The sequence below is a fragment of the Oncorhynchus masou genome, chromosome 8, assembly GCF_036934945.1.
Source record: "Oncorhynchus masou masou isolate Uvic2021 chromosome 8, UVic_Omas_1.1, whole genome shotgun sequence".
Classification (NCBI taxonomy): domain Eukaryota; kingdom Metazoa; phylum Chordata; class Actinopteri; order Salmoniformes; family Salmonidae; genus Oncorhynchus; species Oncorhynchus masou.
The window spans coordinates 21,217,176-21,289,264 of NC_088219.1; the positions used below are offsets into that span (position 1 = coordinate 21,217,176).

Below are 72,089 nucleotides of genomic sequence, written 5' to 3' on the forward strand. Positions count from 1 at the left end.
GGGGCTGAGAGGATACTTTTAAACATGAGTTATTGTTCCCTATTTTTTTTTCAAACTCCCTTCCTCAGAAAATGTACCTCCCTTCTCCCTCTGCCCTTTAACCTCTCCCAACCCCCATCTACCGTCTCTCTTCAGATTCCCTCTCATCAGGAGAAAGGCAAACAACTGTGATGGATAGTCATTGATAATTTCCCACCAAAAAAGGTTAATGGATTCATGTGTGTGGGGGTGGGGTGTTTCCCATCTTTTCTCACACAGAGCGTAGACCCCACCTCTAGTACTTCGAGTAGACATTCCAGCTGTGTGGGTGGCACTGCCTTTTACAGCATCTCCAACCACCATATGGAGAGGTTCTGAAGCTCAGCAACACAGAAAACACCTACCTCTGTTTCACCAGGAGCTTGGGAGTGTTGATTTGTAACGTAGTTATGGTTGAACAGTGAAGTTGGGCGGGAAGCGTTTGGGCAGTGTTAATGTTCAAAAGTTCATAAAACTGACTAATTGACCAAAGGATACTAGATCATTTGTCAACAGGAGTAACGAGCACTGCGAGTGATTACTTATTGTTTAGTCAAACCCATTGCAATTGTATCAAAGCAGAAGATGGACATTATACAAGTAATTTTAATCAATAGATTTTTAATTTATTTTACTGTAATGTCTGAACAATAAAGAAATGTTTTTTAACATACACCAGATAGGTGCAGTGAAATGTGTTTTACAGGGTCAGCCATAGTAGTACGGCACGCCTTGCTCAACTGCACATAATTTTGCTCGGGTATGCAAACCAGAGACCTTTCGGTTACTGGCTCAACACTAACCGCTAGGCTACCTGCCACCCCAAATAGAACAGCTCCAAGTTTAAAATCCCTCTACCCTGTTGCCAAAAAAAAAAAAAAAATCACCAATGGATTGTTGAAGTCTTGTAAGAAGGGTATTTTACAAATAAGTAAAAAACAGCCAACACACCCTATAGCTCTTTGGTGTACACCAAGACTGCTCCAAACGGTTACCCAGTGGAAGGAAAACAGAGTCCAAAGGATGAAAACTCAACCCCATTAACTGAACTTCAGAGGAATTCTTCACTTTAGATGGGGAATGCACTTAGGGTCAGAGGGCAAAGGGCCAGAAGGGAATCCACCCACGCCCAGGCAGGCTAACCTGATTTAAACAAGCCTGGAATGCCAGGCGTGGAGGGGACGTGAAGAAACCTCTGCCATTTGCATGGGTCACGACCAGCACATGCATGCAAACTTTTATAGTAGGCTATTCCAGAGTTGCGTACTAAAAACCATTGTTGTAGGTTTACTCTTGTACCGGAGTTTGCAAAAGTTATGGTAAAGGCAGACAAGACTAAAATGTTATTACTGAACAATAAACATGCTGCCATTGAGTATAATGTTCATCATTCTGTTTTTGACCATAAGTTAACATGAGTGATGTCATTGTCAAAACGTGTCTTCTTGGTAGATTGAAAATAAGGATTTGGCTGAGAACCTTACTCAAGAGTAAATCAGTTCTCAATCTACTCAGTGGTTGGCTTGTTCTTGGCCTGCACTTGTACCGGTCTTATGTGAAAGGGACCTCTTCACACAGAACCCTGCATTCCAATGGTGGGTTGACTTCTTATTTTAGGACACCCAGCTTGGCGAACTGTGTTCCAGATGCCCTGCTACAATCCCCATGGCCCCGGTGGAATCCTGCCACCTCAGGGCCCTGTAACTGGGGAGAAACCATTGGATGCTCTGGCCAATACGTGATGAGGGGCGGACCCTGAAAATTCAACAGCCCGTCTGTCTCTCTTTCTGCCTTGACCTCACTGACCCTTCCCCACCCCCAATGTCCTGGAAGCCCTCTCCCTCCCTGCCCCCTACCACCACATCTCACTCTTTCAGTATGGTCTCTCTCCCACCAGTAGCCTACTCCCTCTACCTCTGTCAAATGGTACAGAACTCTTCACCAAATTCACTAGGTGTGATAGCCTTTGTAGTAACTCTGTCAGAAGTGGGCAGATTGGCTGTGGTTTCAGTAACACATATTTAGCTTTACATTTCAGCCAGGGGACTGTAATGATAGACGTGTCTTCGGTTAATTCAACCTCAATGTGCACACTGCCAACCACCATGATATTCAGATCTTGGCCAAATTCATTTACAAACAGATTTTCTATAGACAAATTGCAACTTTCCCATTTAGGATGACAAGTGCAACCGGAACAGTGGTGACTCAGCGGTTTTGCCACCCATCGCAACTCTGGTCCAGTGGCCTTTCACACTGTGCTCTATAAATCCCTTACTCAGCATCTTTGGTGCGACTAGGCAGCCATTTTCCCACAGAAGCTTAAGGCTCCTCCATGCTATAGCTTCCATCAATCCTTTGACATGCAACGGATTGTCTGGTGGACCTGGACTAGAGAATGAAAGAGCAGAAAAGCATCTTTAGAAAATAGAATGATTACTCACCAATTCTGTCAGATGATCCACAGGGGTAAAAAAAAATTAAAAATACTGTACCTTACAGCTTCTTAAAAGGGAAAGCCTTTCAGATCATGGGACACATACAAACCACCTGGTACAACCCAGAACACCCATTTCACCATACAGTGCTTTAAAACCAACACATAGCAGACAAGTTCTGCAGTGTTCAAAGTGAAAATGAAAGGGCCACTGCATCTCAAACTAATGCGCTTGTGGGAGCCCAAGCAAATTCTTTGTGAAGCATATACATAATTTGTTGCAATTCACATGCTGTGTGTATGAGGGAGCTATTCATATCGGGCATGCGCATGTCTAGATTTTCATTTTTCACTATGCCACAGGTATCTGACTTGGACTGTGTCGCTATCCAGTGGTACATCTTGGAATTACAGCATATCTTTAACATAAGGGCATTTGCTCATATTTTCTCATGAGAACACATTTCAACATCTATTCCTCATACAAAAACATATTATTAATATAAACCACCAGTAACATCACAGCGTATGACTGAATAATCAAACATGATCCCCTTTGCCCAATACCGGAGCTAGTGTGGAAGAAAGTAATCTATCAAAAGGTCTCCAACTTTCTCCCCCTAAGTTAACAGATAAATAAAATAAGAGATGGACACAGGAGCCGTATAGTTAGAATTATGTTTTATTTACAGCAGAATCCTGACTGAATGGAGGGAAAGGGAGGAGAGGAACAGGGAGCAGAGAGGGGGTTAAAGGAGACAAAATGTTTTAGATTCAGCTCATTAGGATTCATGTTTCACTAAACAGCTCTTAAATTTATTCAACTTAAAAAAAAAAATGATAGAATCCATTTCAGCTATAAAGCCCTCTGCTGCAAGGGAGGAAAGAAAAGTATAAGATGGAAAACATAACGCTACAGCACTAAGAAAACAAACTCAAACAAGGGGATAAATAGAAAGCCATCTTTCATAAAAAATGAAAACATCTGTATTTTTTTTCTTCTTCAATTATTTATCACTATGATCATCATCAGTTTTCTTTGCCAAGTCCATAAAGAGGCAGAGGGGACAGGAATGGGGTTGTGGTTACATGTCCATTTATGTTCAGGCTGTCCGACAGTGGTCTGTCCCATAGCCAGACAATGTCCAGGTAATGATCAGCTAGAGTGAAACCGGGGCTAAACGAGTGTAACAAATAAAAATAAAAAGAATTAAAAAAAATGTTTATCAGCCAGGTGGCCTGTTTAGTCAGAACTGTTCAGTCAGAACTGTTCAGTCCTCCCGACTCCCTGGCCTTTGTCCATGTAACTTTCCTCTCTGCAGCCTTGCTGGCAAAGCTTAGTGCATTGGTTGGGGCCAGCAGTCTGTTGTTGCAGTCTGAGGAATGACACACACTGTACACTTGACATGCAAGGCCAGAGAACAAACATAAAAAACAGGTAAAAAAGAAAACTCAAGACAGGAAGCCAGTAAACTGCATTTTCCATTCAAGTCTCTCTCTTCGTCCGACTGTCTCGCTTTCACAAACACTTTCACACACACACTTTAATTCCAGTATTGTTTAAGCTATGATCTAACTCAGGGTTTCCCAAAGTTCGTCCTGGGGCCCCTCTGGGTGCACATTTTGGTTTTTGCCCTAGCACTACAGAGCTGATTCTAATAACCAGCTCATCATCAAGCTTTGATTATTTAAAATCAGCTGTGTCGTGATAGGGGAAAAAATCAAAACATGCCCCTGTGGGGTTTGGGGGTTTGGGGGGGGGGCTGGTCTAACTGACAAACACCACAAAACTGTGAGAGGAATGACAATCCAAAAACTGTTGGGATACCCAACCTTTGACAGTAAAAACCTAGCTATTGGTTAGTTTTAACCTCAGGGTCCATTGATTACAGTCCTTTATTAAGATAAATCCCTCAGAAGGGCATAGAGATTTCCTCCCTCAAGGTCCATTACAGACTTTATTCTAAACGACCAGGCACACGCACGCACACGCACACACACACACCTCCAGGTACAGCCAACGGCAAGTGGAGGGTTAACTTGGTTTTTCCCAATGTCCATTCTGTCACTTGTTGGAGGAAATTTGTTCACAAGTAAACCACTCCTAGCCTTACAGAACCGAGCTGTGGTCCAACTCAGACCTGCCCAAAAAAACCTGCCCATGTCCCATCAACCCCCAAATATCACTCCACAAGTTCTCATTGTCAAGGTCTTTTATACCTGTCCTGGATCCAAAACATAATTAAATTGTTCATAATAATGAAATAACAGTCTCACATACTATGCGCTCTCGCTCACACACACAGTCACACAACATGATACCCAAATACTTGTGTACACATATATATACAAAGAGAGATGCTTCCCCCCGCAATAGTAGGGACACATTCACAATTTATAATGCATAATTTCTGTATATGCCAAGAATAAAATCTTTTCTAAATAAAATACCTGTATCTGTGATGGGGCAGCGAATGACAGAAGGTGGGAGTTTGTTAGAGAGGGGGAGGATGTTGAGGATAAAGAGGAGAGGTGTTCAGGGGACAGACGGGGTAGATGGGGGCCAGAGAAACAGATGGAGGGAGCGACTGATGAACCGTTGCTGTTCCTTCTCTCTCTCCGATAGGCTGCTGGTCCTGTGCACGGATGTCATTTTCCTGCCTAGTGGCAGCAGCAGTTCTGCCTACTCTCCTATCCTCCTCCGCAGTTCATTCCAGAATAATAACAATAATTGTAATGAAGATGCTAAAAAAAGCCTCAGTCATATCCCACACCCAGTAGTCCATATAGGGGGACGCCTGGCCTTGGAGTCCAGCAGAGTCGGGGAGATACACAGATGAGAGGGGCGGTAGTAAAACAGAAAGACCAAGAGCAAAAGGAGAGAGGGAGAGGCCTGACAAAATGAAATGAGCCATGGCAAGGGAGATGGGTGAGGGAAGGAAAAGTAGGAAAGAGAGGAAAACAGGAAGCAATGAGGAGTTGTGTCTGGTAATGAGGTCCACACACTGGTGTCCATATGTGCGGTCTGCTGCTCAGAGGATGGGTGGAAAGAATGAACTAGTGATGAGGACGAGGCCTCTCTTCAGTGTGCGCTCTCCCTCTCACTCCCTTTCTCTCAGGGCAGGGGGTAGGTGTCCCTGGTCCTGCCCACGCTGGCTGTGTGTTCCCAGGGTGCATCATACCTCCAGGAAGCGGGAGCTGCTGGCCTTCGTGTGGAAAGGCTCTGACCACATACGCCGCAGGTCTCCCTGTAGGACACACCACAGGGTTAGCTTCCCTGTTAGTACTGGTCTCTCATTTAGTATCACACCACTCCTATCCTCACCCACATATATTACCTAGAGGCCCACTAACAGTGGTGCGACAAACGTGTTAGACCCACTGGCATGGAGGATTCCTTACCACATCTTATTAGGCAGGGCAAACCAATTTTAGTGATTTCTAGTGTAACATTTTTGGACTCATTAAGCAGTTTTTACCTGATTAAGTACAATATCATTAGAAATGAATGTTGAAAGTTGAATTCATATTCCTTATACTTAAGTGGAAAATTATGCTGTCGCTGTTTCCTGTTGAGAAGACATTTTGATAAATAGCCCAATGTCAAAACAAAGTTTCAAAGTGTCCAAATCGATAACCAATATGCAGAAACAGTCCGGAATATATTGAAAATATAAAATGTATTATGTACACAATACTATCAATGTGCAATAATAGTTGTTATATTACTTTTCTTTTTTTAACAAGCACCTTGTAAACGGCAGACGCACCAAAATCCCTGTCATGGTAATAAAATCACTGATAACGATTAGGGGGGACCAAAGGAAATAAAGTTATATATGGTTAGTGAGCAACCTATAGAAGACAGCCAGCTACATTTGGAGTGATGCATTTTGATTTGGGGGTCGCCAAAGCGGAAAGAGAAATGCAACACTTATTTGCTGATCCCTCATATTGACATCACATAGAAATCAATTGTGAGAGAGGGGGAGATGAGGTTGCACGTCCTGTTCAAACTAAGGAAAACAAAGTTGTGATCAGAGATCGGGAGGGGGGGTTGCAGGAAGATTAGTAGGCGAACAGCCTCTAGTAAAGAGAGGTCAAGTGGATTGCCTGCCTTGTGAGTGGGGACTGGGAAAGGGTGAGGTCAAAAGAGGCACGTGGAAAGAAAGAGTTGGAAAAATTAGTTGAATGTCGATTTCGGGAGGTTGAAGTCACCCAGTACGAAGAGCAATGAGCCATCGTCAGGAAATGAGCTTATCAAGTTATCAAGCTCATTGAGGAACTCGACACGGGCACCTGGTTGGCGATAGATGTCAATGTTAAGCTTAAGTGGACAAGTGACAGTGATGGCATATAATTCAAATGAGGAGCTACAGGTGACCGAGGGTGAAAAGAGAATCTCCACTTGAGTAGCCCTGTGCCACCACCGTGAAGACCAGATGCTCTCCGACTATGATAGAAAACGTTGTCAGATCAAGAGAGCAGCAGTTCTCAGGGGTGATCCATGGGACTAGGGACTGAAGGGCAGCAAAGGCTGAGATGAACTCAACGTTATTGACCGCCGATTGGCAGTTCCAAACTCTGCCAGAGACCAGGAATTCCACATGGGTTGTGTGCGCAGGGTACACTAAATTACAAGGGTTGCAGCCAAGGGTGGAAGCCTTAGAGTGAACAGGAAAATAAAAGTTGCCAAAGCTACAAAAAAGCTAAATGAGATCTGAAAATAACTAGGTAAGATACCCAACAGAGAAAGTGGTGTGGAACCTTCCTCTGTTTTCTTTCCTCAAATAACTCGGCAGAACCGTCTTTGTTTCGGAGAAGTTCTTAGTTTTGACGATGAGATCGCAGCAGACACTGATTACCAAAACCACAAGTGATGCATTTTGATTGAAGAGGAATGCCAACCCGCTAACTGTAACAACACTTTTCTTGTTAATGACTTGCATGGATATCAGGGTGAAATCAATAGAACCGGGTGCAAACGTTTGGGGTGTCGCTCGGTTTAAAATAACACTATTCAAAGGCCACATGGAAACTTGGAATAACCTATACATGGTTGGTTAGATGAGAACTTGTAGAAGGCTCATTTCCATATATTGGAATGGTGGATTGTTTTGATTTTGGTAGGCTGCCATCCCGAAAAAGGGAGCGGAACACTTTTTCTGTTAGTTAACTTAAACGAACCACGACACAGCATAAGATATCAACAGTCACAATTGCATTAACTCCGTTTCAGCACAAGCCCAGCACGTGTGAATAAAATCAATGGTTCAAAACCAAATCTGTTTTAAGCAATCAATCTTGTCATTGTGATGACTATAAACTTTTAAACTAACATCACCAATCTGAGGTAAAAAGGATGTGAAATTCCACTATATTCTACGGGGTGAAAATGCAAGCTTGGGTAAGGTAGTAACAAATTGTCCACATTAGGGAAACTTGCGCAATATAAAATACGGCAAAATAATTCTAGATGTCAATTTACGATGATAGTAGATGTTGCCCACTCACAAAATACTGCAACAATGACATCACTCATTTAACCATTTAGATTCAAAAAATGCTCTGTCCGCATAACCGGGCGCTCTGTGGCATCCCTAATAATACCCTCTACATCCACTTATGTCCTCATCCATTACCTCTGGGTCCCTGGCCTGGTATCCCATCTGCCTAGATCCTGGATTACTCCTCTCGGCCTCCTCTACCACTTAACACTGCTTCTATCGGTTCATCTCAGTCCCGTCTCCCTCCCTCTGGGTCAGCATTCAGTCAAAACACATTTACACAAAACACTTGAGTCATTTAAATGATTCCCCAGCAGTCCTGCCATTTTGACTGATCTCTTAACCTACTTATGACTCCATATCTCCCAGCCCATCACACCCCTCTCCCCCTTATCAAGCCTCCCAATATGTACCTTCAGGTAGGCCATGGTGAGTAGAGGCAGCAGGGTGAAGGGCACCAGATAGAGCAGGGCAGGCTGAGCCGCACGGTGGATCCTGGAGGCCACAGTGGCAGTCAGCAGGCCTGGAGGGAACAAAGACAGGTCAGAAACACTTCAGTCAAACTTCCAGGAGTTAAAGTGCAAAAAAAAAGAACAAGAATTAACCTCCCCCCTAATGTAAGAAAGTCATGACCATTACACTTTTAGGGAAAGAGGATCATTTGAACATGTATTAAACTGCGAGTTTGGCCAATTCCAGTCACCTTGCTTAGTTTTTTTAATTAAAAAAAAACATATATTTATATTGAAGGACTGAGAAGCTCAGTCCTGGTGACTGGTGATCTCTTAAAAGCCCCAAAACGTATTGGGGAAAAAAAATGTACCTAAAAATGATTTGAACAGGGGCGCTGGTGAGCAGCAACATGTGAAGACGTGTTTTCTCAATGCTCCGATCCAGGGCGAACAATTTACTTTTCATACTTGACCAACACCTCCCCCATGTTTATTTTGTAACATTTAATTTGGAATGAATTAATTTGGAACCCGTTTAATTTGGAATTAATTAATTTCGAATCGTAAAATGTTGAGACAACAAAGGCAACAGGCCACAAAGGAGCAGGCCTCTGCTCAAGCCTTAGGCTCACCCGACACAGACTTTGATCCCCCTGACCAAGCCATAGTAATGGCAGCTATCATTAAATCTGACTGTGCTGGCTAAGGTGGAGTCATTATCCACTGACCTATCCGCACAAATAGCTATTCTCGCCACAAGGTCAACATAAAGATCGACTCCGTTAACGAAGACCTGGTGAGACATGACACCCGTCTGAATAGCCTGGAAGATGGCGCAAATACTTACTCCAACATAGTGGTGACACTGGAAGAGCAAGGCACCCGACTATCATCAGATGTCATCTAACTCACTTCCAAGATTGAGGACCCGGAGAACAGAGCGCCAGGGGAACGGTCACATTTTCGGCTGGGAGAGGGACTCGAGACCGTAGGCGGAATGCAGCATACCCTGTCCATAGCTAAACTGCTACAGGAAATTCTAGGCCTCGATTATGCCCCCACCCTTGACCGTGCACACAGAAGCATACAGTCCGTACCGAAGAATGGGGAACCGCCCAGACCCATAGTAGTTAAATTCCACTACCTTCAGGAGACGTTTTCTGTAAGGCAGCGCGAGCGGCTCTCATCACACACTTCAGACAGAATGGTGGCATTTACCCGGCGGCAGTGACAAAGAAGAGGTCAGCCTTCAACGAGGTGAGGGGGCTCCTACACCTCTGTCTGGACACCAAGTTCGCCATTCTTTACCAGCTGTCCTGAAGATCACTACTCCCTCGGCAAGCAGAAGACATTCTTAGACCCAACCAAGGCCAAAGAATACATTGTTACACACCAACACCAACACCAACAGGAGGACAGGCAACATAATACTAACTAGCCATTGTGGGCTCATACTGTGACCCTGCACTAGCCGTGCTAACACAACCACGGACCAACTAGTGAATTTATATCTTGATTGAAACGTGCCTCCACCCTGCTGCCAAAAATGACAATTATTAATCCAGTAACATAACATTATAAACAATGATGGTATGTATATGGTGACATGTTCTCACAAGGACAATATAGTTTGAATACTATTTTATTTACATGACATGGCACAATTAGCTTTCATCAACTAGTTGCGGCTGTACAGCGACGGTGCTAGGTGGAGCGGTAATAATTAGCCTAGTCGCTACCTAAGGCTAGCCACTGAGCTCTCTTTCCATGCCTTAATAGGGTACCCTACTAACATACTGTGAGTGTGTTTAATACATATACCTACAACTCCCTTTTTTATATATTGTTTTACTTTCCTTCAAATATGAATATTGCATAAGATACCTCGGATGGCTGAGGTGGTTGCCTCCAGAATCCCCTTTCCTAGGCGTAAACTTATGTTTGCCCTGGATTGAGCTCTACTGAGGTTCAGTTTAACATGGTAGCATTTTGCTCTAGTCTAGGAGAGGTAGATACAGCCTTCCAAAAGGAGGAGGACCAGCATAGGGGTCCAAGGTTTTCTGGGTATTTTGTTGTTTTAAGCCGTTTTTTATTTTCTTAATATTTTCTTACTCTGACCTTTCAGCACATTGGTCATGTGATCGTACTAACATTAATTTCTGATTACTATGGCTATGCCTAATTCACATACTCTAGGCTCCACATGCTTTATCAGCTGGGACGTGAAAGGAATTAACCATGTGGTCAAGTGTAGTCCGAGTGTATGCTCATCTTAAGTCCTTAAATCCGGACATAGTTTATCATGGTCGCTGGACCGGAGATAAACTAAGGTGGATGGGTAGACCAAATATTTCACTCCAACTTTGGTGCTCAGGCCACAGGGGAAGCCATCCTTATCGGGAAAGGCAACCAGTTTGTCTCCTCCAAAGTAATTTCAGATACTAATGGCAGATATATTATAGTGATGGGGAAATTGTTTAGCACATGTTATCCTGGCTAACCTCTATGGTCCTAATTGGGATGCTCAATTTCTCTGACCTCAACGCAACTTTTCCCGACCTTAACTCTCATCATTTGAAATTGGGCGGAGACTTCCAATTGTGTATTGCATCCAAGTCGAGCCAGATCCAGACCGAAGCCCAACAATGTCATTTCAAAATCAGGTACAGTAATCAACTCATTTCTAGAATCCTATAATTTGTCTGATCCATGGAGGAGGAGCAATCACACTGCTAAAACAGTCCTCCTTTTTCCTCTCCAGTCCACCCCTCATACTCTAGGATTGACTTTTCCTGCTAGACAACAGAATTCTTCCTTTTGTAACTAATAGTCAATATCACAGCATTGTCATCTCAGACCATAGCCCTGTTCAGCTAGATATCCGCTTTCCAGACAGTACTGTGTTACAATGCACATGGGGACTTGACCCACTACTACTATCCTGTAGTGCATTTAAAAAAATACATATCAACTCACATTGAAGTCTTTTTACAGATCAACTGCACCCCTGACGTGTCTCACTCTACTGTGTGGGAGTCGTTAAAAGCCTATCTAAGGGGCCAAATTATTTCATACAAAGCGTATGGCACCAAACGCTTATCGGAGCTATCTCAATTCATTCTAGATATGGACAACAGATATGCCTCTTCTCTGACTCCTGAACTCTACAAAGAGAGACTGCTACATCAATCGGAATTTGACCATCTTTCCACCAAACAAACAGAGCAGCTTCTGTAAGTCGAGACAAATTTGATGAACACGGAGAGAAAGCTGGCAAGTTGTTCTCACCAGCTTCGACAATCCGCTGCTAGCAGCACCATAACTGAAATCTGTATTGCAACAGATTTAACTTCTACCAATCCCAAAGAAATAAACAATCAATTGAAGCAATTCTATTCTACCCTTTACTCGTCAGAGGCTCTTCATGACATCTCGTACGCATGCATTTCTAGAAAATCAGGACATCCCTGTCGCAATTCAGATGAACAAACCAACATGGATGCCTCAATAAGTGAAGTTACTATGGCAATCCAGTCCATTCAGAGCAGTAAAACCCCTGGGCTTGATGGCTTCCATATTGCATTTTATAAAACATTCTCCTCTAAATTATCCCGTCCTCAGCTCAATGTACAATGAAATCCTTTCTATTCAGAAACTGCCACAGACACTTACCCAGGTGACTATTTCAGTTTTGCTTATTAAAAAAAGACAAGAATCCCCTAGACTATGGCTCATACCGCCCTATAAGCCTTTTGTGCTGCGATTATAAATTCTCACTAAAGGTCCTCTCGCGCCGTTTAGAGACTAATGCCTAATATAATTAACTCTGACCAAACCGGATTTATCTCAGGTAAGCAATCTTTCTATAATATGAGCCGGCTATTTAAATGTTCTTTATTCTGCCCACTCAACACTACAGCCAGAGTTATCATCTCTCTTGATGCTGAAAAGGCTTTCGAACGGGTTGAGTGGGAATATCTATTTACAGTACTAGAAAGATTTGGGTTTGGCCCATCATTCCTTTCCTGGATTAAGATATTGTACTCATCCCCAGTGGCTTCTGTCCGCACCAACAATGTTACCTCCAGCTACTTCCCTCTCCACAGGAGGACCACGCAGGGTTGCTGTTTATCCCCTTTCCTATTTGATATGGCTATTGGCCTCTTGCTATTGCCCTGTGGGCGGAGCAGAGGATTAAGGGAATATTAAGGGGCAACAACTCACAAGGAGTCCTTATATGCAGACGACGTTCTTTAATACATCTCTAAAATGGTGGAGTCTATACCCTCGCTCTTGGACATGTTACAAGGTTTTGGGACATTCTCTGGTTATAAGTTAAACCTAACAAAAAGCGTGATCCTTCCCATTAATCAGTTAGCAGAAGAATTGGGTATGCCAATTTCCCATTTCAGGTAAAGGTCTTTACTTATTGGGGGATAAAGGTCACACGCTCATTTAACCTCTGCGCACCGAACCCGTTAGCGGGATGAAATTCGACAACATACGGTGATCTCTACATAAATAGTCATATTAAACATTCATGAAAATACAAGCGTCTCACATGTTTCGAAAGCCTAGAATCTTGCTAATCCAACTGTGTTGTCAGATTTAAAAAGGATTTACAGCGAAAGAACACTATGCAATTATCTGAGGTTAGAGCCCCATAAAAAAACAACTATTTCAACCAGCACAGGCGTAACAAAATCAAACTGCAATAAAATAAAGTTAACCTTTGATGATCTTCCTCTGTTTGCAATCCCAATGCTCATTGTTACACAATGAATGGTCTTTTGTTTGATAAAATCCATTTTTATAGCCTAACACGAAACATTTTGTGAACCGCTTGTGTCGTGAATTCTGTCTCATTCCATTTTCGACGACACATTCGATGTAAATACACACACTAAACGTGACTTTTCCAGTCATGTTTGGTTTCATTGTAATCAACTGGTTTGTTTGTAACACAACCAAACCTGATGGGTCATTTCGTGGGACGTATTGACTGAAAGAAACCGATTTGAAGATGACAAGTAATGACATCGTTGTGCACCAATGATATGACGGCTGTTTCCTTGATTGACTGTATTTTAACCCAATGACCACTGATCGTCTTGAAATCTAGCTGGGTAGATAGCCAATGAGCTGAGGTAAACGGCAATATGTAATGTTTATGTGTTGGAAGACCAACCCATGTAGTAAACTCCGGCGTAAAGAGGGTCATTCGCCATTGAAGATTCATACCGGAAGGAGCCACGCATGTTACGCACAGCATTGTTTTGGTAAAGCGCATCTTCAGCTGTTTATATATCAAATCAGTATGGCGACTAAGTCAGGGAAAGCTAAATCTAAGTCTAGATATACAGATGTACACACAATTTTAGAAGAAATTGATCCGGAAAGTGAGACAGAGATTGTTGGAGGACGATTAATTTAGCGATTCCCAAATGGAGGAATATTTTTTGAACGGAGAGGACATCATTTTGGACTGGTAAGTTATTCTCATGCTAATGCCGTTGTTTGAAATTAATAGTAAAAATATTATTTGTGATTTATTTTTAGTAGCAATATATAAAAATGTAATGTAATGAAATGTGAGATGCGTGTCTGCCGCCCCACCCCCACATGAAATAGCTTATTTGAGGCTGTTGAGGGGAGGGCAGGCCCACAACAATGGCCAAAGTGAAATGGAGACAGTAGATACAGCTGGTCTGTTGTAACATAAAGACAGTAGATCTAGCTGAAATATCATAATATAAAATAGACAGTAGTTCTAGCTGGTCTGTCACAAATAATATATTCAACCTTATGTTCCCTGTACTCTATATCTGTTTATTATACCTGTTGATAGAGGGCTCATATGTGAAACTATTCTAACTGAACATTTTCTTTCACAGTGACACTGACTCCGAATGGGAGCCCCCAGTGCCAAGGTGTCCATCCCCCACTGAAGCTGGTTCATCCAGCTCCTGCCACAAGTGGTGTTCATCTGCCCAAATGTATTTCTGCAGGCATGGATGTGCCTCAGGGCCAAAAGGGCACAGCATGGAGGTGTCGCTGTGTTCTTTGCAAAATGAAGTCCCCCATCACCTGCACCACATGCTTGGTGACCCTCTGCTTTACAGCAGAAAGATACTGCTATGGCACCTGGCATCAGCAGCACAATATTGTGTAGAGGACCGAGGGCCTTCCAAATATTGAAAGTGTTATTTTGTAAATGTATATATACTTTTTCTCCATGTTTTTTTTTTTTTTGGGGGGGGGGGGGGTGTTAGAATACCATTTTGGTATGTTGTATATAGTTATTCCATTCAAAATGTATAACTTCACCAATTTGGCCACTTGGGTACATTTGGGCTACTTGTGTGGGACACCTGGGTGACTTCATGATTAATGTCATGTAGCACACTCATTTTGGAAGTGATCATTCTGAAACATTGCACAAGTACCGTTGCCCTCATGTTTTTCACTGAAATTGTCCCCATCATCCTCTGAATGTATAGATGTTAGATTTGGGTGTCTTCAGGCGGAAATTGAAAAAAGTAGGGGGGATAGCTGTAAGAGGTTAAACAAGCGTGCGGCTTCTCCCCATTAACATCTAAACCCAGCGTCACGGAATTACAGTTTTGGCATAGGAACGGTGTGGTGTTTTTGTGTGACCTATTTGTTGATAACACATTAATCTCATTCCATACTCTAAGGGTTGACCATAATATTCCAAGTACACACTTTTTTATATACCTGCAAACTCACAGCTTTGCCCAAAAACATTTCCCTTCATTTCCACTCGAGCCTACTAAGTGTCCAGTCGAGAGGTGCTTAACCTTTATCTGATGGGCACAATCTCCAGATTATACGACATAATATAGAACATTAATCTGCCTTCCTTTGCAAATACAACATCTGCATGGGAGCAAGACATAGGTGACGAGCTCCCGATGATATGGCAACAGAGTATTAGGCGTATCCACACATCATTTTGGATAAGGTATGGGCTTATTCAGTAAGGTTTTGCACAGTCTCCATTAGTCAAATGACAGATTGGCAAAAATATACTCAAATGTTGACCAAGTGCTTGAGATGCCGCCTGAGTCCAGCAACTGTGGGACATGTTTTGGTCATGCCAAAACATCTAATCTTTGAGTGGCATCTGGTACCCCATTTGAGGCACTCTCACATGTGTAATACAACTGTTAACCCCAACCTGGTCACTGCCATTTTTGGGGTACTTCCCCCAGACCAGAGTGCTACCATGCATCAGACATATGCGACAGAATTTTCCTCGCTGCGAGCTCGCCGCCTTGTCCTCTTTCACTGGAAGTCTGCAAAGCCGCCCTCCTTTAAGCAGTGGGTTAAGGAGGTGATGTGATCTCTGCCCCTGGAGAAGGTTAGGTACATTGTGCTTGGGTCCCGCCAAAGTTAGACTTAACCTGGGTTCCCATTAATACAATACGATGAAAGCCTGTCTTTTACTTAGTGTAACTTGCATAGTTTGGTAAGCAGTCATGTCTGTTCTACTGGCCATTTGTGCTCCTAATAATTTATTTTGGTTTGTCAATCCTGAAAGTTATTATTTTTAATAATTATTATTCTATCATAGATATACATAATTACTCATCATTATGTTTATTACAAAGCATGACATTGCCCTTTTAAGACTCCATTGTCCCCTTTAAGCAGTGTTACGTAGCGATGGGCATTCCGAGTCTTTTCTGTGAGACGGACCATTTGGCTCCATACATCTAAAAAAAGAGCCGTACAACTTGGCTCCCAAACAGCTCTTTATTCAGTAATGCTTAGAAAATGGACCTAAAACCATTAAGAAAAAATGTAAAGCCTTGAATATTGCCTAACACATGTCAGATTATGAAATGTGAGTTCAAATGCATTATTACCTGACCAGATTAGATGGCTTGCAAAAAACCCACAAAAATAATGTATGGACTGAAGAAAAGTGCGTGGACTAGAATGAGGCGCTCTCCTCACTATATCGCTCCTGCACTGAGGAATGACCATCTTCAGAGAACACTTTTATAATTATTATGCATATAAATCAACGTCTGGAGCCCAAAAAGCAATAGAAATAGCATGCAAATCAAGGAGCCAAATGAACGGCTCTTTCACATATGCGATTCGGTTCCCAGTCGTGGCCAAAAGTTGAGAATGACACAAATATTAATTTCCACAAAGTTTGCTGCTTCAGTGTCTTTAGATACTTTTGTCAGATGTTACTATGCAATACTGAAGTATAATTACAAGCATTTAAGTGTCAAAGGCTTTTATTGACAATTACATGAAGTTGATGCAGAGTGTCAATATTTGCAGTGTTGACCCTTCTTTTTCAAGACCTCTGCAATCTGCCCTGGCATGCTGTCAATTAACTTCTGGGCCACATCCTGACTGATGGCAGCCCATTATTGCATAATCAATACATGTAGTTTGTCAGAATTTGTGGGTTTTTGTTTGTCCACACGCCTCGAGGATTGACCACAAGTTCACAAATGGGATTAAGGTCTTGGGAGTATCCTGGCCATGGACCCAAAATATTTATGTTTTGTTCCGAGTCACTTAGTTATCACTTTTGCCTTATGGCAAGGTGCTCCATCATGCTGGAAAAGGCATTGTTCGTCACCAAACTGTTCCTGGATGTGTTGGTACCATTCTTTATTCATGACTGTATTCCTAGGCAAAATTGTGAGTGAGCCCACTCCCTTGGCTGAGAAGCAACCCCACACATGAATGGTCTCAGGATGCTTCACTGTTGGCATGAAACAGGACTGATGGTTGCGCTCACCTTGTCTTCTCCGGACAAGTTTTTTCCCAGATGCCCCAAACAATCGGAAAGGTGATTCAGAGAAAATTACTTTACCCCAGTCCTCAGCAGCCCAATCCCTGTACCTTTTGCAGAATATCAGTCTGTCCCTGATGTTTTTCCTGGAGAGAAGTGGCTTCTTTGCTGCCTTTGACACCAAGCCATCCTCCAAAAGTCTTCGCATAACTTTGCGTGCAGATGCATTCACACCTGCCTGCTGCCATTCCTGAACAAGCACCGTACAGGTGGTGCCCCGATCCCGCAGCTGAATCAACGTTAGGAGAAGGTCCTGGCACTTGCTGGACTTTCTTGGGCGCCCTGAAGCCTTCTTCACAACAATTGAACTGCTCTCCTTGAAGTTCTTGATGATCTGATAAATGGTTGATTTAGGTGCAATCTCACTGGCAGCAATATCCTTGCCTGTGAAGCCATTTTTGTGCAAAGCAATAATAAACGGCACGTGTTTCCTTGCAGGTAACCATGGTTGACAGAGGAAAACAATGATTCCACCCTCCTTTCGAAGCTTCCAGTCTGTTATTCAAACTCAATCAGCATGACAGAGTGATCGCCAGCCTTACCTCGTCAACACTCAAACCTGTGTTAACGAGGGAATCAATGACATGTCATCTGGTCCTTTTGTGGCAGTGCTGAAATGCAGTGGAAATGTTTTTGGGGGATTCAGGTCATTTGCATGGCAAAGAGGGACTTTGCAACTAATTGCAATTCATCTGATCACTCTTAACATTCTGGAGTATATGCAAATTGCCATCATACACACTAAGGCAGCAGACTGAAAATTAATATTTGTCATTCTCAAAACTTTTGGCCACGACTGTACTGTTGTGCAGCTGCACCTAAATCATGCTTGAAACACCGGTTGTAACTGAATTGATAAAATGATGCCACTCGTGCAATTGAAGGACTAATTAAGAAAGTGGTAGCAATGGAAAACTGTCCCCCCCATTTTTATTTTACTAAAAGCCAAAACTGCGTTCCAAAGTATTTTTGCATTAAAAATTGATGTGCATTGACTGCTTGTAAGAAAACATGTTACCCTCCCTATGACTCTTGCAACTTGAATGCACCTCAAAAGGAATATTTATCTGGCAAGGAACACACAAGGCAACTAGGTAAATAGTTAAACTATTCTATGGGGTTCCCTGATTTTGTTCTAATAACATTTCATGGCAAAAATATGAGCACTGGAAAGTTGCATCCATACCGGAATGTTAAAGTATAGGCTTTGAATGACTGACAGCAGCTACAACAGGCTACACACCACTGTTTGAGTTGAGCTCTGCGATTGTGCGCATGATAAGACTTTTTAATTCTCTTCATCTGAACATCGGCGTGTCAGCAACAATCATGCATGTCAATTCAGTGCACACAGCTTAACAGAGAAAATACTATTTGAGAATACATTTAATTGCCATTATAAAGTGGGTGGTTTAAGCCCTGAATGCTGATTGGCTGAAAACGTTTATTTTTACTGCTCTAATTATGTGGGTAGCCACATAAGGCACATCAGGTGTTTGTGGTATATTTCTAAGGCCTGTATCCTTAGCCGTGGTATATTGGCCATATATCACAACCCCTTGGGCCTAATTGCTTAAATATACACTGCAAGTACAAAACATTAGGAACACTTTCCTAATATTGAGATGCACTACTTTTGCCTTCGGAACAGCCTCAAAATCGTCAGGGTATGGACTCTACAAGTGTCGAAGGCGTTCCACAGGGATGCTGAGCCATGTTGACTCCAATGCTTCCCACAGTTGTGTCAAATTGGCTGGTAGAGTATCTCTACGCTGAATAGTTTATTCTCTCTCATCCCACAGATGCTCAATTGGATTAAGATCTGGTGACTGGGCAGGCCACTGCAGTAAAACTGAATTCACTGTCATGTTTGTGGAACCATTCCTGGACAATCCTAGACTTGTCAGAGCGTTATCCTCCTGAAAAAAATATATTTGCAGATGGATACACTGCTGCCATAAAATGCACCTGATTCACAATGAGGTTCCGATATCCTGTGTCATTCAAACATTTCTCCACTTTTAACAAGGGGCCCAATGTGTGCCATGAAAACACACCATGACGGATACATGTGGTTCTTTATACCATACAAACTATCACGGATCACAAAGGGAATACCAGCCGCGAGCTGCCCAGTGATGGGAGCCTACCAGACAAGCTCAATGCATTATGCTTGCATCAAGGCAAGCAACACTGAACTATGCATGAGAGCACCATCTGTTTCAGGCGACTGAGTGACCACGCTCTCCATAGCCAATGAGAGTAAGCCATTTAAACAGGTTAACATTCACAAGGCTGCAGGGCCAGATGGACTACTAGGACTCAGATCATTCGCTGACCAGCTGGTAAGTGTCTTCACTGACATTGTCAAGCTCTTCCTGACCCAGTCTGTAATAACTACATGTTTCAAAGAGTCCACCATAGTCCCTGGCCCAAGAATGCCAAGGAAACACACTACCGCCCCATAGTAAATTACTACCGCCCCATAGCACTCACATCTGTACCCATGAATGCTTTGAAAGGCTGGTCACTCCACAATGCACTTTCCCACCTGGACAAAAGGAACACCTACGTTAGAATGGTGCCAGGACAACATCAACCTCTTCGTCAATGTGAGCAAGACAAAGGAGCTGATAATGGACTACAGGAAAGGGCGACTACGCCCCCATACACATAGTCAGGGCTGTAGAGAGCGGGTCGAGAGAGTAAACTTCCTTGATGTCCACATCACTAAGGAACTATCATGGTCCAAACACACCAACACAGTTAGGAGAGCACAACAACGCCTATTCCTCCTAAGGAGGCTGAAAAGATTTGGCATGGGAACTCAAAAAGTTATACATCTGTACCATCGAGAGCATCCTGACCTGTTGCATCACCACTTGGTATAGGAACTGCAGCTAGGCGCTACAGAGGGTAGTGTACGACCCAGTACATCACTGGGGCTGAGCTTCCTGCCATTCGGGACCTCTATACCAGGCAGTGTCAGAGGAAGGCCCTAAAAATTGTCAAAGACGCCAGCCACCCAAGTCATATACTGGTGTCCCTGCTACTGCAAGGCAAGCGGTACCAGAGAGCCAAGTCTGGGACCAAAAGACTCCTTAACAGCTTCTACCCCCAAGCCATAAGACTGCTGAACAGTTAATCAAATGGCAACAGACTATTTTCATTGACCCCGTTATTTTAGCACAGGCTTTGATTTACACTCATTGGACTCTAACCACACACACACACACACACACACACACACACACACACTAACACGCATGCATATTGACCACAAACATGCTGCTGCTACTCTTATCTATGCATCGTCCCTTTACGTTGACTTGTTACCAGTACCTCAAATATAGCCTTGTTACTTTACTGTGGTAAACCAGTTGTTAGTTTATTAAGCAAATTAGTAATTTATGTTTTTGGTTGGTTAAGGGCTTGTAAGTAAGCATTTCACGGTAAGGTACACCTGTTGTATATGGCACGTGACTAATTTAACTTGATACCTCCAACATGAAACAGCAGGAACCTGGATTCATCAGACCAGTTAAATGTTTTTCCATTGGGTGGTGGACCATTCTTGATACACACGAGACAGTTGAGCGTGAAAAACCCAGCAGCGTTGCAGTTCTTGACACACTGAAACCAGTGCGCCTGGCACCTACCACCATACCCCATTCAAAGGCACTTAATTATTTTGTCTTGCCCATTCAACCACTGAATGTCACACACAATCCATATCTCAAGGCTTAAAAATCCTTCTTTAGCCAGTCTCCTTCCTTTAATCGACACTGATTGAAGTTGACCTGAATAAGTGATCATGGATTCACCTGGTTGGTCTATGTCATGGAAAGAGCATGTGTTCCTAGTGTTTTGTACACTCAGTATATTTCATAGAACAGACATGCTTCGAGTAGTAGTATTAAGCTGAAATCTCTAAACCAGTGGTTGTGTTACATCAGGGCAGCCCAAACATGTGGCTGGAGAGCTACTGTCCTGTAGGTTCTAGCACACCCGATTCTAATAATTAACTGGTTGATGAGCTGAATCAGGTTAGTTACAACTAGGGCTGGGGGATATTGCCTAAATCTCATAATATTTTTCACATTTCACTGTATGACGTTATTTGACGTTTTGAATAATAAAAAGTTCTAAATACGCTTAAGTTCTAAATATAAGTAATCCAGGACCCTAGGGTGGCAACTAAACTGACAAGTCATTTCAATGGGGCTCTCTCTATTCTGATTTAACGGTATAACACAATCTAACAGATATATTGGCATGACAGCCATATTGCAGCTCCATCCCAAAGCCCTTGCTTGGAAGTATACTTCACCAGATCGCTAAGAACCTTGCCCTCAGCTAGGCCAAGGTGGTGAAACATGGCAGTGATGACACCATAGGCCTTGTGGATCTCTGCACCAGACAGGATGCTTTTGCCAGCATACTTGGGGTCCAACATGTACGCTACAGAGTGTATGGGCTTCAGGCAGAAGTCTTCACACTTTTTGATGCATTTCAGATCTGCAGTTTCCTCTGCTTAGAGCAACAGTGAAGTGGGCAGGGCAATACGGATTTCTTCTCTTACATCTGCAAGCAGAGTCTGAACATCAGTCAGGATGGCATTGTCTCCCTCAATCCGTGCAATGGCTACTGCTATTTTTCAGGAGTTCCAGGCTGCTTTACCTCTCTCTCCCAAAATACATAATCCAGGAGGATCCTCTTGATGGGGCTGTCCATATCAGCACTGATTTGCCATTTCTTGGAGAGACTTCTTCGCCTTCAGGAGACTTAAATATGATGACAACACCACCCCTATGGGTGTTGCTGGGCAGCTTCAATGTGGTGCTCTTATTCTTCTCACTTTGCTTGGTGAGGTAGATTGCTACTACAACTGGATGACCCTTCACATACCTAACCATTTCCTTGGCTCTCTTGTAGAGTGTATCCATTGTTTTCAGTGTCATGTCGTCATTGAGGATGTGAGGATGTGATGTGAGAATAGGACTGCACTTTAGACCAAGCAGCCTTCATGTTCGCAGCATTGTCTGTCACCAGTGCAAATACTTTGTGGTCCAAGGTCATTGATGACTGCCTTCAGCTCATCTGCAATGTAAAGACTGGTGTGTCTGTGGTCCCTGGTGTCTGTACTCTTGTAGAATACTGGTTGAGGGGTGGAGATGTAGTTAATTATTCCTTGCCCACTAACATTTGACCACCCATCAGAGTGGGTGGTTGCAATAGTCTGATTTCTCTATTATTTGCTTCACCTTCATTTGAACTCTGCATCCAGCAAATTAGTAGATAAAGCATGTCTGGTTGGAGGAGTGTATGCTGGGCGATGAACATTCAGAAATCTCTTCCAATACACATTGCCTGGGAGCATCAGAGGTGAACCAGTTGTATACACAGCTCGAGCAAGACATTCATTAGCACTTCTCTGATTACGTTCCTCCATTGAGTAAAAAAAAAAAAAACTGATTCAGGAGGACCATGAGCTGTTGCTATCGATAAGGTGTCCGATCCATCATTTTCACCTCAAATAGAGGTAGAGGGCCTTTTGTCAGTTGCTGCTTGTTGTGAGCACTGAGGGAACTTTATGCACTTGGCCAGATAATTCTGCATCTTAGTTGCATTCTACACATATGATTTGGCACTGTATTTGCAAATGTACACAGCTTTTCCTTTTACATTAGCTGCAGTGAAATGTCTCCACACATCTGATAGTGCCCATGGCATTTTCTTGTAAAGTTTAGGGGAAAATGAGTTTTAAAAAAAACAAACAAATACAATTCCATGTACAGATAAATAATTACGCAGTTAGATTAAACAACTCCTTTGTAAGATAAATGTTTTAAAATTAAACATGTATGGAAAAGTGAATTAACACTCAGTTAGCAGGCTCAAGCAAGCTAAAACCCACATGGTCGCAGAAACTAACTAGCAGAAATTGTTAACAAGTTAGAAATTATTTAAAGCACACTTTGCTGTAAGCTGCTATTTACTAGGTAAAATATATATTCATATATTCACCCCACCCAGTATTGTAATCAATACTTACCAGAAAGTACAGTGGGGCAAAAAAGTATTTAGTCAGCCACCAATTGTGCAAGTTCTCCCACTTAAAAAGATGAGGCCTGTAATTTATCATCATAGGTACACAGACAAAATGAGAAAAATTCTCCAGAAAATCACATTGTAGGATTTTTCATGCATTTATTTGCAAATTACGGTGGAAAATAAGTATTTGGTCACCTACAAACAAGCAAGATTTCTGGCTCTCACAGACCTGTAACTTCTTCTTTAAGAGTCTCCTCTGCCCTCCACTCGTTACCTATATTAATGGCACCTGTTCGAACTTGTTATCAGTATAAAAGACACCTGTCCACAACCTCCAACAGTCACACTCCAAACTCCACTATGGCCAAGACCAAAGAGCTGTCAAAGGACACCAGAAACAAAATTGTAGACCTGCACCAGGCTGAGAAGACTGCATCTGCAATAGGTAAGCAGCTTGGTTTGAAGAAATCAACTGTGGGAGCAATTACTAGGAAATGGAAGACATACAAAACCACTGATAATCTCCCTCTATCTGGGGCTCCACGCAAGATCTCACCTGTGGGGTCAAAATGATCACAAGAACGGTGAGCAAAAATCCCAGAACCACACGGAGGGGACCTAGTGAATGACCTGCAGAGAGCTGGGACCAAAGTAACAAAGCCTACCATCAGTAACACACTACGTCGCCAGGGACTCAAATCCTGCAGTGCCAGACGTGTCCCCCTGCTTAAGCCAGTACATGTCCAGGCCCGTCAGAAGTTTGCTAGAGAGCATTTGGATGATCCAGAAGAAGATTGGGAGAATGTCATATGGTCAGATGAAACCAAAATATAACTTTTTGGTAATAACTCAACTCGTCGTGTTTGGAGGACAAAGAATGCTGAGTTGCATCCAATGGAAGAGCGCACTGTGCATGCAAAGGGTTGCAATTCCATTGAATTGGGAATAGTTTAACCAAAATATGCCACAAGACCTAGAATTGCCTTATGTGTAGTATCCCCCCCAAAATGTTCACTATTAAATTCATCAAAAAAGTTAGCTTATAAGCAAAATTCCCAGGCTTTAACTTCACATGGAAAAAGTCCAGAAAAATTCTGGAAATTTACCAGAAGTTTTCTGACACTTTGCCAAGCCCTAGTTACTACTCGAGGGTCGCTCTGACAGAAGGGTAGCTCTGACAGGAACAGGATTGGGCAGCCCTGTGTTACATGATGGTCCATCCCACCACTCTCGCTTCTCCACTCTGTTCTTACCCACAAAGTATCCGATGAGAGTGCAGTGGAAGTAGGAGACGCGCCCCATGCGCCCGGGTGTGCCTGGCCCCCCCACCTCCCCGTTGGCCTGCTTCTTGTAGTTGTCGTAGCGCAGCACAAAGCACAGCAGTAGCCCCGGCATCACTATGTCCCCGATCCCCAGCATGGAGAAGTGACTGCCTGTGGAACTGGAGGGAGAGAGGGTTGAGATATAGGGGGAAAAAGGGGGAGGGATGGATGAAATATAGGGAGAAAATAAGAGGGGGAGGGAAACAAGACACGATGAAGGGCAGGATGCAAAGAGGAGGAGCGAGAATAATAAGATGATGACAGTTGTGGGTTGCATCATAGCAGGAAGGTAAAAGCAAGAGTGAGAGAGGGTGGGAAAAGGCAAGAGAAGAGAAATACAAGCATGAGTTTCAGCGCTCATAACACCACCAGAGGTTAATCAATACAGCTCTAGTGAATGGAGCTGGAGGTTCACACACAAGTCCAGCGACCCCACCCCCCACGGTCAGGCTATGGTACCTGGGGAAAACCAGCTTGCCAGGCAGGGACAAGCGTGGGACGTCACGGCCCATCCCAGGGCCCAGGTGGAGCTTCCTGGAGAGCACGTCTAAGGGGTTGTCAGCCGGTTGGGTGGCCACCTTCACCATCACGTTGCTGTTGAAGATGTAGGCCGAGAAGAACACCTGGGGGACAGACACAAATGGAAAAGTAATCTACTGGGGCTCAAGCAATCCTAAGAAATTGCCACTGTTTGTAGTTCTGTCTTACACATGTTGACTAACCACGACAAATGTGATTGAAGAACAGAGTTGGCCTTTAAGGCTCTACCATGGTGCATAGCGGGAATAACCATTAACGTAAACTGTCCTGTTAGCATGGAAATGTCAGTCTATACCATTCTGCTCTATTCCCTCTATTCCCTGCAACTTTGTCATAGTCTACAGCGACGAGGTCAGGGCCCTTGGAGTGGGGTGTCAGGAAAATAACCTCTCACTCAACCTAAACAAAACAAAGGAGATGATCATGGACTTCAGGAAACAGCAGAAGGAGCACCCCCCTATCCACATCGACGGGACAGTAGTGGAGAAGGTGGAAAGTTTTAAGTTCCTCGGCGTACACATCACAGACAAACTGAAATGGTCCATCTGCACAGACAGCGTGGTAAGGCAGAAAGGCTGAAGAAATTTGCCTTGTCACCAAAAACAAACATTTACAGATGCACAATTGAGAGCATCCTGTCGGGCTGTATCACCGCCTGGTACGGCAACTGCTCTACTCACAACCGTAAGGCTCTCCAGAGGGTCGTGAGGTCTGCACAACGCATCACCGGGGGCAAACTACCTGCCCTCCAAGACACCTACACCATCTGACATTATAGGAAGGCCAAAAAGATCAAGGACAACAACCACGCGAGCCACTGCCTGTTCACCCTGCTATCATCCAAAAGGCGAGGTCAGTACAGGTGCATGAAAGCTGGGACCGAGAGACTGAAAAACAGCTTCTATCTCAAGGTCATCAGACTGTTAAACAGCCATCACTAACATGGAGTAGCTTCTGCCAACATACAGACTTACAGTGCCTTGCAAAAGTATTTGGCCCCCTTGAACTTTGCGACCTTTTGCCACATTTCAGGCTTCAAACAAAGATATAAAACTGTATTTTTTTTGTGAAGAATCAACAAGTGGGACACAATCATGAAGTGGAATGACATTTATTGGATATTTCAAACTTTAACAAATCAAAAACTGAATAATTGGGCGTGCAAAATTATTCAGCCCCCTTAAGTTAATACTTTGTAGCGCCACCTTTTGCTGCGATTACAGCTGTAAGTCGCTTGGGGTATGTCTATCAGTTTTGCACATCAAGAGACTGACATTTTTTCCCATTCCTCCTTGCAAAACAGCTCGAGCTCAGTGAGGTTGGATGGAGAGCATTTGTGAACAGCAGTTTTTAGTTCTTTCCACAGATTCTCGATTGGATTCAGGTCTGGACTTTGACATTCTAACACCTGGATATGTTTATTTTTTAACCATTCCATTGTAGATTTTGCTTTATGTTTTGTATCATTGTCTTGTTGGAAGAGAAATCTCAGTCTCAGGTCTTTTGCAGACTCCATCAGGTTTTCTTCCAGAATGGTCCTGTATTTGGCTCCATCCATCTTCCCATCAATTTTAACCATCGTCCCTGTCCCTGCTGAAGAAAAGCAGGCCCAAACCATCTGACCAGAGCACCTTCTTCCACATGTTTGGTGTGTCTCCCAGGTGGCTTGTGGCAAACTTTAAACGACACTTTTTATGGATATCTTTAAGAAATGGCTTTCTTGCCACTCTTCCATAAAGGCCAGATTTGTGCAATATACGACTGATTGTTGTCCTATGGACAGAGTCTCCCACCTCAGCTGTAGATCTCTGCAGTTCATCCAGAGTGATCATGGGCCTCTTGGCTGCATCTCTGATCAGTCTTCTCCTTGTATGAGCTGAAAGTTTAGAGGGACGGCCAGGTCTTGGTAGATTTGCAGTGGTCTGATACTCCTTCCATTTCAAAATTATCGCATGCACCTTGGGATGTTTAAAGCTTGGGAAATCTTTTTGTATCCAAATCCGGCTTTAAACTTCTTCACAACAGTATCTCGGACCTGCCTGGTGTGTTCCTTGTTCTTCATGATGCTCTCTGCGCTTTTAACGGACCTCTGAGACTATCACAGTGCAGGTGCATTTATACGGAGACTTGTTTACACCCAGGTGAATTGTATTTATCATCATTAGTCATTTAGGTCAACATTGGATCATTCAGAGATCCTCACTGAACTTCTGGAGAGAGTTTGCTGCACTGAAAGTAAAGGGGCTGAATAATTTTGCACGCCCAATTTTTCAGTTTTTGATGTTAAAAAAGTTTGAAATATCCAATAAATGTCGTTCCACTTCATGATTGTGTCCCACTTGTTGATTCTTCACAAAAAAAATTAGTTTTATATCTTTATGTTTGAAGCCTGAAATGTGGCAAAAGGTCGCAAAGTTCAAGGGGGCCCGAATACTTTCGCAAGGCACTGTATAATTAACATTTGGATGTCATAAATATATCACAAGTCACTTAAACAATGCCACTTTATATATTGTTTACATACCCTATAGCATCTACTGCATCTTGCCTTTGCTGTTCAGCCATCGCTCATGCATATACTTATATGTACATATTCTTAATCATTCCTTTACATTTGTGTGTATACGGAAGTTGTGAAATTTTTAGATTACTTGTTAGATATTACTGTACGGTCAGAACAAGAAGCACAAGCATTTCGCTACACTTGCATTAACATCTGCTAACCATGTATATGTGACCAATAAATTGTGATTTGATTTGATTTGACAGCCGGGGTGACAATCTAATTTTGCCCAGGGGCCACTTTTGGGGTTCACACTAGAGGTCGACCGATTATGATTTCAGGGCCGATACCAATTAATTAACCGATTTTTAAAATGTATTTGTAATAATGACAATTACAACAATACTGAATGAACACTTATTTTAACTTAATATAATACATCAATAAATTCAATTTAGCCTCAAATAAATAATGAAACATGTTCAATTTCGTTTAAATAATGCAAAAACAAAAGTTTTGGAGAAGTAAGTAAAAGTGCAATATGTGCTGACAAGGTAAAAAAAAATCCGTCGTTCTGCCTCTGAACAAGGCAGTTAACCCACTGTTTCTAGGCCGTCATTGAAAATAAGAATGTGTTCTTAACTGACTTGCCTAGTTAAATACAGGTGTAAAAAAAACAAAAAAAACAAAACGGCAAAATCGGGGTCCAAATATACCGATTGTTATGAAAACTTGAAATCGGCCCTAATTAAATCGGCCGTTCCGATTAATCGGTCGACCTCTAGTTCACACACCCCTTAATTTTTTAATGCATTTTCTCACCATCAAAATGTGCTAAAAATAGTCCTCTATCCATAGTTTTACTTGAATTATATATTACCAGGTTAGTCTCATTGAAATTAACCACCTCTTTTACAAGAGGCCAAAATAGCACAAAGTTGCAGAAACATATAAACAAACACAAAGCACCACAGTTTAAAAAATATAAATGTACACATTGAACACCAAGATGGCTTGGGAACGTGTGGTGCAACTAGGGATCAAAATATTGACAGCCCCCGACTTAATTTTTCATCATAGTGTTTTGGAATTTTCCATGTTCCCCAACTGTCTAGCTTACATTTTGGTGATTATTAGCGCGCTGGACACATTCAAGATATTTGTAACTTTTTAAAAACTCAATCCACCCGTGGGCCAAATTGTACCCCCTTTGCAAGCCGGATTGGACCCCCTCGCGGGCCGGATGACTCATGGCCCTGCCTGTGTTTTAGCAGTCGTATTTGGGTCAACTGGGTGGCGGTGGATTGAAGGGAGGAGAGGGGCTCTCTTACCCAGAACACGTCATAGATGAGCAGCCCTGACAGCAGCAGGCAAGACACCTTCAGACTGGGCAGCCGCACAAACGCTATCATGGCCACACACAACCCCATGGCTAGAGCTGAGGAGAGAGAGAGGAATAGCACACATGGAGGGAGGGGGAGAGAAGGAAAGAAATGCACACACAGATCTGAGATAGACAGAGGAATCAAACCTTTATGAACACACACATGAAGCTCAGAGAGCACGAGAGAGAGAGGAATCAGACATCAACTAGAGGTCTTCACATATCCAAAAACCACCCAACCAAATATGCAGTAATTACATTTTAAAAACAGACTGTTCCCAATGGACCCGAGGACATTCCGAAAAGGGCCGTGGTAAAGAGATCCGTGCTGGTTCGGCTCAGAGAGACCTGTTCAGATCCGAAAGCAGAACGAACGAAAACTCCCAACTGGGCACTGCTAGCGCCATCAATAAACAAACGATATTGGCCAAATGATCCACAGTTACGTGCCCTTAACAACTGCCTATAACAAATTACAAAAACTACCATTGGTTGTGTAGAGTATTCATATATAAAGGGAGACCAGACAGAGAGAATGAGAGAAAGAGAGCGATATGCCGGCACCATGGATTTCTTTAGATATGTCAGATATCTGTATAGGCCTCTACTGCTATACGTGTACAGGAGGCTACTATGTAAATTTTCTATCAGAATATTTTTTAGAAAGATAAGCATGATAATTGTTAGCCTAAAGGAGCAACTCTGCAAAGCCTAAAACAGTCCCCTCACCCGAAGTTCAACTGTCAAGAGTCAGTTTGAGTGCCTGTGTGCACTGCCTAAGTCTAATAATAACCATACCTACACAAAAGTTGCTTAACTTTATTAGGGTAGTAACAAAAGTCAGTCAAGTCTTTTATAATAAAAATACAGAACTGGACTATAGAAGCTTTTACCAACAAAAGAGATTGCCTACAGTAGTCCTTCCCAACAAATGACAGCAATAGATTAATGCTATTTATTTTACAACAGGCCTACTTTTAACATAGATTTTTTTTGTCATTTAGCCTTAAACTAAATACGAAGCACAAAGTTAGCCAACAAAAAGTAAAACATACCAATTTTTTCACAAGTTATTTAAAGAACTGGTTTAGATTATTAATAGGTCTATAATAATGGATTTACAATAATACAAATAATAATAACACAATTGATTGAATATGAAAATAAATCAATGAAAGGTAGAAAATTGCATCAAACCGAAATGGCACAGTCCATTAGGCCACACCAACGTGCTTCTCATCTTTGTCCACTAGAATATTAAAACTTGTCCGAGGACATTCCCCTTGTCAGCTTCTTTTCACTATACTTCTCATCCCCTAACTTTTGTTTTACTCCATCTTCGCAATAACAGTAGCCTAGGCTACTGAGATGTGCAGCCGGAACCAGTTTCAGCTGGACATAAGCTATACGATTTATTGAGTTGCAATTAGCTGACTCAGATAACAAGCGTGCGCAGTTCTCATCACACAAATACAAAATTAACAGAGGACAGGTCCAATAAGGTCGAGTCGGTAAATTAATTTTGATTGCACATACCCAAGACCTGTGGCAATTATTTCAGTCCCAACCCTGAACCGAGACAAAAGTCAGAATTTAGGACGCGCGCCCGCTCTAGTCCCGATCTCGAAAACTCTGGTTACGTTGGACCCATGAAGACCTCTAATATGAACACATGCAGCTCAAAAACACAAGTAATGGAGCTCAGAGAGAGAGACACACAAACTGAGATAGAGAAACTAAAGAAAGGCAATGGCAAACAATAATCTAAAACACACCGTTTATGCCCCCACACACGTTCAAAAACACAAGGTAGTTATGACAATGATATACCATCCATGAGCAGCCAGTGTCCCGTCAGCACCCAAATCAGCACCAGCATGACAGAGAGGGAGAAGGCGAGGAGCTCGGCCAGAGTGAAGCGCCCACAGCAGCCAAACGAGATCCTACAGGGGGGAGGAGGGAGAGAGATGGTTTATACACACTGGACAATACACACTCTTCACTGGAAAATTACATTTACATTTAAGTCATTTAGCAGACGCTCTTATCCAGAGCGACTTACAAATTACATTCTCTAAACACAAGTCGATATGTACGGGGTTAAATATGTAGATATAGCAGAGTTTACTCAAAACCTGGACATGGCGGTCCATGCTAAGAGTTCAAATAAAGGCCAGATGCTTTACATTGTCAAACAGAAAAGGGGAATTAAAGAGTTGTGACATTAGAAACTTGGCTATGGGAAGCATCTCAGTTTGACATGTGGACCAACATGAAACCATGCATCTCTAACATCCTATTGATGAGCCTGAGGACGGACGGTGCCGAATCAGTTGTGCCTCTGAAGTGAATAGAGACCAAATAGCATATGCTGCGGAACAATTGGTATTTTGCTATTTTTGGTGCCAAAGTGATCACAGGCCAGCAGGCACACACCGATTCAAATGGCATTATGTAGATTTGTGAGAGATAAGAGAGAACAATAGAGATAAAGAGAGCCAGAGGGGGAGAGGAAGACATCAGGGTCCTGAGAGAGGGAGACAAATGGACAAAGAAACTTACTTACTTGTTTTGTGGGGAGCAGGGTCTGGTCAAGTACTGGCACATTGGCAACAGGAGGAATGCAAACGCAATTGTCGCAAGAACTGATGAGGAACAACAAAGAGGGAGATAGATAAGTGAACGAGAGACTACTCGTAACCAGACAGTTTGTTTCAGTCCATTGGTTTCCACTCAGTTTAACAGTGATAATCATTGTCATCTCACCCATAAGAAGTATGCAGAGTAATGTTTTTGTTAAATCAATGCATGATGACTTGTATTTTGCCTAACTGCACAACTAATATATCATGCTCTAAGGAAACAACTAAATGAATGTCTGCTTGCCTTTAGACAAGAAATTGCTCTAACATTATGGTACATTTGTTTGTGTGTGTGTGGTGTGTGGTCAGGTACCTGCGGTGCAAATGGTGAAAACCACCTGGACAGAGTCGAAGAAAAAGAACATGACGAGCAGAGACACGGAGGCTCCTATGGGCAGGAACAGAGCCTGTGTGGAGTCTATGGTTTGAATACCTGCAAGACAACACAATACATGCACAAGTGAGAATGCTCAAACACACAGAGATAGACAATCACTATCATACACACACACAGGCATACACATTTCTGCATGTGCTGCATCTATAGCCTGGGTAAGAGCAAACAAACCAACCAATAAATATACAGAATCCATTCCAACTTGTAAACAGAAAAGAAAAACACACGCTCTGTATGTCTTATGTCTCACCAAATATGTGAGACTCACTGTTGTTTGTGTTGCCATTGTTGAAGGCCCCATTCGGGACAGGGTTACCATCCTTATCCTTCTCCTGGTTCTCACAGTCCATGTTCAACGATCTGCATGGGGAAAGAGGGAAAGGTGGAAAGAAAGGTTGACTAACTGAAATAAATCAAGCTTCTCTCACAGAGAGAATAGCAAAGACTTGTTTTAAAAAGGGTAGATAGCTCAACATGGGTGTTCAATGCTTACTATAATGGAAATAACATGATAAAGAAGATGAGCCCTATAGTGACGAGTATCTGCCTATCTGGGATGTAAGCACTTAGACGGGGTACCCACCTGAAGCTGCCATAGACAATGAGGAGGATGGAGATGAGGAAAGTGGACACCTGGCTGGAGTCGACGAGTGAGTACGCCCTATAGACAGAGAGCGAGAGAGATTTCAGATGATCATCCATTTCCTCCACAGAATATATTACAGAGTAGCCCATAGTATACTTCAGTGATGCATATGTCAACAAAGTTGTATTAATAACATGGCTAACTTGGCTACATTGAGTTATAAGTGGGTCGATTTTTCTTTACTATTTTCTACATTGTAGCATAATAGTGAAGACATCAAAACTATGAAATAACACATGGAATCATGTAGTAAAAAAGAAAGAAAAAGAGTTGATTCAAAATATATTTTAAAAATGGGAGATTCTTCAAATAGCCACCATTTGCCTTGATGACAGCTTTGCACACATGACATTCTCTCAACCAGCTTCATGAGGTAGTCACCTGGAATGCATTTCAATTAACAGGTGTGCCTTGCTAAAAGTTAAATTTGTGGAATTTCTTTCCTTCTTAATGCGTTTGAGCCAATCAGTTGTGTTGTGACAAGTTAGTGGTGGTATACAGAAGATAGCCCTATTTGGTAAAAGACCAAGTCCATATTATGGCAAGAACAGCTCAAATAAGCAAAGAAATGACAGGCCATCATTACTTTAACACGTAAAGATCAGCCAATGCAGAAAATGTAAAGAATTTTGAAACTTTCTTCAATTGCAGTCGCAAAAACCATCAAGCACGGATGAAACTGGCTCTCATGAGGACCGCCACAGGAAAGGAAGACCCAGAGTTACTTCTGCTATAGAGCATGAGTTCATTAGAGTTACCAGCCTCAGAAATTGCAGCCCAAATAAATGCTTCAGAGTTCAAGTAACAAACAACTCTTCAGAGGAGACTACATGAATTAAGCCTTCATGGTCAAATTGCTGCAAAGAAACAAGTACTAAAAGGTTACCAATAATAATAATAATAAGAGACTTGATTTAGTCAAGAAACACGAGCAATGGACATTAGACCGGTGGAAATCTGTCCTTTGGTCTGACGAGTACAAATGTGCGATTTTTAGTTCCAACCGGAGTGTCTTTGTGAGACGCATGTATGGTTTCCACCGTGAAGCATGGAGGTCATGTGACGGTGCTTTGCTGGTGACAGTCTGATTTATTTAGAATTCAAGGCGCACTTAACCCACATGGCTACCACAGCATTCTGCAGCGATACACCATCCCATCTGGTTTGCACTTAGTGGGACTATCATTTGTTTTTCAACAGGACAATGACCCAACACACCTCCAGGCTGTGTAAGGGCTAATTGACCAAGGAGAGTGATGACCTGGCCTCCACACTCAGATGACCTGGCCTCCACACTCAGATGACCTCAGCCCAATTGAAATGGTTTGGGATGAGTTGGACCGCAGAGTGAAGGAAAAGCAGCTAACAAGTGCCCAGCATGTGGGAACTCCTTCAAGACTGTCGGAAAAAGCTTTCCAGGTGAATCTGGTTGAGAGAATGCCAAGAGTGTGCAAAGCTGTCATCAATTAAAAAGGTGGCTACCTTGAAGATACTCAAACAAAACACTTTTGGTTACTACAGGATTCCAGGTGTGTAATTTCATAGTCTTGATGTCTTCACTATTATTCTATAATGTAGAAAATAGTTTTAAAAAAAGAAAGAAAAACCTTTGAATGAGTAGGTGTCCAAACTTTTGACTGATACTGAACGTTTGGTGTTGTCAACATTTGATGCTGTGAAACTTGGGGAATAGCAAGCACTGTCATGTAATGATAGCTTGGTTGGGACAGGTGAGCACATCAGCAGAGGAGCTCCAATGATTTCTCTCTGTCACATGGAAATAGTTTCAGTGTTTAGTTAGCTAGCTAGTTAGTTGGTCAGGCAAGAAAAGGTGTGTAGCGGTAAATTTGGGCTGCGCTCAAAGCCCCAACCTCAGCTGTCACTTTCACTAGCCAGCCATAAAAAGCAGCTAACTAGCCACTGAAATGAAGGCTAGAGTAATTTGTGTTGGGCTTAGGTTATGGTTTGTCATGTTTGCAAGGTACAGATACTCATCGGCTTGTCTTCCTATTATTTGACAGCTTAGCTGTCATGTTAAAGTAGTAGATGCCTGCGCAGTGGAGCTCATATGAGAAGGATATTTGTTTACAAAGCCAGCTAATAAACTACTTGTTTTGGCCCATTTCTACTGATGCAATTCATTTGGAAACTGTCCCAGCTTCATAACTAATCAGCCAACATTGGCTAACTCTGTAGCTAGTCAAGCAAGAAATCAAGAGTTGATTGGAGGAGGGAGAGTGTGGAAAGGGAGCTGGGTAACTATCACACAATTTATGTGTATGGTTGAGAGAAAAAAGAGGAAGGAAGAGACATTGAGTGAGTGAGTTGTTCCTGACTACAATTGCATCCTATTTGTTGCTCCTCTCCCTGTTCCTCTAGGTCAGTGAAAACAAAGGACATGATATGGAGTCAGGGCTCAGCAGCAAAAAGGCATGGAGAAAGAGGAGTTAGAGATGATTGGAGAGATAGAGATGTGGAGAGTGGAAGCAGAATGAGAGTGCAGAGCAGAGGGAGGGGAAAGAGAGGGAAGCCTACGTTTCCAGAGTGTGTCTGCCCCAAGTCCCACCATTGTACCACACAGCCTGGGCCTAAAGTGACAGTGGCAGGGGGTTTGGAGTCATTTTTAAGTGGTAGGAACTTATCTGCTCTAGAGCTTGTAATGGGTTATACCAAGAGAATGGGCGGTGTTGGCCATCTTGACCAACCGAGGAGCTATTACAATATTGGACGCACAGGCAGAAAATTGTGGAAGTATGTGTTTGGGGGATGCTCAACATTGCCACCATAAATTGTGTGGGGGACCCTGCAAAAGACCCCTTACCAGAAACCAACTGCAGGGGCCTAAAGCATTCAAAATCCAGCTTGTGCAATCACTTTGTGATATGGTTACAGTGGCAAGAAGAGGAGAGCCAATAGTGTGGCACCAGGGCATGTGAACTGAGTTGTAACTCATTGGAAAGCAGGTGAAGCTTGAAGGGCATAAGAGAGGGTGCGCATCCGGAGTGGATGCAGGGCAAGGAGTGGGAAAAACCTCTGTTGGGTACTCCACGTGTTCTGTGACACTTTGCAGGGTGGGGCCGTGGTTCCAGAAGTTCCATATGTTGTAGGCTAAACGCAAACACTAAAGTGACAGTGTGAAATACATCCTACAAATCATTTCTCTGAACATTTGCGTAGCTTCTCTCTTCGTCTCTAATACTTGTTGCATGAACTGAATTGTCAAAGCAGGCTATTATTTCTACATTGTGTTCCGTTTTTCCTGAAAGAATCTTTGTGTAGGAGAAATCGCTCCGTTTTGTACATCACATTTGGCTACCGAAACGAACCGAAAATTCAGTCACCAAAACGTCAAACTTTTCCCGAATTATCTCCATAATATCGACCGAAACATGGCAAACGTTGTTTAGAATCAATCCTCAAGGTGTTTATTCACATATCTCTTCATTGATATGCAGTTCGTGGAAGCCTGCTTTCCCCTCAGAATCGCATGGAAAAATACCAGCAGCTGAAAAAGACGCACCAATTTCGACGGAGGACACCGGGCGGACACCTGGAAAATGTAGTCTCTTTATGGTCAATCTTCCAATGATATGCCTACAAATACGTCACAATGCTGCAGACACCTTGGGGAAACGACAGACGCTCATTCCTCTCGCATTCACAGCCATATAAGGAGACAATGGAAAACGGAGCCTCAAAAATCCTGCTGGTTTCCTGGTTGCCGTTTCATCTTGGTTTTGCCTGTAGCTCCCATTCTAGGGCACCCACAGACAATATCTTTGCAGTTCTGGAAAATTCAGAGTGTTTTCTTTCCTAAGCTATCAATTATATGCATAGTCGAGCATCTTTTTGTGACAAAATATCTTGTTTAAAACGGGAACGTTTTTCATCCAAAAATGAAATTGCGCCCCTAGAGTTTCAAGAGGTTAACACAGTGTCCAAAGAGGGGCCAGAAGTATACAGAATGGTGTCGTCTGCTTAGAAGTGGAATCACCCGCAGTAAGAGCGACGTTGATATATACATAGAAAAGAGTCGGCCCAAGAATTGAACCCTGTGGTACCCCCATAGAGACTTCCAGACAACAGGCCCTCCCAAATCTGACACACTGAACTCTGAGAAGTATTTGGTGAACCAGGCGAGGCAGTCATTTTAGTAACCAAGGCCGCTGAGTCTGCCAATAAAAATACTATGATTGACAGAGTCGAAAGCCTTGGCCAGGACGATGAAGGTGGCTGCACAGTACTGTCTTTTATCGATGGTGGTTATGATAGTGTAGTACCTTGAGCGTGGCTGAGGTGCACCCGTGACCAGTTCGGAAACCGGATTGCACAGCGGAGAAGGTACGGTGGGATTCGAAATGGTCAGTGATCTGTTTGTTAACTTGGCTTTCAAAGACTTTAGAAAGGCAGGGCAGAATAAATATAGGTCTATAACAGTTTGGGTCTCGAGTGTCACCCCCTTTGAAGAGGGGGATGACCGCGGCAGCTTTCCAATTTTAGGAATCTCGGACGATACGAAAGGTTGAAAAAATTAGAAATAGGGGTTGCAACAATGGTGGCGGATAATTTTAGAAAGAGAGGATCCAGATTGTATAGTCCAGCTGATTTGTACAGGTCCAGGTTTTGCAGCTCTTTCAGAACATCTGCTATCTGGATTTGGGTGAAAGAGAGCTGGGGAGGCTTGGGCAAGTAGCTGCGGGGGGTGTGGAGCGGTTGGCCGGGGCTGGGGAAGCCAGGTGGAAAGCATGGCCAGCCGTAGAGAAATGCTTAATGAAATTCTCAATTATCGTAGATTTAGAAAAATCGGTGGTGACCATGTTCCCTAGCCTCAGTGCAGTGGGCAGCTGGGAGGAGGTGCTCTTATTCTTTATGGACTTTAACTCCAAAAAGTTCTGGGACACTAGAGATACAGGATGCAAATTTTTGTTTGAAAAAGTTAGCCTTTGCTTTCCTAACTGACTGTGTGTATTGGTTCCTGACTTCCCTGAAAAGTTGCATATCGCGGGGACTAGTTGATGCTTGCGCAGTACGCCACAGGATGTTTTTGTGGTGGTCGAGGGCAGTCAGGTCTGAAGTGAACCAAGGGCTATATCTGTTCTTAGTTCTACATTTTTTAAAAGGGGCATGCTTATTTAAGATGGTGGGGAAATTACTTTTAAAAGAACATCCAGGTCTCCTCTAATGACGGGATGAGATCAATATCCTTCCAGGATACCCGGGCTAGGTCAATTAGAAAGGTCTGCTTGCAGAAGTGTTTTAGGGAGCGTTTGACAGTGATGAGGGGTGGTCGTTTGACTGCGGACCCATAACAGATGCAGGCAATGAGGCAGTAATTGCTGAGATCCTGATTGAAAACAGCAGAGGTGTATTTGGAGGGCAAGTTGGTCAGGATAATATCTATGAGGGTTCGCATGTTTACGGATTTGGGGTTGTACCTGGTGGGTTCCTTGATAATTTGTGTCGGATTGAGGGCATCTAGCTTAGATTGTAGGACGACCAGGGTGTTAAGCATATCCCAGTTTAGGTCACATAACAGAACAAACTCTTTAGATAGATGGGGGGGCAATCAATTCACATATGGTGTCCAGGGCACAGCTGATAGCTGAGGTGGGTCTATAACAGGCAGCAACAGTGAACAACTTATTTCTGGAGAGATTAATTTTTTTAATTAGAAGCTCGGACTGTTTGGGCATAGACCTGGAAAGTATGACAGAACTCTGCAGGCTAACTCCTCACCCTTTGGCAGTTCTATCTTGATGGAAAATGTTGTAGATGGGGATAGAAATCTCCAAATTTTTGGTGACCTTCCTAAGCCAGGATTCAGACACGGCAAGGACATCAAGGTTGTTAGAGTGTGCTAAAGCAGTGAGTAAAACAAACTTAAGGAGGCTTCTGATTTTAACATATGCATGAAACCAAGGCTTTTACATTACAGAAGTCAACAAATGGAGTAGGATGAGGGTACGGCTAAAGGCTATCAAAACTGGTCGTCTAGTGCGTTTGGGGGCAGAGAGTAAAAGGAGCAGATTTCTGGGCGTGGTAGAATGGATTCAGAGTAGAATGTACAGACAGGGGTATGGTAGGGTGCGAGTACAGTGGAGGTAAAACTAGTGACGATAGAGTTTGCATCTCTGGGGGCACTAGTTATGCTAGGTGAGGTCACCGCATGTGTGGGAGGTGGGACAAAAGAGGTATCTGAGGCATGTTGAGTGGGGATAGGGTCTCCGTAGTAAAATAAAACATTGATAAATACCCTAAACAACTGTATACAAAGGCATGCTGACATTAGAGAGACATAAAGCAATCATAGGTGTTGACTGGGAGAGCTAGCTAAGACAACAACGGGTAAGACAACAGCTAATCAGCTAAGACAACAACAGGTAAAATGTCAATGAATGGGCAGAGAGTGTCAGTTAACTACACACAGGGCCTGAGTTCGAGGCTGGGGTCAACAGATAAACAAAATCAACAAAAATGGAGTACCGAGATAAGTCATCAGTCCCGCAGGCATCAGCTATGGAGCCAGGTGAGCATAGGGTCCAGCCCATATCAGGCCTGGTCGGTACTAAATCTTATTGAGAGAGGTTACCTACATTTTAAAACAGTCTCTGAACAGTTGTTTGCATTTTTACATTGTTTGACAACGATTCTTCTGTAACAAATAGCCTATTTTCTGTGGGTTTTGAAATAATTTGAATATTCCCCTCTGGTCACATTTGGGATAATTTTTGTACTTACAGAGCATTCGGAAAGTATTCAGACCACTTGACTTTTTCCACATTTTGTTACGTTACAGTTTTCTGAAATTGATTAAAATGTCGTTCCCCTCAATCTACACACCATACCCCATAATGTCAAAGCAAAAACTGCTTTTATAAATGTTAGCAAAGGTATTAAGATTTTAAAAAACAGAAACACCTTATTTACATAAGTATTCAGACCCTTTGCTGTGAGACATGAAACTGAGCTCAGGTGCATCCTGTTCCCATTGATCATCCTTGAGATGTTAACATAACTTGGAGCCCACCGGTGGTAAATTCAATTGATTGGACATGATTTGGAAAGGCAGACAACTATCTATATAAGGTCCCACAGTTGACAGTGCATGTCAGAGCAAAAATCAAGCCATGAGGTCGAAGGAATTGTCTGTAGAGCTGCGGGACAGGATTGTGCCGAGAGATCTGGGGAAGGGTACCAAAAATAAAATGTCTGCAGCATTGAAGGTCCCCAAGAACACCGTGGCCTCCATCATTCTTAAATGGAAGAAGTTTGGAACCACCAAGACCCTTCCTAGAGCTGGCTGCCCAGCCAAACTGAGCAATCAGGGGAGAAGGGCCTTGGTCATGGAGGTGCCCAAGAACCCGATGGTCACTGACAGAGCTCTAGAGTTCCCCTGTGAAGAAGTGAGAACCTTCCAGAAGGCCAACGATTTCTGCAACACTCCACTAATCAGGCCTTTACTGGTGGAGTGGTCAGACAGAAGCCACTCCTCAGTAAAGGAGTGGCACCTAAAGGACTCTCAGACCACGAGAAACAAGACTCTGGTCTGATGAAACCAAGATTGAACTCTGGCCTGAATGCCAGGTGTCACGTCTGGGGGAAACCTGGCACCATCCCTACTGTGAAGCATGGTGGTGGCAGCATCATGCTGTGATATTTATCAGCGGCAGACACTGGGCGACTAGTCAGGATGGAGGGAAAGATGAACAGAGAGTAGAGAGATCCTTGATGAAAACCTGCTGCGGAGAGCCCAGGACCTCAGTCTGGGGCGAAGGTCCACCTTCCAACAGGACAACACAGGAGTGTTAGGGATGGTGCCAGGTTTCCTCCAGATGCGATGCTTAGATTTCCTAATAAAAAATAAAAAAATAAAAAAAACAGGCCAGAGAATCTTGTTTATCATGGTCAGAGTCCTTTAAGTGCCTTTTGGCAAACTCCAAGTGGGCTGTCATGTGCCTTTTACTGAGAAGAGGCGGAGTGCTGCAGAGATGGTTGTCCGTCTGGAAGGTTCTCCTCATTTCCACAGAGGAACTCTGGAGCTCTGTCAGAGTGACCATCGGGTTCTTGGTCACCTCCCTGACCAAGGCCCTTCTCCCTCGATTGCGCAGATTGGCTGGGCAGTCAGCTCAAGGAAGAGTCTTGGTGGTTCCAAACTTCTTCCATTGAACTTCTTAACGCTACCCATCCCTGTAGCGGAACATTTTCAAACTTCTTCCATTTAAGAATGATGGAGGCCACAATGTTCTTGGGGACCTTCAATGCTGCAGACATTTGTTTTTGGTACCCTTCCCCAGATCGGTGCCTTGACACAATCCGGTCTCTGAGCTGTATGGACAATTCCTTCGAACCTTATGATTTGTTTCTGCTCTGATATGCACTGTCAACTGTGGGATCTTATATAGACAGGTGTGTGCCTTTCCAAATCATGTCCAAACAATTGAATTTACCACAGGTGGACTCCCAAGTTCTAGAAACATCAAGGATGATCAATGGGAAAAGGATGCCTGAGCTCAATGTCGAGTCTCATAACCTTTTGCAATCTAAAATGTCAACCTAAAAGCAGTCATTATGGGTTAGTGCGTAGATTGATGAGAGAAAAAAAAACATTATTTCTAAAATAAAATGTTAAGAATTTATTCAAATAATCTCCCCCCCGAGTCAATACATGTTAGAGTCACCTTTGGCAGCAATTACAGCTGAGAGTCTTTCTGGATAAGTCCAAGAGCGTTCTCTCCGTTTCAGAAAACTAGGCTTCTGTCGGAAACTTTTGTTTAAAAAAAAAAAAAAATCTAAATGCGTTTTTTAGGGGGCAGAAATGCCTTCTCAAACATGTGAACTTTCATGTGCCTTAATAACAAACTTGTATGCCACCTGTAAATACACATAAAATTGTTAAATTACGAGCCTAGTTGGTTTAGCCAAAGAAAAAGCGAGGCAAACTTCCCACTAGCCCTGATTGGCTGAGATAATGAATGGGTGGAAATGACGAGAGAGGAGTTTGGATTGGTCTTCCAAATAGCACACTTCTGTCAATTTGAGCTGGTCAGTATGTCTAGGTAATCCTGTCTAACGTGTTTAAAAAAAATTAAATTAACATTATGTATTAAAATCGCCTACGCATTGCTCTCCGCTTTCTGGAGGACTGAGTTTTGAAAATCAGTGGAATTAGAGTATGATAGCTAAGGAGACGGAGAAAACAACCATCTCCGGATTACATCATCAAACTAGGGGCAACCATGGCATCCCACAGGAGACGTGTCCAACCATGAATGATGTAATATCTGGCTAGACTATCTTACACGTTTCAAATTGACAGAAAGAGCCATTTGCTTTGCTAGCTATAGCCAAATGTTAGCTAGCTAACATTGAACCTGGTTGGTTAGCTACTTGCAGATTTATGCAGGGTAGTAACATCATGAGTTGTGATTATGCTTCATTGTTTACCTAGATAGCTAGCGAGCCAGCCAGCTAACGTTAGCTAGCTCGCTAGGTAAACAATGAAGCATAATCACAACTCATGATGTTACTACCCTGCATGAATCTGCAGGTAGCTGACCAACCACGTTCATTAGGCTATAGCTAGCTAAGAAAATAGCTCTGAGATACGAATAAGGGCATACACCAGTAACGTTAGCTAGCGAGCCAGCCAGCTAACATTAGCTAACGTTACTGGTGTATGCCCTTATTCGTATCTCAGAGCTATTTTCTCAAGCTGTGAGGTCAGAACATTCGGATCAACTCTACTCATCGGCCAGAGCGTCCAGTGTGTGCTCTGAACGCAAAAAGGTTTGAACTCACGAACGGACAATCACCAACGCTCTGGATAACATAACATCCTAAACAGCTCTGCTAGGGCGAGTAATGTTCAGTGAGCTGTTCTCTCTCACTTAGATGTCTGGAAGTAGCTAGCAAGTTGGCTTGGGTGCTTGACTGGTGTTAGTAACATTACAGACAGATCAACCCTTAAAGTGGTGGGTGGGTCTAAAGCTTAAGAGGGTGTGAACGATGCTGAATGGGTGTAGACAAAGAAGGGATCTCCAATAGCAGTGCCAAAACATTCAAAAACCATTTTCACAAAAGTGCGTTTACAAGTTTATCAACTTTCAAAGCAAAAATACTTTCCCATTGTTCCTAAACTATAGTGTATGAAATACCATTTTGGTATTTTTTAAATATATATTTTTTTACATTGGATAAAAGTCATTTCAAATGTTGCTACATAAGACCGATTTGAGCCGTTTGGTCACATTTGCACATTATTCTTTTCAAAACTCTTCAAGTTGTGTCAAATTGGTTGTTGATCATTGCTGGACAACTATTTTCAGGTTGACAGATTTAAGTAGATTTTAGTCAAAACTGTAAAATGCCGATTTGGTCTTATGTTTTGGGTTATTGTCCTGCTGAAAGGGGCAGCAGGTAAATCAAATCATATCTTATTTGTCACATACACATGGTTAGCAGATGTTAATGTGAGTGTAGCGAAATGCTTGTGCTTCTAGATCCGACAATGCAGTAATATCCAACGAGTAATCTAACCTAACAATTCCACAACTACTACCTTATACGCACAAGTGTAAAGGGATAAAGAATTGGCACATAAAGATATATGAATGAGTGATGGTACAGAACGGCATAGGCAAGATGCAGTAGATCGTATCGAGTACAGTATATACATATGAGATGAGTAATGTAGGGTATGTAAACATATTAAGTGGCATTGTTTAAAGTGGCTAGTGATAATTTTTTTTACATCAATTTCCATCCCTTTCCATTATTAAAGTGGCTGGAGTTGAGTCAGTATGTTGGCAGCAGCCACTCAATGTTGGTGGTGGCTGTTTAAAAGTCTGATGGCCTTGAGATAGAAGCTGTTTTTCAGACTCTCGGTCCCTGCTTTGATGCATTTGTACTGACCTCGCCTTTTGGATGATAGCGGGGTGAACAGGCAGTGGCTTGGGTGGTTGTTGTCCTTGATGATCTTTATTGCCTTCCTGTAACATCGGGTGGTGTCGGTGTCCTGGAGGGCAGGTAGTTTGCCCCCGGTGATGCGTTGTGCAGACCCTTATGGTTGTGGGTGGAGCAGTTGCCGTACCAGGCGGTGATACAGCCCGACAAGATGCTGTCGATTGTGCATCTGTAGAAGTTTGTGAGTGTTTTTGGTGACAAGCCGAATTTCTTCAGCCTCCAGGGTGAAGAGGCGCTGCTGCGCCTTCTTCACAACGCTGTCTGTGTGGGTGGACCAATTCAGGTTGTCCGTGACGTGTACGCCGAGGAACTTAAAACTTTCCACCTTCTCCACTACTGTCCCGTCGATGTGGATAGGGGGGTGCTCCCTCTGCTGTTTCCTGAAGTCCACAATCATCTCCTTTGTTTTGTTGACGTTGGGTGCGAGGTTATTTTCCTGACATCACACTCCGAGGGCCCTCACCTCCTCCCTGTAGGCCATCTCGTCGTTGTTGGTAATCAAGCCTACCACTGTGGTATCGTCCGCAAACTTGATGATTGAGTTAGAGGCGTGCATGGCCACGCAGTCGTGGGTGAACAGGGAGCACAGGAGAGGGCTCAGAACGCACCTTTGTAGGGCCCCAGTGTTGAGGATCAGCGGGGTAGAGATGTTGTTACCTACCCTCACCACCTGGGGGAGGCCCATCAGGAAGTCCAGTACCCAGGTGCACAGGGCGGGGTCGAGACCCAGGGTCTCGAGCTTGATGATGAGTCTGGAGGGTACTATGGTGTTAAATGCTGAGCTGTAGTCGATGAACAACATTCTCACATAGGTATTCCTCTTGTCCAGATGGGTTAGGGCAGTGTGGTTGCGTCGTCTGTGGACCTATTGGGGGCAGTAAGCAAATTGGAGTGGGTCTAGGGTGTCAGGTAGGGTGGAGGTGATATGGTCCTTGACTAGTCTCTCAAAGCACTTCATGATGATGGAAGTGAGTGCTAGTAGTAGGTAGTGGTAGTCGTTTAGCTCAGTTACCTTAGCTTTCTTGGGAACAGGAACAATGGTAGCCTAGTGGTTAGATCGTTGGACTAGTAACCGAAAGGTAGCAAGATCGAATCCCTGAGCTGACAAGGTAAAAAAAATCTGTTGTACTGCCCTTGAACAAGGCAGTTGACCCACTGTTCCTAGGCCGTCATTGAAAATAAGAACGTGTTCTTAACTGACTTGCCTAGTTAAATAAAAGGTATATGGTCACCAGTGTCTGGTTGAAAGCAGATTGAACCAGGTTTTCCTTTAGAATTTTGCCTGCACTTAGCTCATTTGGGGCGGCAGGGTCGCCTAGTGGTTAGAGCATTGGACGTTGCAAGTTCAAATCCCCAACCTGACAAGGTACAAATCGTTCTGCCCTGAACAGGCAGTTAACCCACTGTTCCTCGGCCTTCATTGAAAATAAGAATGTGTTCTTAACTGACTTGCCTAGTTAAATAAAGGTTAAAAAAATATATATATATTTTTTTTAAATCATGAAAATCTCCACAGTCCTTAATGATTACAAGCACACCCATAACATGATTCAGCCACCCAGAGCATCCAGGGTCAAGCTCCCCACCAAAGGGCACATCGACAGAACTCCCACCAAAGACAAATCGGGGACCCAAACCAGCAAACTCTCAGACACCGACCCAAACTCCCAACCACAAGGTCACCAACCATCTAAGACCCCCCCCCAACACAGTTCCCCCGAGAGCTGCCCCTCAATCATCTGAGACCCCCCCCACACACACACACAAAAATCTCACCCTCCACTCCCCATAATTATGGAGAGTGAATGAACTCATTTTTTTGTCATCTTGCTAGGTAGTTATCGAGCATTGGCCATCTGGCTAGTATTATCAAGCCAGATGGGCTCCCAGGTGGCACAGCGGTCTAAGGCACTGCATCTCAGTGCTAGAGGCGTCACTACAGACACCCTGATTTGAAACCAGGCTGTATCACAAACAGCCGTGATTGGGAGTCCCATAGAGCGGCGCACAATTGGCCCAGCGTCATCCATGCTTGGTCTGTGTAGGCAGTCATTGTAAATAGGAATTTGTTCTTAATTAACTGACTTGCCTAGTAAAATAAAAGTTAACATAAATAAACAAACAAGGGCTTTCTGCAAAATAGCAACATTAGTGCAGCTAGCTAACTAACGTTAATCTAGACCAAACCTAAGCAACAACCACAGACATGCATTGCCAAAAAAATGTTACTGCCGCCTTCTCGTTTGGAATATTTTAACAAGGCTGAATGGCTGACGACTTCAAGGTCTTTGCTGTGTTAACACAAAATAGATCGACTGCCGACACAGGCAAACATTTGACAATCCTACCGGTGTGTCTGAGCAATAAATGTTTGCCTCCACATCAATACTCAAACAATACTAGCCATTTAGATGGCACATAATTAGACTTTAATTATGCCATGATCTGAAGCATAGGCCTTCAATTAAAAACATCAAATGTACAGCTAAAGTGGACAAAATGACCCCATGTCCAACTGCGAAAACTCGACAAATGACACGGATGGACATGTTATTTATCAGTCTACCTAATATTGGTCTGCATGGCACACTTGCTATCACACATAAAAAAATAAATTAGAAAACTATTATTCTGGCACATTACAGTAGGGATTGCAATCAGTTAGTTATAGCTAACAATGTGAGAAGATAAACCGATGTACAGATCAATGCCTTACCTAGCCAGCTAGCTACTCTTAGGAAGCAGATTATTATGATGGACAATCAAGATAACAAGCTAGCTAACGTTAGCTAAACAAGCTAGAGGTGTTGACTTGCTAGCAAGCCAGCTGCGCACGTCATTAACAAAATAAAAATGGATGACTCAATAACATAGCTATTTCTCTCTGAGTTTATAAAACACCGGGCGTCATAAATGTATCACAATGACAACATAATTATTGTGTGAAAAGTTAGACATGCCATGAATAAAGCCGGTGAGCTTTTCTGCTAACGTAGCCTGGCTAGCAGGCGTAAACTAGTTCGGTAGGCTAGCTACGCTCATAGGCTCCCTTTGTGTGTAACTGGCTAACGAGATGTAGCAATAAGATATTTATGCATACAAAACAACTTATGTTGACGAGGGGCTTACAAGCTAGATAGCTAACTAAATAATATTATTTTGGTAGGAGTTGGCGAACTAACGTTAGTTATATACTACCTTACAGATTCGTCTACCTTGTATAACCATTTCCGTATGACCAATGAAATGCCAACATTAAGACGAGCCGCTAAGTTAGCTAACTGGCAGATAGCGAGCTAGCCCTGTACTTGGACTGTAGTTAGCTAGCTCAAGGAGACAATTTGAAAACAGGGCCATCTAATTCTAGTTAAACAAAATAGTGGCGGATTTATTTAGGAACGATACAGGTTGTCAACTATATCTGTAAAAAAAAAAAAGTACATACAGCAATCAAGTCAGGCTATTAGCCAACTCGTGCAATGGCTATACCTATGCGCACTCACCAAGAAGAGTAGCCTTGCTCCGCCATGTCACCGACGACAACAGTCAGTGGTGGGTTCCGCGACTGTTGAAATTCGGTTCCCTGTGGCCAAAACGAAGGACCTGGTGGACAAAATTTCCGCCTTTACTTCAAGATTTATTTTTTAACAGTTACTATTTGATAACAACATGGCGATGTACCCCAGCCCCCATCTAGCAAACACTAGTAGAATAGCTTCCAATCGAATGACAATGATGGTTTGCTAGCTGGCCAAGACAAAGCACCCCGATAAAAAACTGTATATTTCGTCAGTTTCGCGAGTGTCCTGCAGTCTCACTGCCCTTACAGGCCCGAGTCTCAAATGATCCTATACTCGCTGAAAATCCATATTTAGGAGTGTTTTCTCGCGTCTATATTCATATATTCCCGAAGTCTGCACCCTCCGCTGTAATGGATGCCGCGCAGACAGCTTTGTTTTCTATGGCAAGCCAGTCGCGTGCACGCGCAATATCGCCCTTGCTGGAAAGATTTTACGAGTAATTTGTGTGCACTAAAGTGCATGGAAACACGCGAATATGCGTGTATTCATTCCACCGATTCTGTGGCGAAAGTTTCTTAAACGGAACTGTTGCAGTTTTATAACAAATTTTACACATTTTGCAAAGAGAAAATATTGATTTTTTAAGCTAATTTGCTGCTATTCTAAACCTTCTGCTACGAAAAGTCACTTCTGAGAGCTACATCCCATTTGGTCAAAACCCACTTGATAGTTGGCCGTGACCACGTTTACATGCACACCAATATCAAATCATATGTTATTAGTCACATACACGTGATTAGCATATGTTATTGCGAGTGTAATGAAATGTTCGTGCTTCTAGCTCCAACAGTGCAGTGCTAACTGATCAAAGTACACAACATATACCCTATACACACAAATCTAAGTAGGAATTAATTAAGACTACACATATGGACAATCGAGAATCTGTGGAAAGAACTGAAAACTGCTGTTCACAAATGCTCTCCATTCAACCTCACTGACCTCGAGCTGTTTTGCAAGGAGGAATGGGAAAAAAATGTCAGTCTCTTGATGTGCAAAACTGATAGAGACATACACCAAGCGACTTACAGCTGTAATCGCAGCAAAAGGTGGCGCTACAAAGTATTAACTTAAGGGGGCTGAATAATTTTGCACGCCCAATTTTTCAGTTTTTGATTTGTTAAAAAAGTTTGAAATATCCAATAAATGTCGTTCCACTTCATGATTGTGTCCCACTTGTTAATACAGTTTTATATCTTTATGTTTGAAGCCTGAAATGTGGCAAAAGGTCGCAAAGTTCAAGGGGGCCGAATACTTTCGCAAGGCACTGTACATATGAGATGAATAATGCAAGATGAAAACATTATCAAGTGACTAAGATTCCGTAGAATAGTATAGAATACAGTATATACATATGAGATGAATAATGCAAGATGAAAACATTATCAAGTGACTAAGATTCCGTAGAATAGTATAGATTACAGTATATACATATGAGGTGAGTAAACATTATTAAAGTGACTAGTGTTCCATTCCTTAAAGTGGCCAGGGATTCCTAGTCTATGCCTATAGGCAGCAGCCTGTAATGTGCTAGTGATGGCTGTTTAACAGTCTGATGGCCTTGAGATAGAAGCTGTTTTTCAGTCTCTCCGTCCCAGCTTTGATGCACCAGTACTGACCTCGCCTTCTGAATGATAACGGGGTGAACAGGCAGTGGCTCGGGTGGTTGATGTCCTTGAATATCACGTTATTATTCGGGATACTCAAGTAGGGTATTCTGTTTTTGAGTTGACACATATGGGCTTAAATTAGGAATATTCTGCTTATTCACGGATACAGGGATACTTGTGAAATTGGGATATAAACTACTATCCGGGGTACTGTCCTCATGTAAACGTGGTCACAGTTGCAGCAGCAGAGACACCACGTGATGGAAAGCGCCTCAATAATGCTTGAGACATTTTTGTGACATTTTACTCAATCAATCAATCAAATGTATTTATAGGGCCTCCCGGGTGGCGCAGTGGTCTAGGGCACTGTTTAGTGCTAGCTGTTCCACCAGAGACTCTGGTGGGCTCTGTCGCAGCCGGCCGCGACCGGAAGGTCCATGGGGCGACGCACAATTGGCTTAGCTTCGCCCGGGTTAGGGAAGGTAGGGATATCCTTGTCTCATAGCGCACTAGTGACTCCTGTGGCGGGCCGGGTGCAGTGCACACTCACCAGGTTGCCAGGTGCACAGTGTTTCCTCCGACACATTGGCTTCCGGGTTGGATGCGCGCTGTGTTAAGAAGCAGTGTGGCTTGGTTGGGTTGTGTTTCGGAGGACGCATGGCTTTCGACCTTCGTCTCTCCCGAGCCTGTACGGGAGTTGTAGCGATTAGACAACATAGTAACTACTAACAATTGGATACCACGAATGGGGGGTAAAATTTAATTTAAAAAATTAAAAAATGATTTATAAAGCCCTTCTTACATCAGCTTATGTCACAAAGTGCTGTACAGAAACCCAGCCTAAAACCCCAGGGGTTTCGAGCTTCATGACGAGTTTGGAGGGTACTATGGTGTTAAATGCTGAGCTGTAATTGATGAACAGCATTCTTACATTACATAGGTATTCCTCTTGTCCAGATGGGTTAGGGCAGTGTGCAGTGTGATTGCGATTGCGTCGTCTGTGGACCTATTGGGGCGGTAAGCAAATTGGAGTGGGTCTAGGGTGTCAGGTAGGGTGGAGGTGATATGAACCTTGACTAGTCTCTCAAAGCACTTCATGATGTGAGTGCTACGGGGCAATCATCAAGTTTGCAGATGACACTACAGTGGTTGGCTTGATTACCAACAACGACGAGACGGCCTACAGGGATCAGGTGAGGGCCCTCGGAGTGTGGTGTCAGGAAAATAACCTCACATTCAATGTCAACAAAACAAAGGAGATGATCGTGGACTTCAGGAAACAGCAGAGGGAGCACCCCACTATCCACATTGACGGGACAGTAGTAGAGAAGGTGGAAAGTTTTAAGTTCTCGGCATACACATCACGGACAAACTGCATTGGTCCACCCACACAGACAGTGTTGTGAAGAAGGCGCAACAGCACCTCTTCACCCTCAAGAGGCTGAAGAAATTTGTCTTGTCACCAAAAACACTCAAAAACTTTTACAGATGCACAACTGAGAGCATCCTCTCAGGCTGTATCACCGCCTGGTACGTTAGGCAACTGCTCCGCCAACAACTGTAAGGTTCTCCAGAGGGTAGTGAGATCTGCACAACACATCACCGGGGCAAACTACCAAATCACTAGTCACTTTAAACAATGTCACTTTATATAATGTTTACATACCCTACATTACTCATCTCATATGTATATACTGTACTCTATACCATCTACTACATCTTGCCTATGCAGTTCGGCCATCGCTCATCCATATATTTATATGTACATATTCTTATTCATTCCTTTACTTTTGTGTGTATAAGGTAGTTGTTGTGAGATTGTTAGATATTACTGCAAGGTATTACTGCCGAACTAGAAGCACAAGCATTTCGCTACACTCGTATTAACATCTGCTACCCATGTGTATGTGACCAATAAAATTTGATTTCACCATTCCAGTGTAGTCAATTGAGTGAAAGTGAGACTGTAGGGAGCGCATCAATGATGTGAATAGCATATTATGACCTAGCTCATCCTTAATAAATAAAACATGTTTTCTATGATGATTAATGATCAATATATGTTCCAATTATTGAAGAGAAAACGTAGCCTTGAACTAGGAAGCCCTTAATCAAGACTTACAGTTCCATTACATTACACATAAGAAAGTCAGCCATTGGACGAAGGCGTCTTCTGTAGTGGGGAGTTTTGTTAAGATCCTAGACCCTCAGTACTGAACATTTACGCCTTGATAATACCGACAGTGTCCTTGCATTTTGGTAAACCAGAAGTACATTAATTTCCAATGGAACGCTGTGCTTGCCTTGCAGCATTGCGTTGTAGAGGCAGTTGCTGTGACTTCGGTGTGGTGCATACGTTGGGTGTATCGAACGTATGCATCAAGCTGTGTAGACGGCTTGACAGAAAAGGTAGCAGAAGGCGAATGTTGAATGTCCAGATGATGCTGCATACCATTTTGCGCCGAAAGACTGTCGGTGGGATCGAGGCTTAACATGCATGGCTTGCGGTAGCCAACGGTTTTGGAAGCATAATAAGTTAAGGACCTTATCTTTCATATCAGCAATAAATCATTTTCAAAGCGAGACAACAGTAACCATAGCTTGCAAACACCCGCGGAACCTTTGATGAGTATGTCGGACCACTATCGGTTACAAAACTGTATCTTTGTTTTTTATCGGATTTGGCACAACTGTACTGTGACTGGTTTGGCATGGCGGCTAGTTCAGATGGTAGCGCTAGGGCAATGTATATTGATAATGATGATAAAACCAGTCGTGGCTTGTTTTCATGGATGCCAAGGGAAGTCAGGCTTGCCCCAAAAAATGCACCCCCCAAAAATATATATTTAAAATCATGTATATTTCGTCTCTCTGTGTCAGAATTTTTCTTCAGTTTGCAAGAGGTTGAATGTATCTCATGAGAGACAGCAAGCAAAACAGCGCCCTTCTTTCTCTGTATGTGTAGGCCATCTATCTGATAATGTCTGGTTCCAAAGAGTAGGCTTTTGACATTGCTGCTCGTACCATTGAATGCAATGGAAGCAAGCATTCGGTCTCCCTTGATAAAAAAATGTATAAAATAATAGCAAATCAGCCTTGAGCTAAACTGAGTGAGCTCAACTGAATGGTCCTGGCGCACCAACAAAAAGTTTAAAGAGAAGCCTATCAAATCTCACCAAGAGCCTATGTCATTGACAGAAACAACTTGAATTGTTTAATCTCATTGTAGTTGTGTTGTTGTCCTCCAGTGGCTAGCTAGCCTGCTAAAATCAGCCCTTTCTAAATTAGCCATGGATGAAGATAGGGATATGGACTTGTGGTTTTACTTAATTCTCCATACTGGCCAATGATTATAATGGCGATTCTGATCCAACCATTAATTAATGCATTGTGCCCCTAGCCTGAGAGGATAAAAGTTCAATATGTAGCGAGATGTAATGTTTTCCATGAAAGGAAGTTAGGCTAGGGAACAAACATTTAAGCCAATTGTGTACTGTATGACAGAGTGATAGACCATTTCCTCAACATGAAAGAGAGGAGGATGGCATTGGTGTTTCTATACAAGTGGGGTGAGTCAACATGTTTTTTAAAAAGAAAAACAGGAGCTGCCTCCACTATTTCAGCACCATTTAAACTTCAACATTCCAACATCATAAAATCACCTGTGCTTAGTCAATGTTGAAATGTTGAAGTTGAAATTGCAGAACGCACACACACACACACACACACACACACACACACACACACACACACACACACACACACACACACACACACACACACACACACACACACACACACACACACACACACACACACACACACACACAGAAATCAGAACCATGGACAGCCACATCATATTTAGCTTACATTGATTGGACTAAATTGTTTTTGGTATCTTTCAGTTGTCAATTTATGTGACAAAGCACAGGTGATTTGATGATGTTGAAATGTTGAAGTTGAAATGGTGCTGGAATAGTGGAGTCAGCTCCTGTTTTCTTTGTGACTTGTGGTAACTCTCGTGGTTCTAAATCAAGAGTTGTTTAGTGGTCCTAAAATGTCAGAAACATGAACTTTCTTGAACATATGTAGGTCATGTAACTGTTTGTTGCATTCAATATGCTTTGTGGACTTCACCAGACAGAGGTTGCTCTCTGGTTTTGTGATGTGAAATGGAAAGTAAGTACTTCAATCTGTTGCATTTGACAAAAGCAATTAGGAAAGAAATTGGGGTGATTAAGGGTGCCAAACCACTGGTCTATGGGAAGGCCCTGATCATTGCAAATAGTCAAATTCAGTAGGAGAACGTTTTGAAATTGAACTCACTAAATGGGGGTGAGGTGAAAATGTCACATTCCTGGTGCTATGTCTAAACTGAGGGAAATAATTGCCGGGATGCCATTGGAAATTACCATGGAATAAATGTACCACTTTAAGGCTTCCCTGAAAGGAGGAAAAGTTATTGATGTGAAAAGGATGACAATTGGAAGGGAACCTGCCGAATAGGGTGTAGCTAGGATCAGTCAGTTGGAGAGTATGTGACGCCTCCACTTAGGTGCTTAACATTCCAACGGACGGGGCATGTTGCTAATGTGTGCAAAGGTAAAATGAGCTGTGCAACGTGCGGTGGGGATCACGAGTATGGGAAATGATCAGAGATGGAAACTCGAGTCGCGATTAAGAAAAGAAAATGACTTGCGACTTGATTTAGACTTGTGATCAATTGACTTGTGACTTGACTTGGACTCTAGATGAAAGACTTGTGAACAATGCAAGTCAGTACTGGGATAAGTTTTAGTTGTGTATTCTGTCAGATAACATGGAACAGGCGGCGTTGTAACACGGAGAAAGTAGTTTAATACAGAGGGCTGAAAAGAGTTCTAGAACATCTGCGTCATTTGTACGTGACTGTAGTACTACAGCTGAACAATCGTAATCAGGAACGATGTCATCAGGTGGTGAAGCTTTTGTTATTACATTTGGTTACAAGAACCTGCAGTATAATGCCCGTGGCAAAACAAATGAAATGCTGTTTGCAAAACTTGTGGAATGAACATTAAAGATGCTGGCGCAACTACAGTACATCTAACTTCATCCGACATGTGAACTCACCGCGAAAGGTCAGTTAGGCTAGCTAGCTAACAATGTTACAATGTGATTAGGCTAATAATAGCCTGTTTAGCAGATGCCAACTTGATATAGCTAGCTTTATTGTGTATCATCTTTTAGCTAACTGGAAATGTATTACTGCCAAATATTTCTTAAAAGGTTAAGAGGTGGGTTGTCAGATAGCTAGACCTACTTGTTAGCAGAGATTATTAAATTACATCTCGGCGATATGCATATCACTCAGATTTAATATACTTTCTGCTGTAGCCTGTTCCTAGGAAGTAACTTAGTATAAAACCAGAGTTCAAAGCATGCAACTTCTTGGACATTTCTGCTGAAAAATCCCATAGACCATAAATATTTGTTTGTGTCCTTGTACTTCCATCTCAAGTCAGCAACAACTATCCATCATGTTGTTCATCTGCAGGTTCACTGATTTCTGCAAAGCAAAGGTGACCAGCACAGGGACAGAAGGACAGAGCAGTGTGTATAGCCAGGGCCACCCCAGGCAGAAGGCTATAACAGAGGCTATACTGCAAGACCTGATCATTTCCTGCAACCTGCCTATGTCCTTAGTGGACAACCCTCAATTTTGGCATTTCATGTCAGTGGTAGGTGACAAATATTGACCAGTAAGTAGGTCCACGTTGACCAGGTGCCAGCACGACTTAACACTGAACAAAAAGGCTACAATCAAAAGTGCCCTAGAACAGACAGAATCAGTGTCTGTCACTGTAGATATATGGACTGACAGGACCATGAGGGGCTTCATGGGAGTAATGGCCCATTACATGGCCATGGAAGAGGGAAAAAAAACACCCAGACTGGAGTCAGTTCTGTTGAGCTGTGATAGATTCACATGGTCACACACTGGGGAAAGAACATTTGACATTTAATATGTGATAACTCTGAAAATATGAAAAAGGCTTTCATAGTTTGTTTCCCCAAAGCAATCAATGATGATGATGTGGATAACCCCAGCATATGGGAAGAATTTGGTGAAGAGTACAATGTTGATGTAGAAGCTATCCAAACCAACTGCAGGTAACAGCACTTACAGTGCTTTGCCCATTCATTACAACTGGTGTTTAGAGATGGACTAAAGGAAACAAAAATCATAAACAGTGTGATGTTTAAGGTAACTAAACTTTGCAGCTTACTACACACTACCTGTTCTCTGACGGAAGCATTTGAAGCCGAGTTCGGAGCCAATCATAGTATCCCCGCTGCTGTGTCTACCAGATGGAATTCCATTCTCCGGCTTGTTAAAGCAGCCACCAATTTGAATCAACAAAGCCTCAATATGCTACTTGAGGCCCAAGGACACAAGGAACTCTGCTTATCACAAAGGGAATGGAGTCAGCTATTGGAGCTAGTGGACATTTTGGACCCTTTTGTCCAGGCCACCGACCTTACTCAGGGGGTTCTCTCAGTGCTGCTCTTCCTTGTGTACTGTCAACTATCATCTGCAAAGTATACTGTGCACAAGTCATCACCTACTCAGTCTAGTAAAAGCACTGCAGCAGTCACTCAAATGCCAATTCCAGGGGGTGTTTGTGAATGTCAGAATGGAGCACTCGGATGAACAGGCAACCAAACTTACTTTGGTGACAATGTATACATAATGGCTGCACTGCACTGGACCCATCTTTCTGCCTGTTCTGGCTTGGTCATGATGTCCTCATACCACATGAAGATCAAGCTGAATTGAAGGAGAATCTGATTGGTAAGTACAATGCGTTGCAACATGCAGCGTTTTCTATTTCACTTGCATTCAAATGATTTATTTTCATGTATAATGTATACTGTTATATTCTTGATCATTTTATGATTTTTTTTCAGACCTAGCCAGAAGGCTGAGGCATGGAAAGTCACCATTATGGAGAGCAGTAGTGGAGAAGAGGAACAACCACCTGCCAAAACCTCCAGACTGTTCTCTGGCCTCCTCAACAAGATCAGCATGAAGAAAGGAGACAAAGTCACCTGTCAAAGCAGAGATTATTAGCTGCATTGAAGTATCTTCTGATGAAAAGTAAGTTGATTGCTTGGATTTTTGGAGAATCCATGCATAAGACTTTCCAAAACTCAAACAGGTTGCAATGACAGTGTTGGCTGTGCCTGCCACCAGTGCCCCAGTGGAGAGTGTTTAGTCATGGAGGCCTCATCATGCGCCCTCATCGTGCCAGGCTCACTGCAAGAACGCTGACAAACTTCATCTTCATCAAGGTCATTATGTTTGATATATAGGACACTTTAGTAGTGCAGTTATTGAACAGTTGTCAGTCATTTTGGTTTACATTCATGCTTGTCATTTATCTTCCCTCACCTACAGATTTTCTGTTTGTGTGACACAAAATACCATTGCACTTTAAAATGTTATGTTTGCTTTTTTTAAATATTCAGTACAATTACTTTTATTAAATGTAAACTGTCTACATTTTAAAAGGAAATGTATTTGGATAGAAATAGTGCCTGATGTGTTTTCTTTCATAAAAGTATGGACTAATGAACAGGGGAGTCTCTTCAAATAATTTACAAGGTTTATAGACCTACAGTAACCCACAGCAGGTAGAAAGCCATTGCAAAAATGGACTTGAGACTTGACTTGAACTCTACCTCAAAGACCTGTGAACATCTCTGGAAATAATGGCCTGATGCTAATGTTAAATGTTGTAACCAATGTTCCCTCTATAAACTGCGTGCGTGCGAAGGCCGCGTACTTCATCGAAGACTGTTGTGCAGAATATGTGCCATGCTGCGCAAACACGAGACTGAATTTCACTGAGTTCGCACCTTCAGTTTGCACTATATAGATCAACGTTTTTTTCTATGATCGAATTCAACTTATATCAGCCCCTTTTCAATACAAAAAAACCAAAACAAATCTACCTTTGCAAGACTGAGTCTGTGATTTTGTTGAAGGCAGAGCTGGAGCGCATCGGAGAAGAATTCTATTGACATGGGTAGCCCAAGAGCGGTCTTTCAATCATCAGCGAGTGAATGCGCCTTTCAGTTCAGATCAGAGACGCGTGTGTGCACATGTGTTTATATTCTTTTCTAGTTTGCGATTTGTTAGCCCAGATATAGATAAGTATAGGTCAGCAATGAGGAGTGTAGGCTACATTTCAAGCTCTCTTTGAAAAGCCAGTAAGGTAAAAAGCTTATGTCTTAATTAAGGGGCAGTGTTGTATTTTATGACAGGCTTGAATAAGCCAATAGGCAGAACATTGTCTAATTCTCTGTATGGTAACAATAATTAATATTATTTTGTGGTTTCTTGCATCATACAACATAATACCATTTACAGTCAGCTATTTGGCCCATGGTGTTACAGACCAAGGATAAAATAATGAATTTTATGTAGGCCTACATTGAACACCAAATATAGGCTACTGTAGGCTATAGCATATACATCAAAAGCTATTTCCATGTTAACATGTTATGGGATTTGTTCCATTGGTTTTGTTGCTAGGCCTATATTGTGAACAAATAGCCACAATAACCTATTGGCTACTGTCTAAAACGATAAGGGTACAGCCTCAGTTTTCACTTTAAACACGCGCCGGAAGTTGCACAAAATTCTCACAATTTTCAAGTGTCCACTCACAAGACCTAAAATTTGCCCAGTGCCCCCCAAAATTTGAGGGAACATTGGTTGAAGCTGTGAATGAGATGCAGCATATGGAGGATGTGAATAGAAAGCCATGGAAGCGCAGAGGTACAAAATTACAAATAATGTATCCTATGCTGAGTCTGTTAGGAAAGTGAATAACAAACCTAGTGTTCAAAATGCTTCAGATAGTGGTTTCTCCCGAGGAGGCCAGTGGAACCTCAGTCGATTGTTATTGTGATATGCTAGCATAAATGCATAATTGTAAAGACCATGGCAGTAGATCATGTAGACTTGGCCTTCATGTGTAGGGCAATCAATGTGACTGCTCCACATGAGCAGGACGACATAAATAAAATAATTAGTGGAGGCAGCCAAAGACATTCTGGGGATTTCTGAAGTTACGGTAGAAATAAAATATATAAATAATACATCGGATTCTGAATCGAAATTCAAAGGATGACCAGGATAATAAGTAGCCTACTATTAGGCTGTTCGTTGTACAATGGAACGCTAGGAGTTTGATAACCAATGGACAAGATTTTTTAAAATACATTATTTAGATGTTTTACCAGACATGACGCGTATACAAGCAACATGGTTTAAACCTCAATTGGATTATATTATACCTGAGATTATCTGTAAAAAGTCATAGAATTGAGTGCTCGGGTGGTGGGGTGTGATACATTTATCGAGGAAGGTGTAGCACAGAGCAATAACTGGTTTCAAATAACACGAATGTGTGGCGGTGGAGATTTGTAGAGAATGGGGTAACATCACGTTGTTTGAGTACTATAATCCTTGTAAACCCATTTCTCTTATCTGAATTAGACCGTTGCGAAATCCAGTTTAGGCGATAAGGAGACATGGTATGGCTATCTCAATGCGCATAACAGCTTGTGGGGCAGCAATATCACAGATGTCAATGGTTTAGTGGTTGACGATTTTATGGAGCGGAAGGGACTAGTTTGTAAAAATGATGTTTAGATCTTACATTGGTGTCCTTCTCCATTGCAGTTACTATTATGTGAGTGGGATGTGACGATCGAATCCACAATAGGCGGTGCTAATTTCCCAGTCATGTGCAACATAGATCTTGACGTACAGTATGTTTTCAGAAAAGGGAACCGGTTTCAAATTGGTGTTTTGACAAAGCAAATTGGGATTTTTTTTTTTACACTGTGTGAAAATGAGGGTCATAAATGACTGTGCTGCATCTGTGAATGCGGTCATATTGGATGCTGCCCTATTAGTTATTCCAATGAGAGGGGGGGGGGGGGGTGAGATAGTACATGCTTCAGTTCACCAAGGAACTAAGGCCATCATTGATCGTGATAATGCTTTTAAAACTTTGAAGAATAATTTGACGATTTGATAGCATGATAGTATTTCAGAGAGAGCATTGGCTAGGAGAGTCATTTAAGAATGCAATGAAAGGTGCTATTGTATTTTCTTGTCTAAGAAATACTAAAGAAGACAATTGTTCTTTAAAACACAAGTTATTCTTTATTCAAGTTAACTGGAGCCATACCAGTATAGTGCGTTGAGCTGGAATCTCCCACTCTCCAACACTATGCCACATCCCCCTTATCAATATATGCATTTTCCAGAAAAAGATAAAGCAATATCTATTCTCTATAAATCCTGTTTACAATTCTTTGTATAGTGAACACTGCATTTGAATAACACATTTACACTACCTCAATCAGCCTCAGATGTGCTTTTACATCTCTACCTGACCGTCTCATTTCAACAGGCTGCCCTGGTGGGTCTGACACAGGAGTGTCTGTGCTTGATGTTATCTGACTTCTGTCACTCTCTTGCCTGTCTGCTAACACTCAGGGACATGTAACAAATGTCTCCTATTGCTCCTGTATTTAACTCCCTCAGGTGTCATTACATCATATGACCTGGTTGCCGCTTTTTTTTCACCAGGAGCCTCAATGTTCCATGTTTTACCATCATGCATTTTTACTCTGAGTGCACTGAGCACCTTGGAACCTTTGTCATAGTACCTTTTCTGTTCACTCTTCTCTCTGTTTGTTATGCATGACCTTGTCATCATTCTGTTTGTAGTACTGGCAACCTAGTTGAGTTTCCTGTTGAACAGCTCTGCAGGAGCTTTTAGTGAAGTAGCCCTGTAAGTTTAACAAAGCTCGATATGGATCTGTCTTTGAGTCGAGAGCTTTCTTAAGCAGTAGATTCACTGTTTTGACACCGTTCTCGACTAACCAGTTAGACTGTGAGTACGGTGGGCTGGATGTGACACTTGGTATCACAATTCCTGAACCCTTAAAACAGAATTCCTTCAAGTACAGATGGCGCATCGCTGTATTGACCATAAGGGTATGGTATAGTTTGTACAGACCACCTGCGTGTTATGGCTCGAATTACCTTTTGCAAACACTTATTCTCTGAAGTAGCATGTGAAATAACTGTCCACATTTCATCTGAAACTGGGAAACACTTTCTGATAAGGTTTACATGCATGGTATCATTCTGTTCGTAAATCTGGCTTGCTTCTGAGCCATCAAAAGCTTTGGAAAATGTCCCTGCCACTAACAATTCTTTCACTGGCCTGTACTCGAGTTGCAAGACATATTTCAGAAGTTTTAGAAACAGTCTCTGTACCCTTGGTGGTGTGTATGCTAGACCCTTCTTTGCAATAGTAACCAAAGGTTTGTGATCTGTTTCAGCCCACACTGTTTTACCATAGATAAACACATGGAATGTCTCACATGCATGTGACAGTGCCAATGCCTCTTTCTCAATGTGAGCATAGCTACACTCAGAAGTTGTCAGAGCCCTGGAGGCATATTCGACTGGGCGCCATCTAGTGCCATACTGCTGAAACAACACTGCACCTAATCCTGCTTTAGAGGCATCTGCTGAGATTTTGGTTTTGTGCTTTTCATCATAGAACCTCAGTACTGGAGCATGTATGATTAATACATTGAGCTCCTCAAACTCTTTCTGGTTATGGTTCCAACACCACACTGTAGTTTTACACAGTGGACTTCTCATCTGGCTTGTGAGAGTTGCCAGATTAGGTACAAATTTGCCCACATAGAACCTTTGTACACCCTCTTTGTTGGTAGGCGGTGGCATGATGTTGATTGCTGTCAATTTGCTCTGGTCTATCTGAACACCTTCACATGTTAGTTTTTCACCCAAAAATGATAGTTCTGTCTTTCTGAATTTTCAGTTGTCTGCGTTTAGCTGTAGCCCATTAGCTCTGGCTAGATCAAGTGCTGCTTTCAAACTTGTGTTGTGCTCAAGAGTCTGACCTCATATTAGCAAAACCATCAATGTACACTTTTTTTGCCTGGCACAATCAAATATCTGTTGGGCTGTCCTATGAAAGACTACTGGTGCTGAAGTGAGACCAAATGGGAGCCCTTTAAATGAGTACCTAACAAAATGAGTATTGAAAATACAAAGCCTTGTATTCGCCTTGTTTAGAAGGATCTGCCAAAACCCTGAGGTGTCTAGCTTTGATAAATATATAGCCCCTGCTATGTCCCCAAATATCTCCCCCCTGGTAGACAGCTGAAAGTGTTCCCCTTTCACATACTTGTTAAGCGCTTCTGGATCCATACAGTCTGAGTAAGCAGTCTTTCTTCTCAACTATTACTAGTGAGTGGACCCATTCAGTAGGCACTTCTACTTTGTCTAGGATATCTAAAGACTCTAGCCTCCGAAGCTCTGCTTTTAGCTTGTCTCCTAGGGACCTTTCTAGGTGCATGGATCTCTGGTCTATAGTAGCTCTGCTTTTAGCAATAATGGGACCTTTCTAGGTGCATGGATCACTGGTCTATAGTAGCTCTGCTTTTAGCGATAATGGGACCTTTCTAGGTGCATGGATCACTGGTCTCTCAGGCTGCTTTAACTCCATTTTGTGCTGCACCTTGAAGTTTCCTCTGTCCTGAAAACCACCAGCATATGTATCCTCAACCTTGGTCATTTCACCATTCACTATATGAACCCGTTTCATTAGACCCAGTAAGTTACATGACTTTAACCCATTGATGGGTGGTTTTTCTACCTTTACTATGACAAAAGAAACCTTGTGAGATTTATCCACTACCTCCAGCACCAATGTGCATGTCCCTGAAGTGGCAATCGCTTCACCACTGTAAGCTTTCAATCTTATCCTTTGTTTTGTGGTCACCAATGGTTTTATCTGTAACAATTCAGTCCCTGGAATGATGTTGTCCTGTGAACCCAATATCAGTTCCATTAGTCTTGTAAGTAACAGTCCAGTCCTCGGCTAGTCCTGGAAGTGTGACTGTTCCTACTAGAGGTTGACTGATTATCATTTTTCAAGCCGATACCGATTATTGGAGGACAAAAAAAGACGATACCGATTAATCGGCCAATTTTTAAAATTGATTTGTAATAATGACAATTACAACAATACTGAATGAACACTTATTTGAACTTAATGTAATACATCAATAAAATCAATTTAGCCTCAAATAAATAATGAAACATGTTCAATTTGGTTAAAATAATGCAAAAACAAAGTATTGGAGAAGAAAGTAAAAGTGCAATATGTGCCATGTAAGAAAGCTAACGTTTAAGTTCCTTGCTCAGAACATGAGAACATATGAAAGCTGCTGGTTCTTTTTAACATGAGTCTTCAGTATTCCCAGGTAAGACGTTTTAGGTTGTAGTTATTATAGGAATTATATGACTATTTCTCTCTATACCATTTGTATTTCATATACCTTTGACTATTGGATGTTCTTATAGGCACTTTAGTATTGCCAGTGTAACAGTATAGCTTCCGTACCTCTCCTCGCTCCTACCTGGGGTCGAACCAGGAACACAACGACAACAACCACCCTCAAAGCAGCGTTACCCATGCAGAGCAAGGGGAACAACTACTCCAAGTCTCAGAGCGAGTGACGTTTAAAACGCTATTAGCGCGCATCCCGCTAACTAGCTAGCCATTTCACATCACATCGTTACACCAGCCTAATCTCGGGAGTTGATAGGCTTGAAGTCATAAACAGCAGAGCTGCTGTCAAAACGCACAAAAGTGCTGTTTGAATGAATTCTTATGAGCCTGCTGGTTTCTACCATCGCTCAGTCAGACTGCTCTATCAAATCATAGACTTAATTATAACATAATAACACACAGAAATGGGAGCCTTAAATCATTAATATGGTCGAATCCGGAAACTATCATCTCGAAAACAAAACAAAACATTTATTATTTCAGTGAAATACAGAACCGTTCCGTATTTTATCTAACATGTGGCATCCATCAGTCTAAATATTCCTGTTACATTAAACAACCTTCAATGTTGTGTCATAATTATGTAAAATTCTGGCAAATTAGTTCACAATGAGCCAGGCTGCCCAAACTGTTGAACATATACCCTGACTCTGTGACACAATTTCACCTGGTTAATATTGCCTGCTAACCTGGAATTCTTTTAGCTAAATATGCAGGTTTAAAAATATACAATGGGGCAAAAAAGTATTTAGTCAGCCACCAATTGTGCAAGTTCTCCCACTTAAAAAAGATGAGAGAGGCCTGTAATTTTCATCATAGGTACACTTCAACTATGACAGACAAAATGAGAAAAAAATCCAGAAAATCACATTGTAGGATTTTTAATGAATGTATTTGCAAATTATGGTGGAAAATAAGTATTTGGTCACCTACAAACAAGCAAGATTTCTGGCTCTCACAGACCTGTAACTTCTTCTTTAAGAGGCTCCTCTGTCCTCCACTCGTTACCTGTATTAATGGCACCTGTTTGAACTTGTTATCAGTATAAAAGACACCTGTCCACAACCTCCAACAGTCACACTCCAAACGCCACTATGGCCAAGACCAAAGAGCTGTCAAAGGACACCAGAAACATAATTGTAGACCTGCACCAGGCTGGGAAGACTGAATCTGCAATAGGTAAGCAGCTTGGTTTGAAGAAATCAACTGTGGGAGCAATTATTAGGAAATGGAAGACATACAAGACCACTGATAATCTCCCTCGATCTGGGGCTCCACGCAAGATCTCACCCCTTGGGGTCAAAATGATCACAAGAACGGTGAGCAAAAATCCCAGAACCACACGGGGGGACCTAGTGAATGACCTGCAGAGAGCTGGGACCAAAGTAACAGAGCCTACCATCAGTAATACACTACGCTGCCAGGGAATCAAATCCTGCAGTGCCAGACGTGTCCCCCTGCTTAAGCCAGTACATGTCCAGGCCCGTCGGAAGTTTGCTAGAGAGCATTTGGATGATCCAGAAGAAGATTGGGATAATGTCATATGGTCAGATGAAACCAAATTATAAATCTTTGGTAAAAACTCAACTCGTTGTGTTTGGAGGACAAAGAATGCTTAGTTGCATCCAAAGAACACCATACCTACTGTGAATCATGGGGGTGGAAACATCATGCTTTGGGGCTGTTTTTCTGGAAAGGGACCAGGACGACTGATCCGTGTAAAGGAAAGAATGAATGGGGCCATGTATCGTGAGATTTAGAGTGAAAACCTCCTTCCATCAGCAATGGCATTGAAGATGAAACGTGGCTGGGTCTTTCAGCATGACAATGATCCCAAACACACCGCCCGGGCAACGAAGGAGTGGTTTCGTAAGAAGCATGTCAAGGTCCTGGAGTGGCCTAGCCAGTCTCCAGATCTCAACCCCAGAAAATCTTTGGAGGGAGTTGAAAGTCCGTGTTGCCCAGCAACAGCCCCAAAACATCACTGCTCTAGAGGAGATCTGCATGGAGGAATGGGCCAAAATACCAGCAACAGTGTGTGAAAACCTTGTGAAGACTTACAGAAAACGTTTGACCTCTGTCATTGCCAACAAAGGGTATAAAACAAAGTATTGAGATAAACTTTTGTTATTGACCAAATACTTATTTTACACCATAATTTGCAAATAAATCCATTAAAAATCCTACAATGTGATTTTCTGGATTTGTTTTCTTCTAATTTTGTCTGTCATAGTTGAAGTGTACCTATGATGAAAATTACAGGCCTCTCTCATCTTTTTAAGTGGGAGAACTTGCACAATTGGTGGCTGACTAAATACTTTTTTGCCCCACTGTATACTTCTGTATTGATTTTAAGAAAGGCATTGGTGTTTATGGTTAGGTACATGTTGGAGCAACGACAGTCCTTTTTTTGCGAATGCGCACTGCATCGATTATATGCAACGCAGGACACGCTAGATAATCTAGTAATATCATCAACCATGTGTAGTTATAACTAGTGATTATGATTGATTAAGTTTAATGCTAGCTAGCGACTTACCTTGGCTTCTTACTGCATTCGCGTAACAGGCGGGCTCCTCGTGTGGCAGGTGGTTAGAGCGTTGGACTAGTTAACCTTAAGGTTGCAAGATTGAATCCCTGAGCTGACAAGGTAAAAATCTGTCATTCTGCCCCTGAGCAAGGCAGTTAACCCACCGTTCCTAGGCCGTCATTGAAAATAAGAATGTGTTCTTAACGGACTTGCCGAGTTAAATAAAGGTGATAAAAATCGGTGTCCAAAAATACCGATTTCCGATTGTTATGAAAACTTGAAATCGGCCCGAATCACAGCAAGTGCCACCGGAGTGCCAAGTCTAGGACCAAAATGCTCCTTAACAGCTTCTAACCCCAAGCCATAAGACTACTGAACAATTAATCAAGTGGCCACCCCGACTATTTACAATGATGGAAATAAGTATTTGACCCCTCTGCAAAACATGACCTAGTACTTGGTGGCAAAACCCTTGTTGGCAATCACAGAGGTCAGACGTTTCTTGTAGTTGGCCACCAGGTTTACACACATCTCAGGAGGGATTTTGTCCCACTCCTCTTTGCAGATATTCTCCAAGTCATTAAGGTTTCGAGGCTGACGTTTATCTCAAACCTTCAGCTCCCTCCACAGATTTTCTATGGGATTAAGGTCTGGAGACTGGCTAGGCCTCTCCAGGACCTTAATGTGCTTCTTCTTGAGCCACTCCTTTGTTGCCTTGGCCGTGTGTTTTGGGTCATTGTTATGCTGGAATACCCATCCACGACCCTTTTTCAATCCCCTTGCTGAGGGAAGGAGGTTCTCACCCAAGATTTGACGGTACATGGCCCCATCCATCGTCCCTTTGATGCGGTGAAGTTGTCCTGTCCCCTTAGCATGAAAACACCCCCAAAGCATGATGTTTCATAGGCAGCATTCCTCCTCCTCCAAACACTGCGAGTTGAGTTGATGCCAAAGAGCTCCATTTTGGTCTCATCTGACCACAACACTTTCACCCAGTTGTCCTCTGAATCATTCAGATGGTCATTGGCAAACTTCAGACGGGCATGTATATATGCTTACTTGAGCAGGGGGACCTTGCGGGCGCTGCAGGATTTCAGTCCTTCACGGCGTAGTGTGTTACCAATTGTTTTCTTGGTGACTATGGTCCCAGCTGCCTTGAGATCATTGACAAGATCCTATTTCCTACATAGTTCCTACAAAGAGGTCACCCGAAGCCCCCTCAACTGTACTTGTTGCCACTGCTGCTGTCCTGGTCCTCATTGACACAGTGTCTTTTATTGTCTCCACTGCATTCATTTGAATGCGAAGTGGTTCTTTATGCCACAGTTTTGACTCTCTTCTATATGCTGAGCACTGGAGAGGTCTGTGCTCTCCTCCGCAGTAGCAGCATGAGCACTGGTCCCCTGAAGTGTGCTGCTCAAATCAAGTCACATTTTATTGGTCACATACACATGGTTAGCAGATGTTATTGCGAGTGAGGCGAAATGCTTATGGTTCTAGTTCCAAATGTGCAACAATATCTAACTATTCCACAACAACTACCTAATACACACACAGCTAAGTAAAGGGATGGAGTAAGAATATATACATATAAATATATGGATGAGCAATGACCGAGCGGCAATGGCAAGATGCAATAGATGGTATAAAATACAGTATATACATATGGGATAAGTAATGCAAGATATGTAAACATTATTAAAGTGACTAGTGATCCATTTATTTAAGTGGTCAATGATTTCATGTCCATGTACGCATCAGTCTCTCTGTGTTAGTGATGGCTGTTTAATAGTCTTATGGCCTTGAGATAGACTGAAAAATAGCTTCTCTCGGTCCCAGCTTTGATGCACCTGTACTGACCTCGTCTTCTGGATGGTAGCGGGTCTACTGCCGGCTGTCCTTTGAAGTTAGCCGTTTAGCTGTAGCTCTTCCTCTATCACATCTCTAGCTTGGCACATTTTGTATTGCTATTTCTAGTGTCAATTCATTCTTACCAAGTAACTTTCCCCTCTGACCCTTGTCTCTCAACCCCATGACAATTCTCTCTTCAATTTGACTGAAACCCTCGACTGACATTTCAGTTTCAAGTCCATAATAAATTCCTCAACAGTCTCTTGTTGCATTCTGAGATCTGCTGTTGAAAACATACTTCTCATATGTCTTGTTTCTTCTGGGAGTACAAAAAAGACTGGAATTTGGCTAACAGTTCATAATCTACCTGCTCCTCGTCAGTTAGCTGAAATCTGTTGTAGACATCAATGGCGTCCGAGCCAACTAGTACTGTGAGAAACAGTGCGACCTTCTGTGAGTCGTCTTTTTCAGCCGCTCCCGTCGTTGTCAGACAGATGGTGAAACGCTGATTGAACCGCTTCCATTGCTCTTCAACATTGCCGTTAAGTTTCAGTTGTGTTGGAAGCTTCAGCTGCTCCATGTCTTTAGCCAGCTAGCACTGCACACTCCATTTGCTCCGGCATGGTTATTTTAGCCCAGTGCAGTGGCTAGTTAACTAACATTAGCTAGTTGACGTGAAGCCTCTTGGCGCAGTTCAGCATTTTTGACCAAAGGTCGATGATGGATGAGTCAAAGGCGAGTTCTGTCACTCCTGATACCATGTTGTATTTTCTTCTCTAAGAAAATAATTGTCTTCAAAACACAAGTTCTTCTTTATTCAAGTTAACCTGAGCAGTACCAATATAGTACGCTGTGCGTACCCTAAATGGTAACGTGGGCTCCGATACAATATACCACATGTGCATGGCGGGAATTCTGTTCTTGAACGCATGAAGAATGCATGAAGATAGATACAATAAGAAGTGTGATTCTGGAGATTCAGTGGATGCTGAATTAACCATGTTTGAAATAAAGAGGGGTGTGGATGCAAAGTTCCAGGTGAGGATCGATTATACAACACATGTTTAAACATCTGCCCACAGCAGTTTTGGGAATGATTTAGGGTTCATTTAACAAAATATTGAGGACAGGAGTGCTGCCATCAGGATGGGGTTGCCTTTTCTGTAGCCTGATAAACATCCATCCTGCTAGTTATAGACCTATTGAATTTACATCAAATCTCTGTAAATGAAAAGAAACGTTGATTGTAGGCAGATTGTTGTGTTATCTAGATTAAATTATGGGGTCTATGAAGTCTGTACCAGAGTGGATTCAGAAAAGGAAGGACTACCCTTGATGCATTAGATAAAGTTAATACTAAGGTGACCAAAGCATTGGCAATTAAGGCAGTGATGTCAGTAGTATATTTTGACATTGAAAAGGCACATGATAAAATATTGTAGGAAGGTCTACTGATGAATTTGAATGGTTATCAGTGGGAGAATGTACAACTGGATTATGGATTTCTTGTTTGACCGAACCTTCCAGGTCAGAGTGGGATTAGAGTTACCAAGAGAATATGAGGTGGGAAATGGAATTCCACTGGGTAGTGCTATTAGTCCTATCTTATTCACGTTGATCATTGATGACATCTTTGGTGGATATCGGACAGGGTATAAGGGCGGCATTATATGCAGATGATGGTGCCATTTGGAAAAGAGGAAGGAATATTCCTTATGTTGTAGCAGTAGAGGAATGGTCCTTATCATAGGGTAAAATAATTTGTAAGTATTTGGGGCTATGGTTTGATGAAAAACTTACATGGAGACATATTACATGTATTGAGACTAAATGCAAGAAAGTATTACATCTTATGAGGACAATAGTTGGGCATGATGGGGTAGGGGGGCAGATAGGCAATTTATTATTTGTCTTACATTGATGAGAGATCGCATATAGATTATGCGTGCTTTGTATATGGTTTTGCAGCTATGACATAAGAAAAAATGATGCTGTTGTTGGGGTTACAAAGAAATGGTATTGAAATTCAGTTCTGTTGGATTCCGCCTCATACAGGAGTTTATGGAAATTATATGGGTTAGATTGCTGGCAGATACAATGGGAGGAAAGTAGTAAGGGCAGACAGTTTTACAGTACAAGGAAATCTGTGTGGAAGATAGTGTCATATAATGGGAACAGAATGGAGGAAGTTATGTTGTGTAGAATGAGATTAGGGCATATGGGATTGAATTTCTTTTTGAAGTTGATAGGAAAAACATGGTACTGGAATGTGTAATGGCTGTATGGTAGAGGAAATGGTTGAACATGTATTATTATTTTGTGAAATATATGATGTAGAAAGGGAGAGGTTGTTTGACAGGGTCAGAGTGGTTGGATGGGGAGTGGGTGGTATTTTGGGTTGGGGGTGATGGGAGTAGTGAGGTTCGTAGAGAATAATTTAAAAACATTATAAATTCAGGTTTAGTTAAGAGAAAGGTCATGACCGGCCTCACACTCCAGTACAGTAGGTGGCGGTGTATGCACCTGTCATTTGGTTGCGATTTGAAGGATTATTTCTCGTTGATGAAAGATAAGGGCCATATGTTTCAAAAGCCATATCGCAAGTGATGATTGCTGACGTTTCTAAACATTAAAACACAGCGTCTGGATTGCAGGTCAAATGAGGACGAAGCTAATGGCTGAGAATTGTAGGGAGAAGGCAGAATGCCGCCTAGATTTTGAGAGCTAGCCATAGCCAATGCCTAGTATGGTATTTTTTAGCAGAAGAGTGTAACAGTGAAGCTTGTGGTACAGCCTGTTAGTTTCATCCCTAGACAACTCTAAAGGAAATGGATGCAATAGCCATAGGTGACCACAGTGACGGGCCACTTGTGAATGCACAGTGAACATGGGGACAGGATATTGGGTATGGTGCCTTTGCTGGGGATGGACGAAGAGGCGATACATAGGGGTCATGGATTCCCCCTCCCCACGATTAATCGAAATTGCAATATTGACGTGCAATATCACAATATCCATTCTTTGACACTGCAACAGAAACTAGACTAAAGTGCCTCCTCCAATTAAATTCACTATACTCTGTTCATTCACTCTCTACATGCACACAGGATGCAGACCAATCATAAGCGGGCTCTAGCACTCTGCATGGCATGCACATGCTGGCCAATCGCAAGCGTCCCAGCTTAGAGCTTGCAGTTAGATGCTGGTGAGGGAGAAAGGGCTTCACCTCAGTTTGTCGGAAATTTGAGTGCTGCTAGTGCTAAGGAAAACACATCCCGCAGACAGACAGAAATCACAGAGGCTATCGCCTACACTGCATGGCACAAATTATGTGGACACCTGCTATTCAAACATCTCATTCCAAAATCAGGGGCATTAATATGGAGTTGATCCCCCTTTGCTGCTACAATAGCCATCCCTCTTCTGGGAAGGCTTTCCACTAGATTTTGTAACAGCCACAAGAGCATTCGTAAGGTCAGGCACTGATGTTGGGCGATTAGGTCTGACTCCCAGTTGGCGTTCCAATTCATCCCAAAGAGTTTCGATGGGGTTGAGGTCAGGTCAGTGAAGTTCTTCCACACCGATCTTGACAAACCATTTCTGTATGGACCTCACTTTGTGCACGGGGACATTGTCATGCTGAAACAGGAAAGGGCCTTCACAAACTGTTGCTACAAAGTTGGAAGCACAGAATTGTCTAGCCTGAACCATGAAAAACAGCCCCAAACTATTATTTCTCCACCACCAAACTTTACAGTTGGCACTATGCATTCGGGCAGTCAGCATTCTCCTGGCATCCGCCAAACCCAGATAAGGCTCCTGGCATCCGCCAAATTGCCAGATGATGAAGCGTGATTCATCACTATAGAGAACACGTTTCCACTGCTCCAGAGTCCAATGGCAGCGAGTTTTACACCACTCCAGCTGACGCTTGACATTGCACATGGTGATCTTAGGCTTGTGTGCAGCTGCTCGGCCATGGAAATTCATTTCATGAAGCTCCCAGCGAACAGTTCTTGTGCTGACTTTGCTTCCAAAGGCAGTTTGGAATTCAGTAGTGAGTGTTGCAACTGAGGACAGATGATTTTTACATGCTACGTGCTTCAGCACTTGGCGGTCTCATTCTGTGAGCTTGTGTGGCCTACCACTTCGTAGCTGAACCGTTGTTGCTCCTAGACGTTTCCACTTCACAATAAAAGCCCTTACAGTTGACCGGGGCAGCTCTAGCAGGACAAAAATCTGACAAACTGACTTGTTGGAAAGGTGGTATCCTATGACAGTGCCAGGTTGAAAGTCACTGAGCTCTTCAGTATGAGCCATTCTATTGCCAATGTTTGTCTATGGAGATTGTATGGCTGTGTACTCGATTTTATACACCTGTCAGCAACAAGTGTGGCTGAAATAGCCGAACCCAGTCATTTGAAGGGGTGTCCATATACTTTTGTCTAAAGCCATGAGTTCTATTTACACCGTAAGCAAAGACAGCTTCAAGATGTTAAACAAGCTGGACTAGAGATACAAGATTCCATCTTGTGCATATTTCTCCCAAGTCACCTTCCCCAAACTAATAGAACAAGAACAACCGAGCCCTAGCTACATTCTTTTCACAGTACACTTTATTGATGTCCTGCGTTGTGTCATTTGTGGCCTCAGCCTGGTTTCATAGACTAGAAGTATAAACATAGTAAACGTTAATGCGAGACACTGAAATTACACTGAACAAAAATAAAATCGCAAAATGCAACATTTAAAATGTTTTTACTTTGTTACAGTGCATAATAAGGAAATCATTCAATTGAAATTAATTTATCAGTTTCACATGCCTGGGAATACAGATATGCATCTGTTGGTCTCAGCAGATACTTTAAACAAAAAGGTAGGGGCGTGGATCAGAAATCCAGTCAGCGCAACACTTCTTCTTTGCATAGAGTTGATCAGGCTGTTGATTATGGCCTGTGGAATGTTGTCGCACTCCTCTTCAATGGCTGTGCGAAGTTTGTGGGTACTGGAAAAAGCTGTCGTACAAATTGATCCAGAGCCTCCCAAACATGCTCAATGGCTGACATATCTGGTGAATATGAAGGCTATGGAAGAACTGGGACATTTTCAGCTTCCAGGAATTGTGTACAGATCCTTGCGACGTGGGGCTATGCATTATCTTGCTGAAACATGGTGATTGAGGCAGAAGAATGGCACGACAATGGGCCTCAGGATCTCATCACGGTATCTCTGTGCATTCAAATTTCCATCAATAAAGTGCAATTGTGTTCCGTTGTAGCTTATGCCTACCCATACCATGACCATAACCATGGGGCACTCTATTCCCCACATTGACATCAGCAAAC

General features: G+C 42.6%; 1 protein-coding gene across 3 annotated transcripts; it reads right to left on the minus strand.

Annotated features, from left to right (window-relative positions):
• Positions 1 to 3,119: 3,119 nt before the first annotated feature.
• On the minus strand, positions 3,120 to 47,691 carry LOC135544385 (signal peptide peptidase-like 3). Of its 3 annotated transcripts, none has more exons than XM_064971950.1 (11): positions 47,213 to 47,691; positions 32,685 to 32,762; positions 32,352 to 32,461; positions 32,018 to 32,137; positions 31,629 to 31,707; positions 30,893 to 31,005; positions 29,010 to 29,116; positions 25,095 to 25,258; positions 24,567 to 24,754; positions 8,376 to 8,485; positions 3,120 to 5,703 (listed from the first exon to the last, which is right to left on the minus strand). In XM_064971950.1, the coding sequence occupies exons 1-11, from the start codon at positions 47,236 to 47,238 to the stop codon at positions 5,632 to 5,634; spliced, it is 1,167 nt and encodes a 388-aa protein (XP_064828022.1). In that variant the 5' UTR covers positions 47,239 to 47,691; the 3' UTR covers positions 3,120 to 5,631. The 3 variants fall into 3 exon arrangements, with proteins under 3 accessions (XP_064828022.1, XP_064828021.1, XP_064828020.1); XM_064971949.1 differs by lacking the exon at positions 47,213 to 47,691 and adding an exon at positions 43,659 to 44,318 and having other exon boundaries at positions 32,370 to 32,461; XM_064971948.1 differs by lacking the exon at positions 47,213 to 47,691 and adding an exon at positions 43,659 to 44,303.
• Between the last annotated feature and the right edge of the window lie 24,398 nt (positions 47,692 to 72,089).

Coding starts and splice junctions, on each gene's coding strand:
- LOC135544385 (XM_064971948.1), bottom strand. CDS start 43,744: ATGTTACAGGAAGGCAATAAAGATCATCAAGGACAACAACCACCCAAG. Junction 24,755..25,094: donor GGCAAGCTGGTTTTCCCCAG/GTACCATAGCCT, acceptor CTCTCCCTCCAG/TTCCACAGGCAGTCACTTCT. Junction 5,704..8,375: donor TCACCATGGCCTACCTGAAG/GTACATATTGGG, acceptor TGTGTCCTACAG/GGAGACCTGCGGCGTATGTG.